The following is a 63690-nucleotide window of genomic DNA, read 5'->3' on the forward strand; positions in this document are numbered from 1 at the left end:
TGTTACTTACTTATTGTCTCTTCCCTTTACTAGAATTTGAGCTCCATGAAGGCAGGAATTTCTGTCAGTTGTAGGAATTGCTTTATTCCCAGCATTTTATAGTGCCTGACACATATTGAGTGTTAACATTTGTGAAACTGAATTGAAAAGGATGGCAAGCTCTTGCATGAGTACATTCCGTCAGAAGGCACAGACCTTTGGAATGGGGGGGTTGCTCCTGGCAGTAGATGTTAGGAGAGGCCATGACAAATCTGTGGTGGACTCGTGCCTCTACACGGCCTCTGGCGTGTGCTCTGCTGGCAGTGCTCACATGCACAAAGCTGTCTTCATTACTCACCACTGCTCTCTTGTCTAGCAAGTCAAAAGGCAAGCCATCAGAATTTATTGTGCCAAGAAGGGCAACTCTTGTGTCTTACTCAGCTCAGGCTTTTAGAACAAAATACCTTCAGTTGGGTGACTTAAGCCACAGACATTTCTTTCTCATGGTTCTGAAGGTGGGGGAAGTCTGAGAACAAATGCCAGTTGATTCAGTTCCTGGTGAGAGCCCTCTTCCTGGTTTACCGATTGGCCATCTTCTTGCTGTGTCCTCACATGGTAAGAAGTGTCCTCTTCTTAAAAGGACAATAATCCCATCATACGGCTCTGCCCTTAGGACTTTATCTAACCCCCATTACATGCCAAAGGCCCTATCTCCCAACACTATCCCATTGGGGGATAGGGTTTTAATGCATGAATTTTAGGGAGGCACAAACATTCAGTCCAAAACCTCCTACTGACTACTTCCATATGCACATCTTTCTGGTTTTCTACAATGGAATGGTTCCAGGAGAGACGATGGAACACAGTTCTTCCCGCCTCTGCCTGTCCAACAAGGAGTGAACATTCAGAGGAGTGAGCAGTGGAAAGAGTAGTAGGAGATGAGATCAGAGAGGTAACAGTGACATGACAGTGTGAAATAACCCAGGGAAGGACATGGTGAGTGGTGCTGCCTTCCTTGAACCTGAGCCAGAAACTGTGAACCGGAAAGGGATTGTGGTTCTTGACAAGACTGATTTGAAAACTTCAGTCTTTCACTTACAATTTTAGATGCCTGTTGTACCAGACTCAGTGGAGGCTTTGATCATCCCTTTTCAGTTACTTTTATCAACTTTTTACTTGAATTTAAAATGTTAGTGGATCTCTATTATTCTTTCTTCAGCTCTATTCTTCCCCATACAATCTCTGAGTGACTTCATCCTGCCTTTTGATCCCAGTTATTTATTACCTACATTCTGATGTAATTCTCAAGTCTTTCTATTTAGCCCCAAAATTTCTCCTTACTTCTAGACCCTGTTTCTAACTGCTCATTCAGGATATAATTTCAGGTAACATGATTTAAAAATTAAAACTCGTATTTTCTCCCTAACATGCTTTCTCTTTTATGCATTTGTTTCTTCATTTGTTGAGCATCTACTATGTTACAAATATTGAGGATACACTAGCAGACAAGTCAGACATCATTGCTGTCACTTCATGGAGAATGCAGACGAATAGAATGGGCCCTTACAATACAGTATATTACAGGAGGATTGTAGGGTGCTGTGGGAACACCTGGGGGAGAGACTTAAGCCAGACTTGGGCTGAGGAAGCTACTGGGAAGAAGTGGTGTCTAAACTGAGACCTGAAAGAAGAGCAAGGAATAGTTAGACAAAGTAGTCAAAGCTGGAAGAGAAGAACAGGGAATGGGAGAATAGAGTATGATTCAGGAGGGAACAGCATATGTGAAGGCCAGAAGCAAGAGAAAAAAGGCCACTAAGGGAAGAGAAGTCATTCCCTATGGCAGAATTAAAGTCACCAGACTAGCTCAGATTCCCAGAACTAGTACTGGTAGGATTGGGATTCAACCCAGGCTTTTAAATTTGTGATCAGGGGCTCTGGACCACACGCCACTGTCTCCCTGTGTTTCCTTTCTCAGGGATCTCAGCATCCGTTCATTTTGCTCTGCGACAGTCCCCTAGGAAGCATCCTCTACTCCGTTATCTTCCACATCGAGTTGGTTATTGAGTCTTATTGTTTCTTTCCTCTAAATAATCATTCCTTTCTCTTCAACCAAACTTACTTAACTCAAGCCCTTACCAGTCTCTTGCCTGCACTGTGTTCTGATTGGTCTCTTTGATTTTAATGCTGCCGTTTTTCCAGTTGATCCTTGACACCACTGCCAAGGTGATGCTACCCTCATGCAGATCTGATCATTTCAACTTGAATTCTTTCTCTGGCTTTCACAGCTTATAAGATCAAATCCAGAGTCCTTAGCACAGTCCAGAAAATCTCTTCAAGCTTTCCAGCTAACCTTCTGCCATATACATATGCATTAAATAACTCTAAAGATAATCACGGTGGTACATACTCTCCAATCTGGAATGTCCCACTCATTCTCATGGCTTATGCCAATGCTAAAACCTTTCCTAAAGAATTCAAGAGTTAAATATAAGAAAACAATATTACTGCATTTTCCTACACTGTATGCCAAACTTTGGAACAAAAATACAATTTCTCATTTTGTATTTAGGTATTAGCTGGAGCTTCTAAAAGTTAGAAATGACTGGTCAACTCTATTTTTTAATAAACCTCATCCTCAGAAATCTAGGCCTCAATGGGCTCCTACGATTCAAAGATGCAACTTTTTAAGTATATATATCACTTTCCCAGATGTTTGTAGTTAGGTGTCTTTTAATGTATTCTTTAGATTCAATAACTATTTTGTATCATTCAAGCTAATCTAATCAGCCCCCAAACCTGATTTCTTCACCTACTCTTAGTTTACTTCGTTTAACAGATACATATTTCTTAGTATGTAATGTTACCTAAATAATATAGGCCAGACTGCAGAGAAAATCTTAGAGAGTTATTTCTTTAAATGTAGTTTTTAAAAATACATTTATGCATATACTTAGAACTTAGCTGCTAATGTGTCACAACGCTTTAATGGTCGATTTGAGAGGTGCCTAGGTGGCTCAGCCCATTAAGCATGTGCCTTTGGCTCAGGTCATGATTCCAGGGTCCTGGGATTGAGTCCCACATTGGGCTCCCTGCTCAGCGGGGAGTCTGCTTCTTCCTCTCCCTCTGCCTCTCTCCCCAGCTTGTACTCTCTCTCTCAAATAGGTAAATAAAATCTTTAAATTCAAACAGTTTATAAATATGCACTTCTTAAATTCCTAACATTGTTAAGAACGATTTTTCTTTCAAATAGTTTCAACTTTAAAAACCTGACTCTTTAATCTCATTGTTATAGTTTAAGAAGCTTCCTGGAATTATTCAATTTTTATGAAGGTTTTAAAGGTGAGGGGTGAGACAAATGGACTTAGACCAAAGAAATATATGTGAAAAGTTATTTTTCACATAAGTCATATTTAATGTTTCCTAAACCACGTAAAATTGAGAAATAATGAATTTAAGAAGTAGGGAAAAATTTAAACCATAAGACATTACACTGTTAAAATTAAGACAGTTTCTACTCAGTGTAAATTTGTTAAGACTGACTGAGAGCCCAGCTAACTTTTGGTTGGGAATTTCAGTGTACCTTGTAATTCTATTTTAAAAACTTGATTCTTTGAATTATAGAAGCAGTAGAACTAGTACTTATAGATTATTTTAACACCTCTAGATATTCAGGTTTAACTAAAAGATATTTAAAATGAATTATCTGCTGATGCCATTAAAAGTAAACTTATCCTTCAGACTTCATATTTTTTTAAGTTGTGAGAAAACTTTTTTTCTGACTTCCCGTTCCTGCTATGATCTCTTGGGAGGTATGCTTCAAATAACAGATGGTTCAATTTTTTGAAATATTGGTAGTGATAACTATCTTTATGGAGAACTTAAGTAGTGTGCTTAGTAATGCACAAAACATCCTGTACATCCTCTGGCAGAAAGAAATTAGAGAGTTCAAATAACTACCAATTTGAATAGCTGAATGAATAAAAAATGCAAATGAACTCAAGAGTCAGCAAGGGCAATGGAATAAGTTTTGGAATGAAAATATTAACACATTTCTGTTTAAAGATGATGCAACAATATTTATTGTTATCGATTAAATTCATATTGAAGTCCTAACCTTTGGTCCCTAAGTGACCTTATTTGACAATAGAATCATTGTAGATGTAATTAGTTAAGATAAGGCCACACTGGAGTGGCCTAATCCACTATGACTTGTGTCCTTATAATAAGGGGAAATTAAGACATAGACACGCATATGGGGAGAATGCCCTGTGAACTTGAAGACAGCCATCTGTAAGCCAAGGAGAAAAGCCTGGAGCTGATCCTTCTCTCCGAGCTCTCAGAAGGAACCAGCCATGCCAACATCTTCATTTTGGACTTCTAGCCTCCAGAACTGCTAGATAATACATTTCTGTTGTTTAAGCCACCCACTTTGATGTACCTTGTTATGGCAGGCCTAGCAAACTAATATAGTGGTTTTACAAGGTAAAGTATCAATTTTCTTTGTATAGAGTAGAACAGAAAAGGCTGTAGAATCTGTTCAAACAAAAGATGAACATAATCTGTGATATTAATAGATGCTAGAATAAATGTGATATGGTAGATATCCCAGTATTAGCTCTCTAGTACTGAGAAACACTTAATTTTCACTGTGCACAGGTTCAGGCCGAGCCGCTCTTGATACTGAAGCAAAAGAAACTAGGAAGTCCTGCAAAATAGTCTGTGGAGAATGTTCTGCAGATCAAAAGGTTAGAAAAACTACCCAAAGGCAAAATTGGAGGACTCAAACCATAGAAAATCCTCATTAGTTTAGACTCTAGGCATTTGGAATTTTTGATAATTCATTGAATTTTACTTTACACATATTAGTAACATTATTAGAGGAAGATTATATTTTTTAAGAGATTTATTTATTTGTTTTAGAAAGAGAGTGTGGGAGTGAGTGGGGGAGGGGCAGAAGGAAAGGAAGAGAGAGAATCTTTTTTTTTTTTAAGATTTTTTTTAAATTTATTTATGTGACAGAGAGACAGCCAGCGAGAGAGGGAACACGGCAGGGGAAAGGGAGAGGAAGAAGCAGGCTCCCAGCCAAGGAGCCCTATGTGGGACTCGATCCCGGAACTCCGGGATCACGCCCTGAGCCGAAGGCAGACGCTTAACGACTGCGCTACCCAGGTGCCCCGGAAGAGAGAATCTTAAGTAGACTTGCCACTGAGTGTAGAGCCTGGTGTAGGGCTCTATCCCAGGAGCCTGAGATCATGACTGGAGCCAAAATCAAGAGTCGGCCAAAAATCAAGAGTTGGGTGCTTAACCAACTGAGCCACCCAGGTGCTCATAGAGGAAGAATATTTAGACGACATAAGAATAGACTATTTTCAAGCATTTTTTCCAGTGTCTTGCTTTTTAAATTGTAGTATGAACACTTATCATGAGATCTGGCCTCTTAACAGGTATTCAGTGTACAATCCAGTATCGTCATCCGTAGGCACAATGTTGTATGTCAGATCTCTAGAACTTACTCATCTTGCATCACTGAAATTTCATACATGTTGATTAGCAGCTCTCTGTTCTCCCCTCCCCACTGGCAACCACCACACTAATCTTTGCTTCTATGAATTTGACTATTTTAGATTCCTCATATAGGTGGAATTGTGGTATTTGAACTTATGCGATTAGCCGATTTCATTTAGCATAATGTCTTCAAGGTTCACCCATGTTGTTGCATATTGCAGAATTTCTTTTTTCAAGGCTAAATAATATTCCACTGTATGTATACATCCTCTTTTATTTATCTGTCAGTGCACATTGTTTCCACATGCTGGCTATTGTGATTAGCACTAAACTGAGCATGGGAGTACTAGCATCTCTTCAGGTTCCTGACTTCAGTGCTGTTGGATAAATACTCAGAAGTGGAACTGTGGGGTCATATGGTAATTCTGTTTTTAATTTTTTGAGGAATCTCTCTACTGCTTTCCTTCACAGCTGCAATATTTTGCTTTCCCACTAACTGTGTACAAGGGTTCCAATTTTGCCCCATCCTCACCAATACTTGTGGCCTGTTGTTTTTTAATAATGGCCACCCTAACATGTATGAAGTGATATTTTATTCTGGTTTTAATTTGCATTTCTCTGATGCTTAGTGACATTGAACAACTTTTCATAAACCTGTTGACCATTTGTATATCTTCTTTGGAGAAATATCTGTTCAAATCTTCAACCAATTTTTTAATTGGATCTCTAGGTTTGTTTGCTCTTGAGTTGTGGGAGTTTCTTATGTATTTTGGAAATTAACCCTTTATCAAATATATAGTTTGCAAATATTCTCCCCCATTCTGTAGGTTGGCTTTTCACTATGTTGATTGTTTTGTTGTGCAGAAGCTTTTTAGTTTGACGTAGTCCCACTTGCCTATTTTGCTTTTGTTGCCTGTGCTTTTGGTGTCAAATCCATGACATCATTGCCAAAACTAATGTCTGAAGCTTTTTCAAGTATTTAAGTCTTTCATACATTACGGTAGATTTTTGTGTATGGTATAAGATAAAGATCCACTTTCATTCTTGTGCATGTGGATTTTCAGTTTTTCTGGGACCATTTGTTAAAGAGACTTTTTCCCAACTGTGTATTCCTGGCACCCTTGTCAAAGATCAGTTGACCATATGTGCATAGATTGATTTCCGGGCTCTGTATTCTGTTTCATTGGTCTATATGTCTGTCTTTATGCCAATATCATACTGTTTTAATTACAAAAGACCCCAAATACCCAAACAAACTTGAAAAAGAAGAACAAAGCTGATCATACTTCCTGATTTCAAAATGCATTACAAAAATATATATTATGAAGCTAAAAGATCTTCCAATATCTTAAAGCATAACTTTACTTTTATGAAAAACTGTTGTCATGAGTTCTAGTTATCACTGGGTTAATGGAGGTGACCTAAATCCTAATCTTTTTATGTGTCCTCCCCCCAAAACCTGTTAATTGAAAAAGGAGCACAAGTAAACCATTCATGAAGTTGTTCTTTTAGCATTAGTAGGAGACCAAGATACTACAAACCTCACATTATCTATAAGTAGAAAAATAAACAGCAAATTTCAGAGTTCCTTTTGCTCCTGCAAGAATTCTCTAAAGAGGCATCTTTAGAATCTCTGGAAAAGAGGAGAGGGGATTAGGAGGTGTAGAAGTACAGTAGCCTTGGCAAAACATTGCTTCTGGAGGAGAAGGAAATAAAAGGTGTAGTTGAGATGTCCCTCTGATACCTGGAGGTGAAGAGAAAGAAGGTAGTAAGGGGTGAGGGATAGGATGTGGGTAGAGAATTGAATATCCTGCAGAAATAAAAGAGAACCAGAGACATACCAATTACTCCCTATACCCCCAGTAAGTCAGCATCATCCCTTACAGAAACTGAACTTTCCTATGCCAACAGAAGGCACTACTCTCAAATTAGGATCCCTGTCCATGAACTGCCTAGCAGTAGGAAAAATCATAAATAAATAATAAAGTACAAGGTGTTCAAGGGAGAACATACTGAAATGAAAATTTAATAGACTCACTTAATTTCAAAGGAGAATTTAAATGAGGTAAAGGAAGACATCAAAAGGGTCAAAGAGAAAGTGGTTGAAATGGAAGACAGGCAAAAGAGATCTGACATATAATTGGAATCTCTAAAGAAGAAAAACAAAATATTTGAACTAAACAAATATTCAGAGCTATAATCCAAGAAAAATTTCCAGAAATGAGAGAAAACCTAGATCTACATATCAACCAGGCCCATTGTGTCCCTGGGAAAATTGACTCAGAATGCTTAAACCCAAGACATATCATAGTAAAACCATTAGATCTTAAAGAGAAATTCCTCAGGATCTCAAGCAAAAAGGACACACTATGTCATGGCTGAGAAAATTAGTTTGGCATCAGACTTCTCAAGAGTAGCTTATATATCAAGGCAAGAGTGGAACAGCATTTTCAAGAAACTCAAGGATAGAGGGTGTGAGTCAAAGGTGTTCTATCTAGCTGTCCTTCATATCGAGGCTATGGAAAAACAGTTTAAAGCATGTGAGAACTTAGGGAGGTTCTGTGCCCATAAGCCCATCCTCAGGAATCTACTAGAACAGTAGTTCTCAAACTGTGGTTCCCAGACCAGCAATGTCAGAATCACCTGAGGACTCAGAAATGCATATTCTCAGGCCCAGCACAGACCTGTTGAATCAGAGGCTTCGGGGTGGGGTACATCAGTTTGTATTTCCTCAAGTCCTACATTGTGATGCATAGTCCACAAGATAATGAACTTCTTCCAGCCAAGGGATGACTGAGAACACTTTGGCAGAGGTCTGATAGCAAGTATTTAATATACTGATTGTAGATGTAAGTCTAAGACCTGGGTGGAGACATGATTGGAATAACGGTGTGTAAAGCATCATGTATATTGCCATATAGAGCACAACTAAAAAATCTGAGAGAGTAGAAGAAAGGCATTTCTTGGGGGTGGGGAGCAGTGTGGTTTTCTGGGAAATAAATAAATAAATGGCAAAAGTAGAATAAGACCATTAATTAGTATATACTAATAGGTGAAATTCAGAGGATACCATTTTTTAAAAGATTTATTTATTTTATTTTAGAGGGGGGAGGGGCCAAGGGAAAGAGAGGGAATCTCAAAACAGACTCCCTGCTGAGAATGGAGCCCAACGCGCGGCTCGATCTCATGACATTGAGATCATGACCTGAGCTGAAATCAAGAGGTGGACGCTTAACCAACTGAGCCACCGAGGCGCCCCCAGAGGATATCTGACAAAACTGACAAACAAGATAGTAAAAGATTAAGGAAGAAAAAAAGGAGGATTAAGGGCATCATAAAAGATATAATGGCAAAGGTCACCAGTAGAATAACTCAACTAAATCCAATAAATGAGCCTGTTCTGAAAACAATTGCTGAGAGAAGTTTGTTGGTACAATTGATGATATTAGAATATGGAACATAGATTAACATATTGCATCAACATTAAACTGAGTTTGTTGGCTGCAATATGAATATTCAAGAACTTCTTGTTCTTAGAGAGTATATGCTGACTATAGGGTAAAGTGGTATGATACATGTAACCTACTCTCAGATAGTACAGAAAAGGCAAACATGGCAAAATGTTCAAAATTGGTAAGTCTGTAAAGGATACATAGGAATTTTTTTGTACTCTTCTTACAAATTTAATATAAGTTTATGATTCCAAAATAAAAAGTTTTAAGAAATTATATGTCAATCAGTCATTCCTAACTATTTAGGTTACCCCAGTTGTCTGGTTCATAGGTTTATTGTATGTATTTGAACGGAACAATATTTCACTTCTTTAAAATATCCTGTACTTCAAACCTTGCTAATGCATGTTGGTCATCTCAATAAATTTGAGTTAAGTGAATTTTACTAGAACGAGGCAGACAATAATGACTAACGTCATCATCAATCTTGCTAAAAACTGTTAGATATAAGAATACATTTTGGGGGGGGTGCCTGGATGGCTCAGTTGATTAAGCATCTGACACTTGATTTCAGCTCCTGTCATAATCTCAGGGTCATGAGATCGAGCCCCGTGTTGGGCTCCATGTTGGGCGTGGAGCCTGCTTAAGATTCCCTCTCTCGGGGCGCCTGAGTGGCACAGCGGTTAAGCGTCTGCCTTCGGCTCAGGGCGTGATCCCGGCGTTGTGGGATCGAGCCCCACATCAGGCTCCTCTGCTATGAGCCTGCTTCTTCCTCTCCCACTCCCCCTGCTTGTGTTCCCTCTCTCGCTGGCTGTCTNTTTTTGTTGAAAGAAAAAAAAAAAATTTTAAAAAAAAAAAAAAAAAAAAAAAAAAGATTCCCTCTCTCCCTCTCCCTCTGCCCCCCCACCCCTGCTATAATTTTCTTAAAGTATTTAAAAATATGATTACTATTTATGTATACAGTATGATTGAAGCTAAAAGAGGTAAAAAATTCATTTGATTATTCACATTTTTAAAAAAGATTTTATTGATTTATTTGACAGAGAACGAGAACACAAGCAGGGTGAGCGGCAGGCAGGGGGGAGAGGGAGAATTAGGCTCCCTGCTGAGCAAGGAGCCCGATGCGGGGCTCAATCCCAGAACCCTGGGATCATGACCCCAGCCAAAGGCAGGCGCTTAACCGACTGAGGCACCCAGGTGCCCCAATTATTCACATTTTTTTAATCTCATATCTCTGTGATCATATGCCAAAAACCTCATGTAGACAAAACAGAAAAAGTTTTCCATTGAATACTTAAGCTTTGCACTCTGCACTGCTTTGTCCAAACAAAATAACCAGCAAGTAAGTCTAGTTGTTTTTTAAATACACTAGAACTCGAAGTATTAATGTGAATTACCTTAGAGTGGAAATAGTAAAGGTAAGTACAAGTGGTATGTCCTTCTTTTAAAAAATTCATTTATACCAGCTTTAACTCAGCTTTTTGAAGATATGGATGTACTTTTTCTTTTTAAAGATATGGATGTAATGAGGCCCTTAATAAATGAGCAGAGTTTTGATGGGACATCAGATGAAGAGCATGAACAAGAGCTGCTTCCTGCTCAGAAGCATTACCAGCTCAATGACCAAGAGGGCATTTCGTAAGTGTCACCGGGTTATATGTCTCCTTTTCGTTTAGTATATATTGTGTAATCTTCTGCAGGTAAAGCACTTTTCTAGATACCGCAGAAGACACACAGATGAGTAAGACGTTGTCCCTACCCTCAAGGTATTTATAGTCCATCTGGGAAAGAAGAAATGCATCTAAAATAGAGAGCAGCATGTGGGAATTGCTGCAGTGATGGTCCCATGCTGGGGATTTGGCAAGTAAGGAGATCTGATTGAAAGGAATAGAAATTTTAAGAGCTATGGCTTCTGGAATGGTTAGGAGTTAGACAGTGGGAGGTAGTAAACAGTTCTTGATGCTGAGTGAATGGTATGAAACAAAGTCATGGTGGTGGGAAGGTAATGGACCCTTGTAGAACCGTTTTTGTTATTTTGTCATCATTAATAGATTTGAATACATTCATACTCTAATAGTAACTTAACAGTTAAGCAAAGTTACATTTTAGTTGATCAGAAAAGAATAGTATAAACTAAAAAATTTAGGCAAGCATGTTTGTTTCATAAGTTTAAAATTTGGGCTATTCTTCCTAGTTTAATTTATTTTTCCTTGGTCAAGAGACTGCCTTCAAATGCCTCTTGGAAACTTAGGTGAAACTCCTTAAGGAGTACGTGATGTCTAAACATTAATTAGTATTTATCTTACCTGTTGATACATGTAGTTATAAAACTTGTGTGCTTTTTCTTTTAATTGACTTCCTGTTAGGTTGATAATCATAGATCAAATTTGTTTAGTACCATGATTGCATAGACAGGGTCAATAAATTGCTCTGTCTTAACAGCCCAGCTGTATATAATCTTCAACATTCTTCTGAAAGTCATAGCAACCGGGGATCTTATGAGAAAATTACCTTTTCTGTATTTCTTTAGTGTGTACAAAAATACTTTCACTTAAATATCTCATTTAATCTCCTTAATAATCCTCTATATTCTCCTTTTAAGGCAAAAGTAGCACATGAACCAATATGACCTCTGGCCTGTTCAACTTCGGTTGAGTGGAAATGTTATTTGATTCTTTGCCTAGATTAATTTTCAGTTCCCTTCTAATGCTAAAACCATGATCATGTGATTTTTATTAGCTTTTTTCCTAAAATCTTGCAACTTTTACTTTTCAGATTTGTGCAAACTCTTATGCATCTTCTTAAAGGAAATATTGGAACTGGCCTTTTAGGACTTCCACTGGCAATAAAAAATGCAGGCATAGTGGTAAGACTTATCTTTGTGAACTCTAGCTAAATTACAGTTACAGTCTTAATTATAGAAAAAATTACAAGCTAACATCTGGCCTAGTCACATATAACCTGACCAGGTGACAATGAGATTGTACTGATAAGATTGTGTGAAAAATGATAGTAACATTTAACAAAAATGAGAATTAATTACTCTTTTCATTTCTGTTTAATTACTTAACTTTCTTTTTAATTACTTAACTTTCAAATACTTTGCAGAAAGTTATTTGACAGTAAGGTCCTAAAATAGTATTCAATTTTTCCAAGTATGGTTACATCTTATTATTATTCTGGATTTTCAGGGATGTAGGCAATGTACTCATATCAACAAATATATTTATAGAGTAGATTATTTGTATTGGTGAAATTTTATGGTTTTTTAGATTCAGAATAAAATATGTGGTTTTTCAGATTTAAAAAGTAGTAGTAAAGAAAAGGACTAACAATATTGTTTGAAAACAAATGTGCAAAATATTGTTAGAACCAGTTACTATCATTACAGAGAATCTCGGTAAGGGAGAATTCACTTATGAAAGTAATGAAATTATATTTAACCTTTTTTATTTTTTTATTTTTAAAAAAGATTTTATTTATTTGAGAGAGAGAGCGAGAGAGAGCATGAGTGGAGGGAGAGGCGGAGGAGAGGGAAAAGCAGACTCCGCTGAGCAGGGAGCTCAATGTGGGGCTTAATCCCAGGGCCCTGAGATCATGACCTGAGCCAAAGATAGATGTTTAACCAACTGAGCTACCCAGGCACCCCTATTTAACCTTTTATTAGAGGTTTAAAACCTTATCCGTTTTCTAAGAACAGTTTTAACTGTCCTCTTTCTCTGCATTTGACTTGCCCGTCCTAATTTAGAGAAACTTAAACATTTCTGATTATAGTAATAAATTTTGACAATATTTTGTCTGGGTCTCAATAATCCAGGCATTACTTTAATTTTAGCAAACAAATACTTGAAAGTTTTTATGTACCACTTTTTCAAATCATCTTTTTCTAGGCATACTTCCACATACATAGTAAGTGTTCAACAATCACAATCTCAGATTGGTATAGTGCTTTTTAGTCATTCAGATAATGATTCATAGTTGCATTTAATTATCATGGTGGGACACTGATAGTCATAGACTTGCCATCTGATGTTAGATGTGATGTATTCTGTCCTGTCTTATTGCACAGCTATGCTCTATGTTCATAGGTTTGGCTTAGCAAGCTGATGAGATGGAGTCCTATGTGCTTAAGTATTGCTGAAATTCTTTCAGTATCAAGTTTATGAATCTTTCTGTGTGCAAGTGACTAATCATTTTGTCCATTTGTCCAGTTTGATTCACACAAATGAGTAGTCCATTGTCTCATTGCTTATAAGACAACTTAATTTTTGTTGAACTTAAATATTTAATCCTATACATTTTTCCCTCCACAGCTTGGACCAATCAGCCTTGTGTTTATAGGAATTATTTCTGTTCACTGTATGCACATTTTGGTACGGTGCAGTCACTTTCTGTGTCAGAGGTAAATGAGGATTTGTTAAGTGTATTCTGTTTATTTTAAAGTTACGTATTTATTTAAAGCATCAGATAGTCTTAACTGTGTTTTGCAACTAATAATTGTATTTCCTCTAATCTGTTATATAAGCAAGTCTAAAATAATGAATATGGAAAAAGATAATATTTCCTGTGATTGAAATCTGGTCAGAATATATTTACTTCTTTTAAAATATAGCCCTATTAGTGAAGGATGGTTTCTTTCCATGTAAATTTAAAAACTCAGGAAAGACATGGGGGAAATGGAGGCCACAGCACAACTTTTAGTTATAGAGTAATGGTCTTCAGTTTGTTAGGAATTCATTTTAGGGGGTGATGCCTTTGGTGTTTTTTGCTAATAGGTGGGTTGTCAGTAAAATGGTAAATGGTAAAATAATATTCTTTTTTCATGTGTATCAGAAATGTTTCTACTGCACAGTGGACTATTTAAAAAATAAATATTGCCTATTCTAGTAAGCTAATATTCTAATCTTAACTCCATTTGTTATTGTTGTTATATGTTCTTAAAACTTTGGGCAAGTCATTTATGATCTTTAAATAACAATGATACTTGAAAAAAAAAGTGGGAAAGAGAACATGGGGAAATAATGCCTATCTCATGTGGCTGAGTATTAGGTAAGATAGTTTATGTGTAAATATGTTGTAAAGCCCTGTGCAGATGTAAAAAATAATGCCCTTCTAAGAATAAATAATTTAGGCATGAAAAATATAGTTGATATTTTTCAGAATTGAAATATTTACATATTTAAGTCAGTGAAGCACAAACATTGTATCATATCACTTCTACAAATATGTAAACTTTAACAGTAGATAAAAACTAATATGTTGGTAAAAAGAACAGATTTAAAATTGCATGAGATGTATCTTAGAGTATGCAGATCTTGAAATTTCAGAAACTCCTCTGTCAGTGTGTAGCCTTGCGTTTATTAATTCCTGTTTATTTGATGTTCTTTTTAAGGGTTGGATTTATGGACCAACTTCACAATTTTCCTTTTTCATATACATGTATGTCCTTGAATTACAGGTTTAAAAAGTCAACATTAGGTTATAGTGACACTGTGAGTTTTGCTATGGAAGTAAGTCCTTGGAGCTGTCTTCAGAAGCAAGCAGCATGGGGACGGTAAGCACTTGCTGTGTTATTAATATCTGATTTCAGAAATCACATTTATTTTTAAGTATTTTAATTTGACAAGATACATGAATAGAAGTTTGATAAAGCTGGGGGAATAAACATAATCTTTAGAGTTACACAGACTTGGATTCAAATCTCAGCTCTACCATTTTTCAGTTTTATGACCCGAGTCAAATGATGAAGCATTTTGTTTTAATTTTCTCACCATCAAATGAGTTTATGGTGATACTTACTTCACAGGATGACTATAGTAGTTGAAATAAAATGATATTTATAAAGCATCTGGGTAACCTATGATGTAATTATGTTAATATTTAAGGAAAGGAGAAAAAGCAAGAAAAATGTTGCAATCTCATTATTTTAGATAAAATTGTGGTGTTTAGCTACATGCTCATAGAATATATGAAGTGTGTATTTTAACACAATCTTAATTTTACCAACTTATTATTTAAATGTAACTTTATCATTGGTAGACATGACTGATCAAAGCCAGATGAATACAGGACTGGAAAAATAAGCATAGGTGATCAACAAATGCCCACTATGGTACAAGTGATATATGGAATGGAAATTAAAAGAAGAAAAAAAAAACAGTGCTAGTAGAGTTTATGGTTAAATATGGCTTTCCTGGGGATTTGTAAGAAGTTAGATTTTTTTTTATGAGCTCCTCAGAGTTCTTGATATGCCAAGTAGAAGAAGGAAGAAAAGAGCCTAATGCCCTAGGATTTGCCGCAGAACCCTATGTTCTTCCTTCATCTACTCCAGAGTAGAGGCAGCTTTGTTGATTTTTTTCTATCAAAAGAATGACTTTTGGGTAGATGTGGCTGGAATGATTATTGGTAGGATACTAAAATCCAAGGTGGATGAAAAGATCTTAAGGGAATACTTAAATGTAATTCCTCAGAGAGAAGAGACTGAATTCACTGCAGGGTACCAAGATTATTTACAAGGGAGATCCCTGAAGAGCTATGAGAGCTATAGTTATGACAAGAATGAAGATAGGCAAGGGCCCTTCCAATTTCAGATGAGAGAAGGAAGGTGTGTAGATTTGTAGACCAGGTTGTTGGACAGCTGACGTCGATGGTCAAATAAAAACTATAAAAACTATAATGTATTAGTAGGTGCATGCTGTTGTAATCACTCACTGTTTTCCAAACAAAATAGAGAAATCTGGGCTGCATATTAATAACATGTAGGCAGATCTATAACTTGATTAACTACCATACCCAAACTACGCTAATTTGGTGACATCCCCTTTCCACTTCTGTACACTGTTTTATGTAGCTAGAATTTTCTTAAGTATCTCATTCGACAATAAGAACAGAGCTAAACTACTGGAGGGGTCTTTGGTCTTATAATTTAGGGCTATGTCCCCAGTCCTCTCCCATTTCATGTTATTAGTGATTTGGATAGTGGAGGGCATGCTCACTCATCATATTTGCAAATGACATGAAGCCAGGAGGGCTGGAAAATACACTGGGTTAATAAGAAAAAGATCTCGAGATGTAGGAGAGATGGGCTTAATCTAAAAGATGACATGTTTTCATGATATTGTTTTATAAGCAGATACTCAGAATTTCAGAAGTAAGTGATAAGGAAATTTTGGGCTTTTAACTTAATGGAACATCTTTTTGCTCAGTAATAATTCTAGTGACATGCTGATCATAAATGTGTGCTGTTTGTAGAAAATACACGTTTTGTTTATTTCTTATTTTAAGGAAGTGAAAAGAATATAAGCTATAATTAAATGTTTTAAAATAGTTTAAAAAGAAGAATATATTGATATATTAGCACCTCTTATCAATACTTGCTTGTGGGTATCTCTTTTCAGGAGTGTGGTTGACTTTTTTCTGGTGATAACACAGCTGGGATTCTGTAGTGTTTATATTGTCTTCTTAGCTGAAAATGTAAAACAAGTAAGTATTTTTTCTGCAGTTATTGAGATCAGTTTCTTCCACTTCTATAGTTATGGGATCGTTATCTCATCTGAACAAGCCATGGTTGAACATGGAAATGTGTCCCTTTCCTGAAGCATGTTCCTTTGTAAATTTTCCTTTAGTCTTCTTTTTTGTAAGTTGGATTTTCCGCTACTATTGTTGGTTTTACTTTTCTTGCCATGTAAATCAATAATGTTTGTTCTGTCAGATCTGAACTGGACATAATTTAACTGTCTCTTAGGTACTTGAAATTTAGGTTTCAAAAGCAGAAACACAGATGTTTGGGGAGCATATTTTTAAATTGATTTTTCATAAATAAATATATAAGGCTTTAGCCAGCAACCTAAAAAGTGAAGTAAAAAGTGGTTATTACTAAAATCCAGTAATTATTGCTATTGTCTAAAAAGATACTATGTCCAAAAATGTGCAGTGTTCTGTAATTCTCTCCATACCTTAAGGATTTGCTTTAACAGGAAGTGGTTTGCAGTCTTGGTAGAGACTGACTGTCAATTTGAACAAACATGCAAAGCACTGAAATAAAAAAGCTCTCCTATCAAAGCAATGCTGAAACGTTTCTTTATGCGCTCTAGCTTGTAACTAGTACATTACACCCTGTTCTTGTTTAATCATTATTTTGATCAATAACATTTATTAACTATCCACATGTGCATTGTGCAATAGTAGACATTTTACATGGTAATATATAGGACTTGTAGGTATTTTAATGCAAAATGATGTGAATATGTTTTCTAAAGAATCTATATGTAGATCTATAAGTATATATTTGGCTCACTTTTTCAAGTTTTATAAAAGTATGCTTTGTTTTATATTTAGACCAGGAATGGCAAACTTTTTCTGGAAAGGGCCAGATAATAAATATTTTCAGTTTTGCAGGCCCTGTGGTCTTCTTCCCAACTTAGCCATGGATAATAATATATTAACAAATATATATGGTAATAATATTCCAATAAAATTATATTTGCAAAATTAGGTGGTAGGCTGCATTTAGTGTATGGGCCATAATTTGCTAAGGCCCCTAGCTTAGAATTTTAATGTTGGAAATGCTCATTGAGTCAACCCTTCTTTATAAATAAGAGAGTTGATGCTTTCATTAGCATTACTCAGTATAGATATATGCTTTTGACTTACAAGTATTTAATCCACAAGTTGCATATTCCTTGGACTATTAACTCAGTCAAGGGGCTATCTGTTATTAAGAACTGATAAGACACGCCATTTTACCAGTCATTTATGTAGAAGACAGTGGAAATGATTCCTTTTTAGGATTATACAACTTGGTAGTAATATATCTTTTCTAATATCTCCTAAGAGAGCTACCAAAAAGCTTGATTTGAGTTTATGGATAAAGCTAATAATGCCTTATAATCTTACATTAATAAAGCATGACATTTTTCATTTAGTCTTTTCAACTGCTCTGTAATGTACAACGCTCATTTTTTGAATGTGTAAATTGACTCTCACAAAGCATGAGCAGTGTGCCCCAAGTCATGTGAATTAAGCTGAGACCTAGGTCTGTGACCCAGCTGCCACCCAGTATATAAATTAATTGCTTATCACTGGACAGGATCTTGTCTGATTTTAGCTGTGTGTGTGCATATGACATAATAGATGTCTATAAGCTTAGGGTGGATGACTTTTTCCTGCAAAATATTATCAGTTGCTTCCAAAGTTGATTGGAAGAATGTAACTCATTTGCACATATTCTAAGAAGACCAGGGAGAAAAAGTGACTTTCTGGGAGGTAAAGAGAGTGCCTGCTATAGATAGAAGGATGAAAGTCTTTTTGAGGTATAAAAAGCCAACATGGAAAAAGATACTCAGACTTTGAGGAAAGTTGAAAGCAATATGAACACCTCACCACGGCAGAGCAGACAGATGGGCACTGAAACGGCAGGGTCAGAGATGTTCACTCCCACATTTTATAGCACTCTCCAGTGGTAGACACACTGATTATACCTTGCCAATTACTACTACTGTTAGAGTTAAAACATTATTACCCCATTAATCTGTATAAAATCAAAGGTGCAATATTTTATTAAATCAAAGAAGTAGGGTTTAGTTGCCGCTCAGATGTGTAAACCTTCTGCCCTGTAACTGCCAGGGGCTGTTCGTGGTCCCATTAAGTGATTGTGAGCATTAGGCAGGGGAAAACGGATGTGTAGTGCCTCCAAGGATTCTAGCCCATCGTGGTTATAGTAGCTTCTTTCTGTTCTTACTCTAAGATACTCTAGAAAATTTCAGATGGATAAAATGGTATATATGGGCATGGAGAGTGGGGAAGGGATATTACATTAACAGGAAAAAATATATGATGATACCTAAGACCATAGACTTTAGAGAAAGAAGATCCAAATTCAAATCCCTACTCTGTCAGTTTTAAATCACACATTGGACAAAATCTCCTTATCCCTGGTCAAGCCTCAGTTTCCTTATTTGTAAAATGGGAATAGCAACAAAATCTCCCATTGTACCTCCTAAACTTATTCTGAGGCTCAACTGACAAAAGGTTTGTGAAAGCCTTTGCAAAATGTAAAGTAGTAAACAAATATAGGGTGTTAAGGCTTTAATTCTGCATTTATTTTAGCTTTGCTAAAGAACATAATCTGCCTTTGGAATTTTAACCATTAGATTACTGAATCATTGAAAACTAATAAGTGGTAGATGTTAGTAAATTTAAGCTTTAAATGGAAACAACTGAATTTAGTAATTTTATTTTATAATATTTATTTCAGTGTTTTGCATTTTGGTAAACATGTGAGATCATAGGAAGTCCTATTAGATAGCCAATATCTGTCTCTAGAGGGCACCAAAGGACTCAAATGTTTACCTGAATCTTGCTCTGGGTATGTATCTGCACTTTATTTTATTTTTTAATCCTGACAATTTTTATAACCATCTTTCTGCCAAAGAATACTAAATTATTATAGATATTTGTGATAGAATTAATTTCATATTCCCAACCATCTCACCATTCAAACTACCCATTTTAAAATTGGTAATGTAACTGATTTTCTCTTGCCAGGTATCCTTGTTAGACCTTAATTTTGATCATTGTCTAATCTGATTATTGGCTGTACTTCTTGGATGCAGAAGCATTTGGCTAGAAATAAATTTTGTAACTGGGAAAATTGAGTCAACAAAATATGTATATTTTTAAAAACCGAGTAACGTGAATTATCAATCTTGCTTCTATTTCAAGTTATAAAATATAAAGTTGTGATGGCCAGTTATAAGAGAAATGTGAGGTATGCATTTCTTAAATGGTTCATGGTGTAACCTGAGCGTTTGTTAATCCAGTATGAGTTACAAATTGCCTATGTAGCTTAAAACTAGTAGATATATTCTCTATAGTTTAGGATGATGTGTACATTTATAGTTACACTAACCATTGCTTATCATAAGTTATAAGCATAAAATTAAAAGAAACATTTGAATTGTTAATCATACTATAATTTTGTTCTGAAGTTCTGACTTGTGGGTCTCTTAATACTTACTATATTTAGAGAGAGATGTCAGCGTAGAGGCCAGAGGGCTACTGGGGCAGGGCCCCCTCCTGGATTGGGGTATTTTGTCAGGTTATAACATGCAGCTGTCACAGGCTAAATTCTAGTCTCATGCCTGGGCTGGAACCCTAGAACTACCACTTACTGACTTGATACTATGTAAGTTTTTTTTAACCCTCTCTAACCCTCAGTTTTCTCAACTATAAATTAAAATTAATACTACTACTCACCTCAAAGAGTTGTTTTGAGGATAAGATGCGATGTTGTGCATCACATGTTTAGTTCAGTCCTCAAAAAATGCTTCCTATTACTACTGTAGGGTCTGGTTCTTAAGAATTGATGTTATCCAGAGACTTGATCATGTTACTGTGTTTGGTGGGGCAGGGAGGGGGGTTTGGGGGCAAATAAATTTTCACTAGTATTTAAATTATAATATTATCTGCCTCTGCTGTGAGTTTTTAAGAGTGTTATTTCCTGTATAAATTTCATTTCTATTTTAGTAAATTGAATTATGTGATTAATTGAATAAGAGACAGTTTTTAATATATGGAACCTATAAACTACTGTATCTCTCTTGAACACTGAATATTGGTTTATAGAAGTGGCTGAATAAATTTTAAGGTAAAACTGATTTATTGAAGTTTTTTGCTCTAGCAAAAATTCATCTACATCTAACACATGGCCATGAGTGAATTTCGTGGATTCTTAATAAGTATCTATTGATAGTGATAATAATTTGTAAAGGTGTTTTATAAAACGGTTTTAAAGTTAGACTATGATGTCTAAACTTTATTTTGACAACTGTACATTTCTAAGAGGTACTTAGAGCTTGTTTCCTCCTCTGAAGAAGGTAAGTCGGAGTAGGATATCCAAAGTAGAACATGGTCATTCTTGACATTTATGCATCCACTTTTGATTGTCTCAAAAACAAATTGAACCTTTGCAGGGATCATGAGCACAAAGCTTCAAAATAAATGAGTAAATTCATCCTCATAATTTTCTAGTGAACTTTCTTTTTACAGTTTGATAAAAGAAGTTATTTTGCAAAGATTATCCCATTTTAATTATCATTAAATTTGATAAATATATATTTATAGGAAGCTAGAATATCTTGAAAAAATATAAATATTTGATTTATTGTAAAGGAATTTATCATAGAGTATGTAGATAATAATTTTCTTTATATTTTTTTATTTATTAGTTGATGAAAAATTTTTCCCCCCTCTTTCTTATTCTCCTGGTAATCGTATATAGGTTCATGAAGGATTCCTGGAGAGTAAAGTGTTTCTTTTGAATAGTACCAATTCATCAAACCCTTGTGAAAGAAGAAGTATTGACCTAAGGATATATATGCTTTGCTTTCTTCCATTCATAATTCTTTTGGTCTTCATTCGTGAGCTAAAGAATCTATTTGTGCTTTCATTCCTTGCCAACATTTCCATGGCTGTCAGCCTTGTGATAATTTATCAGTATGTCGTTAGGGTAAGTATGATGTGTTTTTAACTCAGTGTCATATGTTTCTTAATAAGTAAATTCTTTGTTTACTTTGGAGGTAAAAGTAATGGTAAAGACCCCTACTTCATTATATGGCACACAGGAGATAATCAGCCAACTTTGGTCTCCTTTTGGGGGATACTGATCAGCTGGAAAGGTGTGTGACATAGAGCACAGGCTTTGTATTCAGGTCTGGTTTTAAATCTTGGTAGATTTCTGATCTTTATGACAATGCTGCAGAAGAGAGTAATACCTACCCTAGTAAGCTGTGAGATTTAGGATCATGCCTCGGTACACTGTGTAATGTGAAACAAAGATCTCATTAGTTTTTTGTTGACTCTCTTAAGATTTGAACCAGTCTCCAGATGGGAGTATAGGTATAATTTTATAATTTTCTTTTACTTCTGAATGTTTGTTTGCTGCCACCTCTTCAGTTCACTGCCACTATCCTAGTCTGTAACCTCTTTATTAGAAATACACAACCTCAACTGATTTCATTGTCCATCGTCTGGGTAGCCTAACCATAAAAGAAGTATTCCCCTCACCCCCCAAAAAATTGATTGATGGGATTTGGGAGGTCCGCAAATCTATTAAAAATATTTTTAAGATTTAATGTTTCTGTATGTATGTATGCATTCTTCTACTGAAGAGTGGATAGCTTTCATTTCTCAAAGCGGCCAATGACTCAGAAAAGGTCAAGCATCCCTGTTCTATTCTTTCCTGATCCAATCCATTTTATATATTATGCTGAAATTGTTCTAAAATCTCCACTGGCAATTTATTACAAACTCTGTTTCACACCTGCCCCGCCCCCCAGCCAAATTCCAAAACCTGTAGACATTTTCTTATTGCACCTAAGAGTAGAAGGGGACAGGCAGGGAGGTCTCATAAGGCTTTCTGTAGTTCATGACCCCTTAGCTGAACATGTAAGAGTTAGTAGAGTAGAAAAGGAGGTTCCTTAGGTAGAGGGAACAGTGTGAGTCTTGAGTAACAGTTGGTGTTATCAAATGACTCAAACACTTACTACCCTTTTCATTTTGACCACAGCTTGTGATTTCTGTCGTGTATCACCATTATACAGATATTCTAGACCTCTCTATTTCCCAAATTATCCACATGCTTTCATACTTCAGTTTCTTTTTTCATCCTCTTTCCTTGGCATTGAATTCCACTTCCAGCTAGGTAAGGCAGAGAACACAGGATGGTGAGCAGAGTGGGAACTAGTCTTGGGGTAGCTGGAAGATGTAGCCAGTGTAGAACCAGAGCTCTTGAACAAGATGTGCATTTGTGGGTTTCCAGATAGCAAAAGTTAGAACAAGGTTATGTGTCAAGACCGAGTAATCAAAGCCAGAGTCAAGGAGTATGTACAAATAATAAGGGTAATGGCAACTGTCTAGGTAAAGAGTAAGACCCTGAGACAAGGAGACCTGTACTAGGAAGCAGCAGAGTTATGACATAAAAATCCAAAGTTAGGAACCAGGTACCTTGGAGACTGAAAAAGCAATGAAAACAGAGTAGAAAATAGATTTCATTGGACACCATGAGCAGTGATCGATACTGTGGCTCTCAGCTCAGACTGAGTATGCTTATGTATTTCCTGTCGTGCCAGGAGCCATACCCAGAGTGAACAGCCCGGGACTTGAAGGTGGAAGCAGGTAATCAGGAACATTTTAGCCCAGATGGAATGTGTGGGCACGAGGGAAACAATGGCTTTTGGCAGTGAAGTCCTAACAGCTTGGCTACATTTAACATAGGATGCTTAAAGTGTTTATTGAAAGAATTATCCACTTTTATAACATACATTTGCTATTGTGAAGCTCAGAAGTATATGATTTCGCTCTTTATTTTAAATTCTTTAAAATCAGTGAAGATGTAACTTCTCTTATTTTTTCTCTCTTTCTCCAGAATATGCCAAATCCCCACAACCTTCCAATAGTGGCTGGTTGGAAAAAATACCCACTCTTTTTTGGTACTGCTGTGTTTGCTTTTGAAGGCATAGGAGTGGTAAGGATTTACTCTTTATTATTATTTTTAAAAATTTTAAGTCAACACAAAGATTTATGTAGTCAAACTGCATTTAAAAATGCATTTTTCTTTTTTGTTCCCATTTTTGTCATTGCCAGAACACTATTTGTAGTTTGGTAGATTAGACTTGAATTATAGTTTAGTTTAGATGATTTTAAACATTTTATTATGGAAAATTTCAAGCCTAAGACAAAATAGAGAATAGTATAATGAACTCTTGTGTAAGCATCACGCGGCTTCAAAAATCGACTCATGGACAATTTTGTTTTATCTGTCTTCTATCTACTCTGCCAAGCCCAGGTTATATTCAGACAGACCCCAAACATCGTATTTTATAGACTAGATGATTTGAAGTGAATTGAAATTTTTACAAAGTTACTATTACAAGGAAGAATCAAATATAAATTCTTCCTTTATATTTATACATATCATATTTGTTTTGAGAAATGATGTAATCATAAAGCTAATACCAAGAAATACAAGCACCCTGAGGATTCTAAGATCTTAAATATTTCCCTTTAAGGTGCTTCCAGTTTATTTAAAGCCTGGAATGTGTAGATTTGGGGAAAATAGAATATTGCTCTCTGCTCTATAGCTTATGTTTCATTGTCTGATGGTTTGGTAGGTAGGGAAACCACTTATACATATCTATATGAACCACAGATGAAATAAGACCTAGAAGACAATTTTATACCACTTTACTTGGGTTCTTGCTCTCTCTGAATTCTCCCTAGGAGAATTCTCACAAATTCTTACGGTTCTGTTTATGACTGTTGCAGATATAACTGCAGATTTTCATTTCTGTCTTTAACCAGTATGTTCTAGTTGAGTATGAGACATTTCCAGTTCAGTTGTTCCTCTTACACCTCAAGTTCAGCAGCTCCGAAGTCTGACACAGACTTTCTTAATCCAAAACCAGCTGCACTTTCTCATTTCCCTATTTCTTTTAGTTTTATTTTCAATCACTCAAGCTTGAAACATTGGAGCATTTCCTTTCACTTTGTCCCTGGTTCCCCCATTCCATCAGTAATTAAGGCATGTTTATTTTTCTTTCATATTTCCCCATAAATGAAATTACATTTAAAACTCCCGAAGTGCTTCTAGCCACAGAGGGAGCCTACGTAAGTGTGAATTTCCTTCCTTTCCTCCTTTTCTAGCTGCACGGGCACCATTATGGTTATAACCCCTTATTTCAGGTCTGGATTATCTCTAGAGCATCCAGATGGTTCTCTCTTCTATTAACCAGATAATATTAACACATGGACCTGACATACGTAAAAAGTAGAGCTATTACTAGAGTTCTTATCCCATCGGGTTATTGTGAGGACTACGTGAGATGCTGCGGGGTGGTCCAAGATGGCAGTAGGGAAGATCCTGAACTCACCTTCTCCCGTGGGCACACTATATCCACAGCTACATATGGAATAATTGCCTCTGAGAAAGAACTGAAAACTAGCTGAACAGCTGCTCCACAATAAAGAGTAAAAGGGCCACCTTAAGACAGTTAGGGGAGACAAAGATGTGGTCTCACCAAAAACGCTACCCCCAGTGTAGCAGGGGTAACCCAACATAGGGAGGGAGCTTTTCCCTGAAGAGCAAGGGCTTTGTGCCCCACATCAGACATCCCAGCCCCTCAGACCTGCACTGGACAGACTAGCCCCCAGTGGGGCTTACATTCATAGGATCCAAAGGGCTGTTGGAATCTGAGAAACTCCTTTTAAAGGGCTTGCATATGGACTCACTTGCCCAGAACCTAGCATAAAAGCTGCAGTTTGACAAGTGCCTAGACTAAACGTGAAGGGGATTCATTTGCTAATCTTAAAGCATCTGCTGGAGGGGCAGGGACAAATTGGGACTTTCTCCAGGGTTGGGGGCACTGGTGAGCGCCATATCTGTAGTCTCCCTCAAGGATGCTGGCTCAGGTGGACACTCACAAGCACACTCTCCCACTGCCTTGCTAACACTGGTGGGTGTGCTCTGCCCCCAGTGTTCTTCCCCTGCCTGGCCCTCGTGGCTAGGAGGCCTTGTGTTCCAGGGCCCCATGGGACTTTAACAATGGGAAAGGCAGTTCTTGGCAGCCTGCCACACTGAGGGCACTGCACAGACAGCAGACTGAAATGTACCCCAAGTCGGCCAGTGAAAAAGTCCTATTTACTGGTGTTGAAACTTTAACCTGAGGGACAGGCTTCACGTTTGCCACATATCTCGAGGCTATGGAAGCACTCTCCGGGAATGTAGACAGGGAAATACCATCTCATGCCCTCCTTTGGTCTTGCTACAGCTTGCTGGTACCTCCCAGAAAGGGGCTTACACAGTTATCTGAAGCCTTGACTTTTGCAACCGTTCCCCCAGGGGACCCCTCCAGATCTCCTGGTCTAGAGGCCAGTAGCATTTACAGTTATGGTCCCATGGACTGTGTATTTCCATACTTTAAAAGCTGCTGCCTGAGGATCTGACTTCCAATCATCCTGAAACTTGGTACTGACTAAGATGCCTACATTGGAACACTGGCAGGTCTTAGGACACCTTCAACACCTGAATCTTATCAAGAATAGATCAGGCTGGGGTGCCTGGGTGGCACAGCGGTTAAGCGTCTGCCTTCAGCTCAGGGCGTGATCCTGGCGTTATGGGATCGAGCCCCACATCAGGCTCCTCTGCTGTGAGCCTGCTTCTTCCTCTCCCACTCCCCCTGCTTGTGTTCCCTCTCTCGCTGGCTGTCTCTATCTCTGTCGAATAAATAAATAAAATCTTTAAAAAAAAAAAAAAGAATAGATCAGGCTACTTACACAATCACAAAGGGCCAAGAGACAACCAAGAGCTAGGGCAAGGTTGAATGAGATAGGGTTCATCTCCTACACAAGGTCATTCCTTCAAGACTGGAAGATGTAACTGTTTCAGCTAATACATAGAAACAAACACAGAAAAAACTTCCAACCAAGAATACTCTACCTGGCAAGGTTATCATTTGGAATCGAAGGAGCACTTAACCTGAATAAAAGTGCGAGCATGGCATTCTTGACTTGTTCCTGATCATAGAGGAAAAGCTCTCAACTTTTCATGTTCAGTTGATGCTAGCTGTGGGCCTGTGGCATATGGCCTTTATTAAGTTGAGAATATTCCCTGAATACACACTTCATTGAGTGTTTTTATCAGGAACAGATACTGAATTTTGTAAGTGCTTTTTCTGCATCTATAGGGGTGATCATATGTTTTTATCCTTCCTTTTGTTAATTTGATGTATCATGTTGATTCATTTGTAGATGCTGAACCATTCTTGCATCCCTGGAATAAATCCCACTTGATCACGATATATGATCCTTTTAATGTATTGTTGAATTTGGTTTACTCATATTTTGTTGAGAANTTTCGCACTAAATGATTCATAGTGGTTCAGTGGTGCAGCAGAGACTGCCAGTTGTCTCTGAATGTCCTCCCTCCCTCCCTCCCTCCCTCCCTCCCTTCCTTTCCTTCCTTCCCATCTTCTCCTTCTCCTTCTTCTTTGATGTCCTTGCCTAGTTTTGGTATCAGGGTAATGCTGGCCTTGTAAATGAGTTTGGAAGCATTCCCTCCTCTTCAGTTTTCTGGAAGTATCTGAGAAGGATAGGTATTTAATTATTTAAGTGTTTGGTAGAATTTGCTTGTGAAGTCATCTGGTCCTGGACTTTTGTTTGTTAGGAGTTTTTTTTTTAATTACTGATTCAATTTCCTTACTAGTAATCTTTTTGTTCTGATTTTCTATTTCTTCATGATTGAGTCTTGGAAGATTGTATATTTCAAGGAATTTATCAATCTCTCCCAGGTCGCTCAATTTTTTGGCATATAATTGTCCATAGTAGTCTCTTGTGAACCTTTGTATTTCTGTAGTATCAGTTGTAACTTCTCTTTCATTTCTGATTTTATTTATTTGAGCCCTTTCTCCTTTTTAGTTGGTGAGTCCAGCTAAAGGTTTGCCAATTTTGCATGGCAACTTTAGGCAATACTTTATTGCATATTTGAAAGTTGCCAAGGGAGTAAATCTTTAAAGTTCTCATTACAGAAAAAGAATTTGTAATTTTGTATGGTGACTAGGCTTATTGTGGTGATCACTTTGCAGTGTATACAAATATCAAACCCTTATGTTTATACCTGAAACTAATGTTATATACTGATTTTATCTCAATTAAAAAAGAAAAATACCTGGCACATCGTAAGTGTGCTTGTTGCTGCTATTTTTTCTTGCTGCTATTATTTCTTAGTATCTTTCACTGTATGGTCAAATCATATGGCCAAAACCTCTGAAGATTTTGCCTAAAAAAACTCTTCAATTAGGCTTTTTTCCTTTTCTTTAAAGGTTTTTTTTTTTCACATAATAAAAATAACTTTTTCATCTCACTAAATTGACAGACGACAGACAGATACAGATGGCTGGATATAGAAGCAATCACAGACATGAATATACCTGGCTTAGTGTGCACACGTGTATTTCCTAGCTCGTCAGCTGAGGGATACATAGTAGCTTCAGGCACACCCAGCACACATATCTTGACTTCTAAATACCGTTCTACAATAAAAGAACCAAAGTTCTTTGGAAAATGTCTGATTCTAGGGCTGAAACAAGGAAATTCAGGATGAGTCTGGAGCATCTCGTAGTGCCCAAAAGTATGGAAATGCTCAAAAAAACAAAAGAATAGAGGCAGGCAAAGGAATATAGGAAGCAACCTGATGAAATTCACGATGACCAAAGCTGGAACAATGTGAGCAACAAAATAAATAAATGTTGTGGGTTCATACTCTTAGTATAAAGCAAATATGCACGAATGCATACTAATATAAATAAGTGATTAAATAAATACATATATGGGGGGATTCCCAAATAATTTATGTAGGTACATCCCCTCCAGGAGGTGTGGCTGAATCTCCCCAGTCCCTGAAGTATGGGCCGCATTTAGTGACTTGGCTTCCAATGAACAGAATATGATGAAAAAGAAGAAAAGACCTTTATAAACAGAGAAACCTGGCAAACACAGCCTTAAAACAAGTGATCAAAGCTGATCAAATCATGTTGATAACATGTGTGATGAGAAGGGCATTTCACCTCTATGGTATCTTGTTCTAAAATATATAATCCCAGTGTACAAACATCAGACAACATCAGACAAACCCCAGCAGAGAGAGATTATACCAAAACCAGTACTCCTCAAAACTGTCAAGATAATGAACAATGAGGAAGAACTGCGAAGCCATCACAGATCAGAGAAGAACACGGAGATATGGTGACAAAATGCACTGTGGCATCCTGGAAGGGACCTTGGGACAGAAAAGGGACATTAGTAGAAAAACTAATGAAATCCAAATAAAATGTGGAATTTAATAGTAATGAACCAATGTTGGTTCTTAGTTGTAACAAATGTACTTTGGTAGTTTAAAATGTTGACAATAGGGTAAACTGATCAGGGGTATATGGGAGTTTTCTGTTTATCTTTGCAGCCTTTCTGTAAATCTAAAATTATTCCAAAATAAAAAGTTTATTTAAAAAATCTGACTGGTTTGCCTGCTAAGAATTAACTTCAGATCTTTTTATTTTAAGGATTTGAAAGTCTGTAGTGTAAAAAATATATATATGACATCAAGGAAAATATTCAGCAATTTTAAGTATTATTTTAAAGGAAATAAAATTTGCATGTAAATTATAGAAAGATAAATTTGTATGTATAGAAGATGGGATATTAGATTGTTTTAAATTACTTGTATTACCTGCATTCTCTTCTTAGGTTCTTCCACTGGAAAATCAAATGAAAGAATCAAAACGCTTCCCCCAAGCATTGAATATTGGCATGGGAATTGTTACAACCTTGTATGTGACATTAGCTACCTTGGGATATATGTGTTTTCGGGATGAAATCAAAGGTAGCATAACTTTAAATCTTCCCCAGGATGTATGGTAGGTAGATATGAGTTTGTTAATCCTACTTCGTATACTTTGTAGATACAGCTTACCAATATTTGATGATAAAGGTGTATTTTTGGATATATGGTTTAAACATTTAAAATTTTTATTGTGATTTCTTATTTGTGTAACCTAGAATTTTTTCATAATCTTCAGAGGAGACCATCTATGATTTTACAGATTCATATGGGATTCTTTAAAAAAGATTAAAAATTGTAGGATATTCCAAATTTGAGACAATATGAAAGTAAAATATGGATTCTTTTAATATGGACTCACTGTAATAAAAAATGTAATACTTACACTCACTGCCAAAAAATCCAACACTCTGGATTCCTGATAAAATAATAAAACCCATCGTTATGACCCTCACTATTTCACTGGTCAGCCTTAATATTGTACGTACTCCAGATCCTTTCAGAACACAGATAGGGCACATTATTAAAAAAATATGGTGCATCTTAATATTCTCCTAATATTAGAACCATATTCTGCAAAATGAAGCAATAAAGAGGGGTTTTCCTTCTTCCGGAGATTGGTCTCTGGAGATTTTAAAAAGGTATTGGCAGTGATTACCAGGTAGACTCGCTCCCTTATTTATAAAAGGGAAGGTAACTCCTTAGTTTTGAGAAGTACATAGAATAAATGTTAAATTGCTGATTTAATTAATGTCCCACTGCTCCTTTAGCTGCTTGGATAGAAGTCTGTGAAAACTTTAATGTTTTTAAGTATTACGTGTTCTGACTGGCTTCCTATTGGTAGCTTGGGAGTTTGTCTACCACTCAGTAGTCATCTGATCCCTGGGTTTTTATTGCAGTAGAAGTGTTGTAAGAACCAATGCATATAGGAAGCCATTTGTGATAGAATGTACCTCGAATAGTTTCCAGGTTGCACAAGGAGCACATGTGCAGTGTGTTCATTGTTTTTAAATTATAGTTCTACTTTAGCTATGACACATTTTATAAAATGTATTTCACGATAGAAGCATGTCGAATGTTATGCCTTTGTTTCAGACTAGAGACACGACTATGAACAAGATATATAATTTTAAGCATTTGTTTCATTAACTTATGTTATAGTTGATTATATAATTTTGTTTCCTCCAAATATGCCTCTTTTTGTAATAGTTTAATACAGGGTAGAAACGTAAACAGCTTAATATAGGAGAACGAAGGCTAAAAATTATGGTAGTGTAGTTCTTTTTTTTAAAAAAAATACTATATGGGGGCGCCTGGGTGGCACAGCGGTTAAGTGTCTGCCTTTGGCTCAGGGAGTGATCCCAGCGTTATGGGATCGAGCCCCACGTCAGGCTCCTCTGCTATGAGCCTGCTTCTTCCTCTCCCACTCCCCGCTTGTGTTCCCTCTCTCGCTGGCTGTTTCTATCTCTGTCGAATAAATAATGAAAAAAAAAAAAACTTTAAAACAAACAAACAAAAATACTATATGATGTCTAGAAAATAATATTTTTCACCACTTAGAATAATATTTTGAATAAATCTTAAGAATAATTTTATAAATAAAATTGACAGGTAACTTTTTTTTTAAGATTTTATTTATTTATTTGACAGAGAGACAGCCAGCGAGAGAGGGAACATAAGCAGGGGGAGTGGGAGAGGAAGAAGCAGGCTCCCAGCTGAGGAGCCTGATGTGGGGCTCGATCCCAAGGACCTGGGATCACACCCTGAGCCAAAGGCAGACGCTCAATGACTGAGCCACCCAGGCACTGCAATTGACAAGTACTTTTAATGTCAAATATAAAATGTAGGGGAAACCATGTCAGAATTGTTCCCTATTCTTCTTCACAAAAATATTTAAAGAGAGAAGGGGCCAAAAGGGGAGTATGCATACGTGTCAAGTTCAGATGTTCCAATCCCCAGAGAGTTAAGCGCATGGCGAAGAACAGTTGAGAGACAAGTAGGGAATGCTCTCGGTGTCCACAGCTGAGTCTTGAGGGAGCCATACTGCCCCTGCAGTCGTTCTGTGTAATCCTTGCCTTTTTCTGCATCCCCTTCCCGCCTCTCACCTTATCCCTCATTGCTGTGGCTTCACACTTAGAACAGAACTAGTTGCAAGTCTTGATTAGAAAGGGACCCTCACATCGTTGTGTCTGTTCAGGAAAGCCTGGCTAGTCACCTGCTATTCATTTAGAGGAAAGGATAGTACACGTATCCTAAGAAACAAAAATCTGGAATAAAACGGAAAGCAAGTCAAGATACATAATTCTCCTTCAGAGAACATGTGTTGGCTAATTCCTTTTTCTTGTGGAGATAAGCCTTCTGTGGCCTGCTGTCCATTTCTTTATGGTCTCTGCATCTGGGACGGTTAAAATAACAGCCATGACTGAGCAATACTGCAGCGGAGATGCTTGTCTTTATATAGTGATAGTCTTCTGTAAAATGAGAAGTTTGGGATTATATCTAAGATTTCTTTCTCAATGTACTATGTATGAGTTTCTTCTTCCTTACCCTCCCTGTGCTTCAGACAATAGCGTAGAAAGTCAGAGAACGTACAGTGTACGTATAAAAGCCGATGGCTGTCACCAGAGCCTGGGGAACTCATAGCAGCTAGCGATGGGAAGCTGTAAAGGGCTTTTGATGCCATGTGACTTACATTCTTAGAATTCATAAGGGGTATTCCTACAAGAAAATGCTGAATTAGAAGGCAACGCCAAGACAAAGCAAGTATGTATTAGAGAGGCTCCAAGTTATTAACTATTTATTGATTGAGGTGTCATCTTTTAAAACTAGTTATGAATAGTATTATTCAGTGTATCACATTTAGATTTTGAATTAAAGAATGTATTTTAAAGATGATAATGAAGTAAAACCGCAACTCTGAGCTAGGACATTAGCTCTTTGAGAGCAGAAACCCTGCATCTTCTAGGCTTATGATGTGTTTCCGTGATCTAGCATGTTGCTGAGCACTTATGAGGCCCTTGGTAAATGTTTGCTACGTAAGATTCTAGGTTTGAAAGTATTTCCCCTGTTACCTGATAATAGAACCAAGGCATTGCTACTAGTACTAGTTGAGTAATGTTTTAGCTGCGTTTTTCCAAGACTTCCACTAACAGAACCCAAATAGCAGCAGAGGAGAAAAAAAAAAAAAAAGCGTTCTCTTGGGAGTCTTGAGAATAGACCTGTCCTAATAGCCTGCCTCAAGCATAGCATCAGCTCATATGTTTTAAAAAGTACACCTTTTACATAATCATAATCTTGATGTTGCTTTTTATATAAAAATGATTCCCAGGACACCTGGGTGCCTCAGTCGTTAAGTGCCTGCCTTCAGCTTAGAGCATGATCCCAGGGTCCTGGGATCGAGCCCCGTGTCAGGCTCCTTACTCCACTGGGAGCCTGCTTCTTCCTCTCCCACTCCCCCTGCTTGTGTTCCCTCTCTTGCTGGCTGTCTCTCTCTCTGTCAAATAAATAAATAAAATCTTAAAAAAAAAATGATTCCCCCTAAAAAAAACTTTGAGAGAAATCGGTGCTTCAGGGCGCTCCACCATGTTTAGCCCCCCGCCCACCGCCACTCTCCGGGGGAGCATGTTCTCTGAGTGAAGAGCAGAGGCACAATGAGTGCAGTTGCAAGTGAAATAACCAAGACTTTAAAAAATCTATGTAAATAAAGTCAGGAGAGTAACATAACACGGACCATTAAATGATATTTCTTTTTGTCTGGATTGACATGAAGAATTTTTCGTATCACTTTATGTAGATTCTGATCTTTCACACAGTGGTCTCCGGTTTTGACATTAAGTTACCATGTACTACTTTAATTTCTAGAATCTCCTTACCATCAAGGAGGTCCTAAATAGGAAACATTTGCATTGAGTTAGTCTGAAGGAAAAACTGGAACGTGGAGTTAGGCAGACAGATGAACAGCATTTGTGTTGGGGCATGAATGCCACATCCTCGGAAAATCTTCCAGGCGACTGTTTAGATTATGCGTCTCTCCAACTCCTCTAATAGCAATTTTGGGAATTAAAGCCATAAGATAAAGGTTTCTTATGGTGTCATTGTCATAAGGGAAGGCTGAAGGAATGGAGAGTTAAGGGTAATTATTGAGTATTAATGATGGTATAACAAGTTCACAGGAGGACTTAAAATAGCAAATAGTATTTATTTGGGTTCTGTCTTATTCTGTCTTACTGAGTGATGGTGTGTACACCGTAGGAACAAGCATCTTTCTTTTTGTTGTGGTTTCCTTTGTTCAGTTTTGTTGTGTTGCTGACTTTTTACCAGTCTGAAACACAAGGTCTGCTCCATACCCCTTCGCCTTTTCCCCGTCACATTTACCATGCCTTCTTATGTCATTCCACTTAGTTGCTTTTTAGCTTTTTAAACTACAACCCATAGTGAAAAAGGGAAATGTTTTATAGAAAAACCCTTCTAGAAATAAGTGTATGCGTGTCTATGTGTATATGTTTTTGTAGTACACACCGCCCACACACATATAAATAACTGAAATAAGTAAAAGGTTAAATAAAAATCCATATTTTCTATATAGAGTGTCCCCTGATATTCTCTATTCCAGTCTTATCTTAGGAAAAAAACTTTACAACTCACTCAGTTGATATCATAACCCACTAGTGGGTCATGATTCATTTGAAAAATACTGGCCTGGAATATCTTCACATGTTCCTCATTCAGTCAGCACACACAGCCCTTCTGCTAAGAACTGTCAGGGGTACTAGGTTTTCACACACACAAATGCTGAGGGGCAGTACGGTGGTGGTCTTTTCTGTGAAGCATGTATTAGATAAGAGAAATTCAGTTAAAAAAATAGAGAACCATCTAAGAACAGGGAAGGGATAAGGTAGCCTTTTTAATTTATTAAGACAATTGAACTGGTCCTTCATTTTCCCCCCAAAACAGAACAAACCCCAAGTCCACGCCCATGTTTGTAGCATACAGGAGCTAGGAGCCCGAATATTCTGGGAAATAAAGCTGACGAGTAATGCCAGGTCATCAAGCTATGTCTTAATTGATCCTGCTAGGCAATCAAGGGGTTGAAGTCTGAGGAGCTTGTTACCTAGAATGAAAACATTTAGGCGACAACAGACTCACCAAGAAGCAGAGTAAAAAAGCAGTAAGAGAAATAAATTTAAGGAAACTGGAAAAAGAAGGTTCCTATCTCCTGGACTATTCAGTCTATCCTCTCCCCCACAAATTCTGGCTTCTTTGTTTTTGTTTTTTTTCTCATTAAACTTTTGTTTTGATGGGTCTCAAAATTCTATGACAGATTTAATCATCTCCTTCCAATATTAAAGTTGCCTGTGCCTGGGAATCCTGGGCCAAACTGCCTCTGGACTCTTCTCATCAGAATGACTGTTCTTAATTACATTAAATTCAAAATGAAGGGCACCTAACATATTTATTGTATGCCTTTTATGTGCTAGCTCCAGGCACTAGAGGGACAACAGTGAACAGATAAAGATCTCTTTCCCACAGAACTGAACATGCTAGGAAAGTTGAGTGGTTCGCAGCATTCAGTCTAGTTCTGAATACCAGATAGCCCTTGTGATAGTTTTCAGCTCAGAATGAGGTGAGCTTCTTGGTGAGGATTGTAGCTAGGCCTCAAACAGACTTCTTTTCTTCTTAAGGGAACTAAGCCCAAGATTTTTAACCTGAGCATCACGAAGGGTCTAAGAGGGAAATTGAGTTATCAGTCCTTCCAAGAATAGCTTCTGTTTGCAACCTTGAGACAAGGAGAATCAGTCAACAGCTAATTTCTCAGGCTGGCTTTAAAAAAATTTGTAAGATATTCCTGTCTGTACATTTAGGTTAAGTATTGTTTTATGAGGGGGCACCTGGATGGCTCAGTCAGTTAAGTGTCTAACTCTTGGTTTCAGCTCAGGTCATGATCTCAGAGTCCAGAGATTGAGCTCCATGTCCAGTTCTGCACTCAGCATGGAGTATGCTCCCTCTTTCTCCCTCTCCCTCCTCCTCTGCCCCACCCCACCTAAAATAAATAAATAAATAAAATCTAAAAAAAAAAGTATAGGGGATGCCTGGAAAGCTCAGTTGGTTAAGCGTCTGCTTTCGGCTCAGGTCATGATGCCAGGGTCCTGGGATCGAGCCTCACATTGGGCTCCCTGCTCAGTGGGGAGCCTGCTTTTCCCTCTCCCTCTGCCATTACCTCTGCTTATGCTCTTTGGCTCTGTCTCTCTGTCAAATAAATAAATAAAATCTTTTAAAAAAAAAACAAAAAAAGCCTTTGGCAGTGAATTTTAAAATACTTTTTAATGTGCATTAAATATTATTTGAAAGTTGTTTATGTTCTGTATCTTCAAAACAAATTCTTGTAACTTTAAGAAAGTTTTTGTCCTTTGGAGAGAGTTTACAGGGTAGATTCTTCTTTCAACTCTTCATTTCTAAAACTGAGTACTTTCTAAAACTGCCTGCTTAAAACCAAAATGAGAACAAAGGTTGATAATACCTATAGAAAAGTTGATTAGAGAAAAATAGAGTGACTGAAAATGTAGATGCCAAACATAGAAACTAGTAGATTCTTAAAACAGAAGAGAAGTCAAAATAGAACAATTGATTTCAGAAGACTGCAGTGCTTTTCTTAAACATCTTTATTACTCTTCTTTGGTTTATAAATAGCATGTATATTAGCTTTTAAAAGACTCATACCATTTTATTTCTCGTTAGTACTCTGTGTAATACCTAATTAATCTTTCTGACTTGCGTTAGTAATAACCAGATTCTTAGCTTGCATAACTTGTTTTAAATCATTAGAAAAGTAATTGCACCTATATGCATAATGATGTATTTTTAAATATATTGTTAACCATATTTAAAAACGTATGTTAAAAGATAATTAGAACAAAAGGAATGTTCTAGTAATAAACTGATAAGGATATTCATTTGATTGTCTACAATTACGTATCAGAGTATATGAAGCAGGAGTCTTTCAGTTATTCTGTGCATTGCAGTAACTTGACCATTTATATGTTAACTTTAAGCCTCAAGCTGAGAAATATATCTGGAAATCATTTTAAAATTAAGATTTTGTTGTTGCTAGCCCTAAGGAGTTCTTTCTTTCTTTAATTATGTTTGTAGTATTTTCTAATCTATTTCTACTAGGCTTTTTTCCTTTCTCTTACTCACTTCTATGATGCATGTATTATATTATGGAATTACTTCCTGCGTGGCCACAGCTTAGGGAACTGTTTATAATCTTTGTTACTTTAAATCTTAAGACATCAGAAATAAGCTTAAAGTCTAATTAATGTTGAGGCCTTTCTTTACCAAAAGTGGAATATTTCATATCACTTTAAAAGGTTTGCATTTTTTCCTAAGAAAGAAACACTCTTCCCTTGCATAGGCCTTGCAGGTGGGAAAGCAGGACTCTTAAGGGAAGATTGGGACTATCAAGGATGTTTCTGCCTGAAGAGGACGTGTGTGTTAACCACGACCCCTAATGCTGCAGCATGTTCGATCCATGCTCCCCTCCTCAGTTGTTTTCTTAAAGGATACAAGAGCAATTGGGTTTTTTGTTTTAACTGTTGCAAATATTCAAAATTTCAAAAAACACAACATAATTTTATTATCTGTAACCCAAGAGAGTAGGTCCTATGATGTTCTGAGTCCTGTGATTCTACATTTTCTCTGTGCCATTGTCAGCATCTCAGAAGTGTTCTTTGCCAAACAGAAGGAAGTTAACCAAAGTCTCTATCCAGACATGCATACTGATTTAGACAAAGGACTATCTACAATGTAGAAATCTAAAGATATTTATGAAACTGAACATTGCTGAGCTGTTTTGAAGCACTAGGCATCAATCCAACTTAACAAATTTTATTTCCCTATTAATGTAACTTTAACATAGGTGGAATTCCTATAGAATCTGGAGAACTTTTTAAGTTGAAACCATTTAGGGGGGCCTGGGTGGCCCAGTCAGTTAAGCGTCTGCCTTCGACTCAGGTCATGATCCCAGGGTCCTGGGATCGAGCCCCACATTGGGCTCCCTGCTCAGCGGAAAGCCTGCTTCTCCCTCTCCCGCTCCTCCTGCTTGTGCTCTCTTTCTCTTTCTGTGTCAAATAAATAAATAAAATCTTTAAAAAAAAAAACAAAACATTTAGATGCCCTCCTTTTGGACCTAAGAATGATGACATTTCTGTAACTAATGACATACATACCAAGATTTTTAAGCAAGGAGAACTGTAATTCAGAGTTCAATGTGAAGTTTTCTTCTATATATAGATCAATAAGTTATCAAAGACATAACAGTATGCTCAATTTTTAAAAGAGAGTTGAGAAAACATTAACTCTTCATGGGACACAGTCTAGCCTTTAGAACATTGGCTTAGCCTAAAGTGAAATATTTCCAGCAATATTCTCAAGCCTTTGCATTGCCACATGCAAGCTCTCTAAGCTTGTCAGAATGAACTGTCCACCAGTCATCTAGAAATTTAGTAGAGATCAGCTGGCTTTTTTTTTTTTTTTAATAAACAAGCGTTTAATTAGATATTGGCCTAAGTTTGTGTTGGATTTCTTGCCTATCTTAACATTAAAGATAAAAAGAAGAAAGCCAGATTCATGTTAAGGCAACAGTGTAGATGAACCTGGAAGGCATTGTGTGAAGCGAAATAAGCGAGGCAAAGAAAGAAAGACAAATACTGTGTGGTATTACTCATAGGTGGAATCTAAAAATACATATATAGCGGCACCTGGGTGGCTCAGTCGGTTAAGCGGCTGGCTCTTTTTTTCAGGTTAGGTCATGATCTCAGGGTCCTGGGATCGAGCCCTGCATCAGGCTCTGCACTCAGCAGGGAGTCTGCTTGAGGATTCTCTCACTCTCTCAGCTCCTCCCCTTGCTCACATGCACTTGCTCTCTCTCTCTCTCTCTCAAATAAATAAATACATAATTTTAAAAATTAATTAAAAAATATATGTATATCAAGGTCACATAAACAGTAGATTAACGGTTGCCAGGAGGCTAGTGGATGGGGAAAAAGAGGAGAGTTTGATAGAAGGTTACAAACTTTTAGTTGTAAGATGAAGAAGTTCTAAGGACCTAATGTATAGTGTGGTGACTACAGTTGGTAACAGTGTAGTGTATGCCTGAAATTTCCTGAGTAGAACAAAGTGTTCTCACCAAAAAGAGAGGAAAACAAATGGCAAATATATGACGCGATGGATGTGTTAGTTAATTTGATAGTGGGAATCCTTTCACAGTGTATACTTATATCAAATCATGTTTTACGATTTACCTATATTACAGTTTTGTCAGTTATACCTCAGTAAATCTGGGAAAAAAAGAACGACTGAATTTTGAAATATTTTTTTAACAGGTTGTATCAATCAGTGAAAATTCTATATTCCTTTGGCATCTTTGTGACATATTCAATTCAGTTCTATGTTCCGGCAGAGATCATCATCCCTGTGATCACTTCCAAATTTCATGCTAAATGGAAACAAATCTGTGAATTTGCAATAAGGTCCTTCTTGGTTGCTGTTACATGTAAGTATTACTACACATTTATATCATCGTAATTTTTTCTTGTTGAATTTTGTATAATGAAGCTACTTAAAGTATATGTTAAAGTATATTTTTTAAAAACAATTTTATTTACATAGCTGAGATACTTCTGGGGTTAAAATTCCATTATTCTACTATTGTATAAGAAAAATATAAACCAGATCCTATTACATTTAAAAGAACTAATCAAATTATTATTTTGAAAACTACATCAGTGGTGATTAAAATATAAGTATTTTTAAATCAGATGCATGTTGGACTCCTTATATTGTTGCTACATATTTCATTTTGGTTTTAGTTTTCCTCGTGTTTTTTATTTCTGCTAACTTTTGTATATTTAACAGTTTAATTCTCCATGACTACCTATAGAAATGGGTTTGGTTTTATTTTGGTCTTTAATAATTTCAGTGGCTAATTTTACTCATTATTCGAAGGAATGTGTGTAATCTCATCTTAAGGTTTCATATTATAAAATGCCTCCACCAGGGAGCACTAATTATGGAGACCTGTGGAGAAGAAGCTTGATTTTGGTACAGTGGAAACAGTGTGAGTTTTGGGGTCACACTGACCTCACGGTTCAAACCTACCACTCACCTGCTGGTATCTTTGGACAAGTTCCATACCATCTGTAAGCCCCTCTTTCTTCAACTGTGAAATGAAGAAAGAGTTCCTTAATGGCGTTCTTGTAGAGTTTAAGAATATTAACAAAGTAGCCAGAAGTTATAATTGTCACCATTATTGTTGTAACCACAAATATAAGATGACCATAACACTGAACCAAGATTACCTAGAATGATACCAGGGACCATTGGAAATGGGTCAGCTTTCTGTGGAAGATAGGAGTAACCATCTTGGCCCAGTCAAGGCGAGAGAATGAGAGAGCTAGAAATTCGGGGCAACTGTAAATTTCAGTGAGAAGCTTGGGGTGGAACTTATGCCTATAGGTCTAAAGAAAAAGCAAAGCTGGGAAAAGTAAATGAGACCTTTTTTCCAAAGTAATCATTTGAATGAATTAGAGCAATAATAAGGTAAATCATATTGAAGAGTGAAGTCAGTAAGCCCATATGCTGATGACTAATAAAACATTCAGTAGGAAAAAGTTATTTTAAGACATTTTGAAATATTTCTTACATATTGTTTTTATTGATATTTTGACAACTGTACTGAATGAAAAGGCTGATTTCAGTACTAGTCCCTTTTATCATAGGTGTAAGACTTTCTATGCTGAAAGCGTATCTCCTTTTAGAATTAGTTACTGAGGAGCTTGAAGGAGCTTGAAGAAAATGTTAAAGGGATTTAATAACTTCTGATAGCTCGTTAACTTCACCCATTTCTGCACATTGGCCGCCATTGTTATGTCCAAGCGACCTGTCTGCACATCCGCTCCCAGGAGCCTATTCCCAGAAGCCAGGGGCTCTCCTCAAGAGCTGAGTTCATGACACACAGAATGGCCGGTGTTTCTTGGGTAAAAATAGTTAAAGCTACTCAGCGGTAATTGAGGGTTATAGTTATAGTTACAGCATGCTTCGGCCAAAGAGAACGCAAACCAGGTAGTGTTGCCTTCCCCTTCACCAGGACACGTCATCAGACACTGAGCTTCACTGCAGTCTTTGGCACATGCTTCCAAATTAAAGTAAAAGCCAGCCGATACGCATGACGGGACTGTTTTTCCTCTGCTCTGTAAAGCACTTGACAAGCTTTGGGGGCACGCTCCACAGGGATGAGAGTGTGGGCAGCCGATGGGGCCCTGTGACGTCCACAGAGCAGACTGCGACACGAGCAGTGAGAGTGGAGGCGCAGCTGGCTGTGCTTTGAAAATTGGGTCTCTTTCAGTGTTCTGTAATCCTTTCCAAGTACCGAGCCCAAGTTTTTAATACTGGTCTCAAAGTAGTGAGTTTACCAGCTTGGATTGTATTGGTTACTCCCAAGTCTCTATTTCGCATTTGAATCATCATGTCAAAGTATCTTCTTAGTGCAACTCAAAAGCTTGGAAAGATGGGTCAGACTCTTTCTACCTGTTTCCCGTCGGCATTTACTGGCTATAGAGGCATCGCACAGGTGAGGGGGAAGCATGACTAGAAGCTGGCCAACGGCCACCATCAACTACAATAAATACCTTTTATTTTACAAGCAAACCTGTAGAAAGAACTGTTAAATTTTGAATTAAAATGAACACTGAGACGAGTATTTTAATTCCATGTTTGAATTGAATCTGTAAAATCTGTTAAATACTATTTCTTTCTATTATTGTCCAATTCATTGATCTTTCTACTATTTCTAATTTGAAAACTTTTTGGCTTTGGGAGTTTGCTTTCTGGTCTTAGGAGACTATGACTACAAAGCACCAAAAAATATAAATCTTAGTAGTTTGTAGAATACTAGAGAAGATACACTAAAAGTCTTCATTTAAGTTAGTTGCCACTTCAGGTGAGGAAAGCTGTATCCCCTCATATTCTAAGAGTCAGGAGGTCTGTGGGGAGTACCATTTATTATTTGTGTAATTAAAATTTATGTGCTGGAGTGTTCCTCACAGTTTTGCTGTTGATGTTATAATATCAAGTATTTTGGGTTTTTTCTCTATATTTTCTTCTCTGTGTTTTCATTCTGTAGATGCAAAGAATGGACTTAAAATAGGCTTTTTTTTTTTTTTAATGAGAGGAAACTTTGTGCTTTAAGGATACATTCTTTTTCTCTATAATAAAGTTTTGGGAAATACTGAATAAACTTAATTAGTATTTAATAGATCTAGTCATAACACCTGTCTGTAAATGACATAGGACAGCCTATTTACAGTAATCCTATAGTAAATATTTGTAATGAATAAATTCTCTGTATCCCAGACTATCCTTTGACTTCTTGTTTTTGGAGGTTTTTATATATCAAATTTCCCTAAAATGTATATATTTGTCTTCCTTATCAACTAATAGCATTACCAAATAATACTTCAAGCCATTTTTTACTAGCAGATATCTACTGATTATATACGGTTTAAAGGATGACTTCAGCTAATTGATAAATTTCATGATTTAAAGGTGTTTGATAAGGGGCACCTGGGGGGCTCAGTCAGTTAAGCATCTTCTTTTGGCTTCTGGCATGATCCCAGGGTTCTCAGATCAAGCCCCACATCGGGCTCCCTGTTCAGTGGGGAATCTGTTTCTCCCTCTGCCTTCTGTTCCCCATTCTGTGCTGTGTGTGCGTGCGTGTCTCTCAAATAAACAAATAAATAAAATCTTTTTAAAAAATTAAAAAATGAAAGTGTTTGATAAACGGAATTTTAGTCTGAATGAACAAATTCTAAAAAACTTATAGTGTTCCCCCACATGGTTTTCCAACCATATTTCACTTGATTTTTACTAATAACAGCTGGATTATCAAAAAACATGAATGAGGAAAAATGAATTCCAAAATGAAAAGCTCTTCAGGTGGCAATGTTCTAGTCCTGCTTGTCTGGCCTTCCTTCTGTACTGCCATCTAGTATAAGTAGGTAGAAGTGTGTCCCCATGAAATGGATGTTGTCAATGAAATTTGAAAGGTCCTAATTATGTTTGGGAGTTATGATTATAGTTCCCTGGAGAAACATGTTAAAAGAATGTAGCAAGCATCTGTTCAACAGGGAACCCACTTTAGCAAGCATTTCTAGGTTAGAGCTGCAACTTCCTCAAAGTCGTATCTTACTTAGGGAAGTTTGCCACACTGCAGTCCTCTAGGTGTGAGGCTAGGTTTATAATTTCCAAATCATTTTTAGGGTTTTAGCTTTCAAAAGAAATTAAATAGAAAGTAACAAATATTTCCAAGAAACCTGATAGTTCCAAATTAATACCATAACCTCCTGAAAAGCATTGAGAGCCACAAAGAGAATAGGGGATGGAAAAAAACCTGTAACCTAAAAATTAAGAAGTGGAGAAACCAGTAGGCTGCAAACTGAAGACTTAATTACAGAGCCCAAGTTAAATTATATATACACCAAGAAAGTTCAGGAAGAGACAAAGAGGCTAGAACTGAGAAACACAAAAGTATGTAAACTTAGTATTAAAAAGAGAGGGATAGGGGGGCTCAGTCGGTTGAGCGCCTGACTTTTGATTTCGGCTCAGGTCATGATCTCGGTCATGAGATCAAGTCCTGCATTGGACTCCATGCTCAGTGGAGAGCCTGCTTGAGTTTCTCTCCTTCTACCCCTCCCCTCTCTCTCTCTCTCTCTCTAAAAATAAAAATCTAAAAAAAAAAAAGAGAGAGAGAGAGGGATAAAAAAAAAAAGAGAGAGGGATAAAAAAAAGATTAGAAGGAAGATGGTAGATTTAGGAGACAAGTTAGGAAGAGCCAACTCATGCATCAGTGGAGTCCTCAAAGCCGGAACTGTGGTGACAGAATCCTCGTTGGTGACAGGCAGGGGTGACATAGCCCCCATAGCTGGCATGTGAGCAGACTCAGTTGTTATTTCTGGTGGCCGCTCCAAACCCCCAGCAAGTCGTTCGGTGGGCTGGTTTAGGACATTTGAGAAAGGAATATGAGTTTTGGTTTTTACAGACCCTCTGTTGATACCTTCGGCAAGAGAAGGGTAAGTAGGATCAAGAAAGTGCCAGATCAAAGCTTTTCAGAAAGCTTGCCAGCAGTTTGGAAGAAAATCTGGTCGAAAGTACTGGTACATTATTTTTTTTTTAACTTTTCATTTTGAAATAATTCAGAAAAGTTATAAAAGAAAGTAGAGTTACCATACCCACCTACATTTAGTACTCATGTAAGTATTCAGTATTTAAATAAGGAGAGCATGTATTTTCATTTTCTAGGTGCTGGCGCAATTCTGATTCCTCGTTTGGATATTGTGATTTCCTTCGTTGGAGCTGTGAGCAGCAGCACATTGGCCCTGATCCTACCACCCTTGGTTGAAATTCTTACGTTTTCTAAGGAACACTACAATATATGGATGATCCTGAAAAATATTTCTATAGCGTTCACTGGAGTTGTTGGTTTCCTCTTGGGTACATATGTAACTGTTGAAGAAATTATTTATCCTACTCCCACAGTTATAGCTGGCGCTCCACAAAATCCTTCTCTAAATTTGAATTCAACATGCTTTACATCTGGTTTGAAATAGTGGAAGCAGAATTATGAGTCTTCTCCTTTTGTCTCAGTTCTGAAAATGATGAAAATAAGAACTAGTAGAATACATTGCCATGTGCTTAAAACTAGAACCAAATTCTCTTTTCTTTTGGCACAGTAAGGGTATTTTGATAGTAAACTGTAATTCTTTACCGATCGTGGTAAACTATGACAGATTATTGGTTTTAAATATCAGCAATAATTTCAACAAATGTCCTGAAAATTTTTTAAATTAAAATTAAGAAATTAAAATGTAGAAAAATTAAAGAATAAAAAGACTTTCACTATTCTTCAATCAATCAGAAATAGCCCAACCAAGATTCTCTTTTACACCCATGCTCCTCTTTCCCCACCCAGTTGAGGAGAGAACACGGTTCTAATAATAAGAGAATCAAAGAAGGACATAGTTAACAAAAATCTTCTCACCATCTCGGTGAATATCAAAGTGGACTTGGTGTTTAATGTAAAAATGTCTTAATCATGTTTTTACTAGAGAGCCAGATACTTATGATTCATCCTTGGAAGGATAGAAGACTCATTAGCGCTAACGTAAACATCAGAATCCCTACAAGCAGAATTATTCTACACTGTTCTCTGATGGTAGTCGATCTGCCCAATGAAAACTCTGAGGCACTGCGTGAGATCCTGACTTTGTGTCTCAGTCAAATTTGAAAGAGACTTCAAGGGTTATCCAACACAATTCCCTTATTTTTTACCTAAGAAAATTCATGCCCAGAAAGGTTAAGTAACTTGGTTAAGACCACGCAGCTTTGAGACCAAGCAAGAGAACTTGATCTTTTGACCCCCAGTCCAGGACTTTTTATTTTTCACATCACATCCAGGAAGAAGAATAAATTATGTCCAGTTTAGCCTTTAGCATTGCATCTATTTAATTATATTTTAATACTTGGAAAGCCAGTGATCTTTGAATAGCGTATGTGACCTCACCATAAAGATCAGAGAACTCTAAAAAGCGTGTATTACAGCCATATAAACCCCAACAAGAGAAAGAAGTTTTCTATTGTTTTGTTTTGGTTTATTTTAAAGAATAGAAACTACGTGCTGTTTTAACTGCTGGCTAGTAATAGTTACCTAGCTACTTTGTTTGTGGCTCGAACTCTCCTTACTAGTTCTTCCCTTTTTGGGTTTTGTAGGCACCATCTTTCTCAATGGCAGAAAATTGGTATCTGACAAAATACAGGACTTGTGTATTCCTTCCAGCCCTGTGGCTTTATTATAGCCTTTTAGTGATCTGAAGGGGCAGGATAAAAAAAAAAAACAACCATAAAGAAATTTATGCTGAAAAAATCAAGGCAATAATAGTCTACTAAATCTTGAGACACTCCCGGTTTCTTCCAGAAAAATACCCTTTATTACTTCAGATTTGTCAAGCCTAGTTATTAACCAAAACAATCTCAGTTGACAAGAAAAATGAAAAATTTTAAGTTTAAAACATTAAGAATCTTGACTTTTTAAAAAGTTCATGCTTCAGAACACGTTGAACTTCTAATCAGGCGGATGGCACCCTAGTTTGTAATAATCATCACGATCACTGTACTGCATGTGGTCTATATTTTTATATGTAAATGTTAACTTAGTTCAAGGATCTTTTGCTTTGCATCATCGAGTCATCAAATACAATTCTAACAAAGTATCAGAAGCTTTATTTTTGTACAAATTCATAAGAATCAAACTTTTTTTAAACATTTGCATTAGATATCACCAATAATTGTTTGTGATACTTTTATATCAAATCTGTTCTGGTGAGCTTGTAGTCATACTGAGAGAATGTGGAAGAAGTTATAGGAAATGTAGTCATCATTGAAACTGTTATATAATCATGTTTCTAAGAATAAATTAGGTTTTTTTTAAAATGTATAACGGTATAAAATGACTTGAAAACCATTATTTAATAGAAAGCACTATTATTTTGTCAACTGTCTTCAGATATTTCTAGTCTATGCATGAAATTTTATGTTTATACTTTGACCTGTTTATTTTCCTTATTAATTCATCAAATTCTATAAATTTTGAATATTTGATCATAGCAATAAATAAATTTTAGATTCGGCTTGAACAAAATGTTGAGCGCATTATCAATCAGGCTTCCTTATGCAGCGAGTGCTGAATCGACAGCCACTAAATCATCGATACTTTAAATACAAGAGAAAAGTTGAAATGTTGAAAGAAGGGGCTAAAAGGGAGAGACTAGTTTTAATTCTAACAAGAAACTGTTTAGATGTAAAGCATAAATGCACCCTTACTTAAGGATTTTTGATGATGTATTTTATTTGCAAAAAAATCAGTGGCAATATTTTTCCTCTGAAAATTTAGTTTTAATGAGTCACAACATTTTCTAAAGATTTTTAGAGATGTTTTGATGAGACCAGCTGTTGCTTTTATTTTCGGGCCTGGAAAAATGAGAGCAATCGCACCTGTCAAATTGTGTATCTTGTGTCTTGGTCCATTACGCTATGGCTCAGAGGACTGCCGCATTTCCTCTGCCACAATAAAGAGCCCTCTTTGAAAGCGAATCAGGTGCCTGAGAGCCCTTTCTACCACAGAGGTGGGGGAGGGAAAGGAGAGCTTCATTCACCTCTGCTGACTTCAGTTCTAAGTTAGTTACCACTGGTCCTTTACCTTCAAAAGCGTGTCGCCAGTTTCAGAGTCAACTTGTCAAAACACTGGTTTTCAGATATATAGATATATATGTAATTCTTTTTTTTTTTTTTTAATCAGAGGATCTTCTTTTCCCCACATGGTCAGATTTCTCCACAATTAAATAACTAGGGTTTTTTCCTCGGTTAAAGACCAATTTGTATGATGTTATCAAATAAAAAAGTATACTGGATCAGCAAATGCCACATTATGTTTTAATTCTGTCCTTGCTGGATTCTCCTTTCTTAAAACCATTTCTGCCTCTCATCTAGGCAATGTACTTAACGTTTTTATAAGCATTTAATGCAATGGGCATGTTGTAAATTTCCTAACAGGGCCTAATTTCATTCAGTATTTTCAGAATAGTTACAGGAAAGCTGTCTAACTGCAAAGCGCTATAAAAATATTAATGGAACTATGAATTAAAGCTCCACGTTAGTGCCATTTCTAGCTGTGCAAAGCACAGGTCTTAGCGGAGCTTACCGGTGGCATTCTTCACTAGATGTCAGCCCCGACAGCATCTGAAGAGTGCATTTGTTTACATTAGGTTTCAACCTCAGTTCTCCTTTCTTGGTTTAAAAAAGAGACGATGCAAAGTAGAGATAATGGAAATCATAAATACAAATTTAAAAATAATACCAGTGGCCCAATGAATATTTTCTGTTGGGGAATAAGATTTGGTAAAAATACAGACCATTGATCATGTAAAATGAGTTTGTTTTTTTTAAATGAATCAGTTTTGTTCTTTTTGGCTGATCTAGCTTCCCCCCTCATAAGAAAATTTGAGAACTTCGATCTAAAAGGTGTAACAAGGTACTTCCTAACGTTAAGTGGCTGACCCGCAATAGTTAACACTCCGGCAGTGTTACGGTAATCTTATTCATGCTCCTAGTGCTTACTCGGCTAAACGCCTTAATGAAAGTGGTTGGTTTTCACCTAGGAGATAAGAAAACATGCTTAAGAAATGACTGGAAATGCTATTTATTACCCTGTGATAAATGAGATGAAGACTTACTCTCATTCTTAAAATGTCATATTAAAATTAGGTAGTTCTTATGCACACCAGTAATCCATGTGAATTAGATACTGATATTAACAACCATTTAAATTGGGTCCAGAAGGATGATGTGTTGAAAGATCACTCCAAAAATTATTTCATTAGAGTTTTCCTGATAACAAATAGGAAAGCAAATGCTTATACAGTGAATAAATTAATCTGTGGATTTTTGTGTTTTTCAAAATGTTTTTGTCAGTTTGAAAACTAAATGTTATTGCACTTGAGTCAATCCTTTTTCTTTTAACTTATTTTTCTTTACAATATAAAAAAAACCTGTCTTAAAGTACTGTAACTCTTCTGAATTTTCAATAAAATATAATTATTTTGCTTGCAAATGCCATTTTACATGAATTTGTTTTCTATAAGGTTAAATGATATTGACAGATGTCATAAGCTGAAAACGGCACTAGTATATTCTCATCATACATTTTAATCAGTCTTTGTGGTTAATTCTTTGTCATGTGATCCTCAACCTTGGAAGTTGATACTATGTACCTCTAAGATTTAAGAGCTGAAATTGATTAAAAATGAAGGGACGTACTCAAAACCGTGACCTGACCTTCCTACAGAGTCAATGCAGAATGAACAGTCTGCAGATGCTGCGTCTGTGATGTAATTTACCACTCCTTTAGGTCAAGAATAGGTATCAGTTACACTTTAATACATTTTGCTTGGGTTGTGCCAACTCCACAAATCAAAGATCATAAACATATTTAAACTTTACATCAATAATGCTGCTCTTGTGAACCTAACCTAAGGGCACGCTGCAGTTCATCAGGAGAGAAAGCTCTGTTCCTAAAGAAGCAGCAGCAGCATTCTCGTAGTGAAAAATTGGGAACAACCTAAATGTTCAACAATAAGGAAATCATAAATTGTGATTATTAGCCTACAATACAATGAAGATTTATTCATTACACTGTCATTACACTCAAGTTAAAAAATTTGGGAAAGAATAAATACATAAAATTAATTGTTAATTGCAACTCTGTAAAAATAATGCTTTTGAGCCAACACAAGATACACGGAGAGTGGAACCATAGTGTTAGGGAAAAGATGGGTTTGGGGCAACCTGGGTGGTGCAGTCAGGTGAGCATCCGACTCTTGGTTTTGGCTCAGGTCATGATCTCGTGGGTGGTGAGAGCAAGCCCCACGTTAGACTCCATGCTCAGCGGGGAGTCTGCTTGAGGATTCTTTCCCTCTGCCCCTTACCCCACTCATGTTCGTGTGCTCTCTCTCTCAAACAAATAAATAAATCTTTAAAAAAAGAATGGATTTTACAGTTTTTAAATGAATAGTAAAGGGAGGACTGCAAGAGAAAATAAAGGGGAATAAAGTTAAAAAGCTTTAGTGGGAGTATGTGCTCTTCCAAGCCACAGAAGGAATGGAAAGACAAAAACAATAAATGAACCAACAGAGTAGTGATAGAACTAGGGACAGAGAGAGAGAGAAATGCAATGAAAAGACCCACAGAATACTTGCTGAAGGAAAACAAATACATCCACCTTGTAAAATTAATTTTAGGGTTTTTTTTACGCAAAAGAGTCATGGTTCTAACATATGCCTGTGTTCTCACAATTTTGCACTTAGGTTGGTGGGATTCACATGTTAAAGAACTGGCTTGATTTGAAGTTTCCTTTTAAGGGTAGATTTGTTCGAAGGCTTAAAATGGTAGGAGGGATTCAGGTCTTTCGGTCTTCAAAGTTTTCTGGTGCCACGAAGCACAGGACCACTTGGTCCCAGATGATAGAATGCTTCTCAAACTAAAGCTGAAACATGAGTCTTGCCAAGGAATTGGGGAGTAATTTCATTCTCCTCCATGCTGGATCTTGATCTGTGCTAAGGATGAAGACTGGACACAAGGACACCCCCCCACCCTGCCTAACCTGCACTCAGCAGAGAGGAAAGGAGTGTTGAGTGTAGATCAGACTAAGCAGGTCTAGAGCAGGACCAGAACGTAGCCCAGAAAACTGGGCAGTGCAGAAGGAATACCTTCAGATCAGAGACCCACAGAGTCTTACGTATCTTTGTAGTTCCAGCTCCTCACGGCGCTCCAGAAGGGCAAAGAACAAGGCATAGTGAATCTATTATCATCACTCTCCTGTCTTAAATCTTCTCTCCTTCCCCAATGTCAGCTGTATAAAGACCACGCTCCTTAATGTGGTTCACTGGCAGGCCTCACCCCCTTGCCTCCCCTACAAGTGACAGGAACACCAAAGCGCTCGTTACCAAACAAATATACAGCACATGGTCTTGTTTTTCACCTGCAGGACTCCATGTCACGTTGAGACGGTCTCCTTCTACTTCCGCCCGTGTTTTCTTTAGCCAATCCTTAGCTGTTGGTGAAACTCAGCCTGATTCTCTTCTATCAGGAAGCCTTCCCAGCCATCCTCTCCCCTATCCAGAGTGAGCTGTGTCTTCTTTCAAGCTAGCAGATGACCCTGGATTTATGGTCACACTTTCCACATGGTCTGTGTCCATCTTTCTGCTACATTGGGAGTTCTAGAAGCATACTACATGTATTCGTTGTTTGTTTTCTTCTCTGTCTACCCTTCGAGAATGTAAGCTCCACAGTGGAGGCAATTTTGTCGGCTATCTTCACTACTGAAAACCCAGTGCTTAGAGCAGGGTTGGGTTCATAGTAGATGCCTGAAAAATATTTGTTGAATGAATGTACAAATTGAAAAAAATAACAAGGAAAAGCCCATATTAGAGCTCTGGCACGTATTAAAAACTTCAAGCATAGGGGCAAAGTCATGCTTTTAATAAAACCTCCACTCCCCAAGCCTATTTGTTTAATGGCTGGAGCCAGCCCTCTTCTGTGTGCTAACCCTGGAGGCTGCGATAGTGTAAAGCAAAGACTGCCATGTCGAGTGTCTTGTAAAAAATCCAAGAATCAGTCAAACCTTAATGCCATATTCAGGAGCTCCTGGTAGTTCATGTGAAGTCTAATAAAAAGGAAAAAATGGAAAACCCTTTCTCACAAGCCTTCATGTCTTCATGTCATACATGAGCAGATTAAGTTTTGTAGAAAAAAAAGTCAGAGGTTATACTTTCTGCCCATTGTTTAAAAAATTACGTATGACCTAGAATGCAAGTAGTCAATTTCTGTCTAAAAAGTGTAAAAAGAAGTATCTGTCTAAAGTGTGACATCTAGTCCTGATGTCTGAGAATACTCAGAATTTTTGATGCCTAAACATTCCTTGCTTATGAAAGAGTCATACATTCAGCAGCTTGGGGGAACCCTCTCACAAAGGAGAGTATTCTCTGGCTGTTCTGAGAAGCTACCTGTTGTCAAAGTGTGTCACAGTATATGCCATAAATGGACCCCAGTAACAATCAAGAATGGGAATCTATAACTGTTGGGAAAAGTGACTGTTAAGATGAGCATTTTGCAGAACTAGCTAGAAATGAAAAGGGAAAATAAGAACAGCAATTGAGACCTGGAAATTGGAATTAATTTAACGGAAGAACCCTTGCTCCATGCACTGTCTTTCATGAGACCTCCTCCCAGTGTGTTATCTGCTGAGTGTGCTCTAGGACCAACCACGGTCATAGTTTTCTCTATAAAATAGATGAATTTTGCAACTGGGGCAAGACAAGACCCCTCAAGATTACATTCCTCATGTCATCCAGTTCACCTTCTTTAGGATGTGCTTGTACTAGTAGTCACCCAATGTTAATGACTGCTCAATATCTGTATTAAAAGATAGCATCAGATAATGAATCATGGAACACTACACCAAAAACTAAGGATGTACTGTATGGTGACTAACATAACATAATAAAAAATTATTATAAAAAAAAGAGATAGTGTCAGAAACCACATAGTACCGGTGCTATACGATGTGGGAGATATTCACAAACTTTGCATGCGGGAAGCAATTCTACCTTTCAGCTAATGCTGTATAGTACATATGTGACGGAAGTGCTCGATGACTTTTGGTTATCATAATACAGACAACCCATAACAGAAGAGATTATTAAATTATTCTGGGGGACACCTGGGTGGCTTAGTCGGTTAAGCATCTGTCTTCAGCTCAGGTCATGATTCCAGGGTCCTGGGATCAAGTCCCACATTGGGCTCCCTGCTCAGCAGAGCGCCTGCTTCTCCCTCTGCCCTGCTGCTCCCCCTGCTTGTGCTTGCTCTCTCTCTCTCTCTGACAAATAAATAAAATCTTTAAAACTAATTAATTAATTAATTTATTTATTTTTGAGTCATTATATAGACTGGAGATGTGTTGTGCTCAATTCTGGCAGAGGCCCAGATTCTTACAAGACTAGCAGAGTAGCCCCCAAATGCAAATCCACACACTTGCTTGGTTTTCAGAGATTAATTAGCCGTCTACCATAGTGCCTCCTGATCGCAATTTTATGTTTAGGGAAATAGTGAAAATTATACTGTGATCAACTTGCAGTTATTGCATGTATACATTGTTAGCACGTTCTGTCAAGAAGTGGGCAGTGAATGTAAGACCCTGCTTTTCCCCACTGACAAATGCTGGTTGGCAGAGGGAAATGTGCTCTCAGGAGCTGTGAAATAGGGACCGAGAAATCCCTCCATGACATTGATAATGCCAATAAAGACGACTTCTATCATTTCAAGTGGGGGGGCATCTCAGCAATACCCTCAATTATCTTGACAAGCCTGAATTTATCACTGCAGGGATGAACTATTGCCAGTTTTCAATGGTGAAGAGAAGGTGTGAGGATTAAAACAAAGCAAAACAAGCTGTGGTCCAAATGCCTTCGTCACTAGGAATTGGACTCATTCCCAATATTTGATGACTTTCTTTCTCATTAGAAAAAACAAAGCAGAGAAATCATGGGTATGTTTAAAAGCCACATCAAGATGCTGCAATGAGACATGAAGAATTGTTCAACAGAATGCAATGCAATCAAAGAGCAGATTAAGAATTTGTCTGTCACTACCCCTAACTAGACCCAGTCAAACCACCAGGTTTCAATTCCTTTGTGGACTTAAGAGTTTTCAAGGTCCTTACTCATTAAATCTCTCCATTAAGTTCTTGATCCATGTTTGACCTGAACATCTAGAATTATCGGATGGAGCCATCAAACACTTGTTGAAATTCTCTATCATCTATAATTTTAATTTTAATCCTTCAATTTAGCAGCAAAAAAGAGGCAGGGAAGAAACATACCACATGTAGAAACTAGTGTTTGAATTATTGAGCCAAAGCTTAGTGAAAGGTTAGCAGTGAGATCATCCCTCTTCCACTGACATGAAACAATTATTTTTACCATGAATATCATGTTCCACTTTTATAATTTGAATACTTAGCATGTCTCTTTCTATTCACTTTGAATTAATGGTCTAAGAGTACACTGAGTAAGCCATTAAGTAGTTTGGGGATAACGAAAATTTGAGAAATGCTGGTGAGAGATTGTTGGTGAAATGAGTGGCTGAGGAAATTGTCTAGGATACACAAAGCCTGAAAATGGCAAAAGAGAGACCTCAAGTGTTTCTTTCCTGTTGTGGCCATAGAAAATTGGGAATAAATATTGAGAACTGGTGTAAGGGAGGGAGTGCTACAAATCCTAGGATTTGCATTTGATGAAGACAATAAATATGGAGATGATTGACTCTTTCAAGACTCTTAAAATACAGTAGTTCCCCCACCCCCACTTACCCATGGAGGATATGTTCCAAGAACCCCAGGGGATTCCTGAAACCATGGAATATGGTTTATTCCATACCATGTTTTTTTCCTATGCTTGCATACATATGATGAAGTTTAATTTATAAGTTAGGCACAGTAAGAGATAACAACAGTAATTAATGATAAAATGGAACAACAATATACTGTAATAAAAGTTATATGGATGTTTTCTCTCTCTCTCTCAAAATATCTTATTGTACTGTAGTCACCCTGCTTCTGATGATGCGGGATGGTAACATGCCTTCAGGATGGGATGAAATGGCGTGAATGATGTAGGTACTGTCATGTAGCATGAGGCTACTCTGACCTCTGACCATGTGTCAGAAAGAGGGTCATCTGCTTCCAGGCCATGGTAGAGAGCAGGTAACTGAAATGCTGGAAAGTGAAACCACGGACAAGAGGGACAGCTATGTAAAGGATGGAAATGATCATATTAGTGTAAAATAAATTGCATCATTGGTCATCACCTTTCAATAAAAAAATGAGACACTAACAGGATGACAACAGGTCAGAAACGCTTTAAATCTGCCAAATGATGCATGCAATGTATCCTCCTGGCCAATCTCTCATGATTACCCTAATAGAACTCACTGAACTTTGGGGGAAAAGAAAGAACTAAAAGAACAACAATTTTTGGTATCCACATATTTTTGTGAGCTTGAGGTCTGGAAGAATTATAACAGCAGGAAAGAAGGAGATGGCCTAGATACTAAATCTGATAATGCTGTCATTCTTCAATTTAGTCCATTTTCATAATTAACTCCATGAAACTGCACCTTGGTGAGAACAGCTGGCAGGAAAATATTGTTCTCACGGTGCATTAGTCAGAACAAGTACGATAGCTGCTGTAACAAACCGCTCCCAATAGTGTATGGAGTTTTATGGCCAAACCTAGAAGAGGGTTACATCCCTGCCACCCACACCCCCATTGCCTGGAACCTGATCAATTGGCCCTATGTCACTAATTGCAAGAAAGGCTGAGAAATCGAAAATTTCTATATGCCCAGGGAAAGGAAATGGGATTGGTAAATATCTAGCAGGTCTCAGCTAGAGATGGTAACTAAAAATACTATTTCATACTAAAAAAAAAAATAACATAAAAAAATAAAGATCAAAATCCATGTGAATTTTTAAAATATAGTACAATACCTTCAGGAAATTTTGAGTTTAAGGATCTCAAATTGGGTTAAACTACAGACCCCTGAGAAAACACACTCACACCCTGCTGTCCCCACATGTGTCTTGGTAAAGAAGTTGGAGAGATCGGTAGCCATGTTTTCAGACTGAGCTATCAACACATTGTCATTTTCAGCTCAGCGGTCGACGTCAGAGAAAATCAGATACACAATCTGCACATTCTGGATAAAACTTCTTCTCACACATTCCTTCCATTCTGTTAATGGAGGTACGTGGCTCCTACAAGAGGCCCAAGCAGCTGAGTTGCTGATCTGATTAGCACTGTGCTCAGAACCAACAGGTCCCAACACGGGAACATAAAAGGAGACAATGGTTGAGGATTAACTGCTGTTATAAAAAGGTGAAAGGAATCCAGTCCGTTCAGCTGTTAACATTAAACAAAGAGAGGAGACACATCAGCAATGGGGAGAATATGGAATGATATTTCACCTCTGAAATTTGCATGGACTTTTTCTCAGTCAGAACCAAGCAAGCTTCATGCTCAGAATGCAGCCACTGAACTAAATTTAAAAGTCCTTTCTGAACACAAATGTTTCTTAACATGTGATGGATTGAGGAACAGAAGTAAAGAATGATATTGCTGTACTGACAGCTCCCGAATATAGCACCCTATCATTTTTCATTAAAAAGATAAAGTCAGTAATTAAACTTGTGAAAGGAGAATTAATTTCCTGAAATGATGATAGCATTAATATGTAATTATGATTTGATTATAAGTAAATAGTTACCAAAGCTTCATATTTTTAGGTAAAAAGCATAGCTTTGTACAATATAAGAATAAAAGCGTCTGGACATAATAGATAAAAACAAAAAAGCTACCAAACCTTCATTACCAGAGTGCAGACCTCACCAAATCACAGATTAACCCTATGTGGTTTGCACAGACTTTTCCCCCAGACTATACATTGTTTTTCCATCCTTTTAACAGGTGTTTTGCAGCGCGAAGTTTTTATTTTGATGAGGTCCAATTTATAAATTTTTTCTTTCATCGATCATGTTTCTGGTTTCAAGTCCAAGCAATCCTTGCCTAGACCTAAATCCTAAGGACTTTCTCCTAGTTTTTAAAAAAGTTTAAAAATAAATAAGCAAATAAAAAGTAAAGACGTTTTCTATTTTTCTGTTTTACATTTAAGTCCATGATCTGTTTTGAGTTAACTTTTGTTTAAGGTGTGACACTTAGGTCAAGATTCATTTTCCCCCATGGCTGCTCAATTACTCTGGCATTTAATGAAAGGGCTATCTTTCCTCCATTGACTTGTTTTTGCATCTTTGTTAAACATCATTTGGGGTTATCTGTGGGTCTATTTCTGGGTTCTCTATTCTGTTCCACTAGTCTATGTGTCTATTCATCCACCAACACTCACACTGCCCTGATTATTGTAGCTATGGAATACGTTTTGAAATGTCGTATATTAATTTCTACCACTTTATTTTCTTGTACAAAATTGTTTTAGCTATTTAGTACCTTTACTTTCCTATACAAATTTTAGAATAATAGTCTGTGTCTCCTAAAAATCTTTTAGTAGATTTTTTAGCTCACTCGTCTGTTCACAATTTCAGACACAACAAATGTAAGAGGTTATTGTATAATTATTTTGTTTTTGACAATTATGCTCCCTTATTTCTGGAGGCTTCCAGTTTTGTCCTCTGGTTTCCAAGCTGAGTAGCTGGAGCCGAGATGTCCTTCAACAGATGACTGGATTAAGAAGTTGTGTTCCATACATACAATGGAATATTACTCAGCCATCAGAAAGAACGATTACCCAACATTTGCAGCAACATGGACGAGACTGGAGGAGATTATGCTAAGTGAAATAAGTCAAGAAGAGAAAGACAATTATCATATGGTTTCACTCATCTATGGAACATAAGAAATAGCAGGAAGTTTGGTAGGAGAAGGAAGGGAAGAGTGAAGGGGGGTAAACAGAAGGGGGAATGAACCATGAGAGATTATGGACCCTGGGAAACAAACTGAGGGCTTCAGAGGGGAGGGGGGTGGGGGATTGGGATAGGCCAGTGATGGGTATTAAGGAGGGCACATATTGCATGGAGCACTGGGTGTTAAATGCAAATAATGAATCATGGAACACTACATCAAAAACTAAGGATGTACTGTATGGTGACTAACATAGCATAATAAAAAATTATTATAAAAATGAATAAAATTACAGCCACAAAAAAATAAAAATAATAAAAAAGAACGTAAGCAGCCCATCTCTGTGAGAACACAGAGTGGTACTGGCAGAAAGAGATGGAGGTCCTCATCCTTGCTTCCAACAGCCTCTCACCCCCAAGAACTTGCCTCCTTTGGCAGCTTGACTGCAGTGCTGTCTCATCCCTTGGATTTATATCTTGCTTGCTATTCTATACTTGCTTACTATTTCTATATTTGCCTACTAGTCTATACTTGCCTCTCTACTAGGCTCCATCAATGGACATCCAATGCAGAGAAAAAAAATTCTAAAATTATTCCAATTACTTCTGATAGCTGCTTTGCCAGCAGTAGCTGACAGTTGCCACCCAACAAGCATCATTGTCCGAAGATCTTTCACAATGAGGTTCAGCAAGACTTAAGGTCACTTGACTTCTGTGAAATGAGCAGAGCCAGAAGTAATGGAGAATAAAAATTGCTTAAAGTTTGGGGCACCTGGGTAGTTCAGTCAGTTAAACATATGCCTTAGGCTCGGGTCATGATCCCAGAGTCCCAGGATCAAGGCCCACATTAGGCTCACTGCTCAGTGGGGAGTCTGTTTCTCCCTCTGGCCCTCCCCTGTCTCATGCTCTCTCTCTCTCTCTCTTGCTCACTCTCTCTCAAATAAATAAAATCTTTTTTAAAAATAGCTTAAGATTTATAAAGACATTCAGTGTATCCTCTCTTCTTCTGGACTTAAATATTCAAAAGCTAAATAAATAAACAAAATCCCCATCATTACTTTCAAATTTGGCCACATGGCGTAACGAAAATGACAAATTTTCTCTTAGATGATTCAAAAAGATAATTATCTCTTACATAATATCTCATAGTTCAGCTTTAATAAAATAGGTCTACTATAGTTAATAAACAATAAAAACCAATAGTTACGGGTCACCTAATATGTGTGGGGCCCTTTTTATAGGCTGTATCTTGTTTAAATCTCACAGCCATACAAGGGAAGCAACATTATCATTCCACTTCACAGAAGAGGAAACTGAGTCATAAGAAAGCTAAGCAAAGTACCTCAGGAGACATAGCTAGCAAGTGGTGAAGCCAGGACGGAGACTCAGGTCTGACCAACATGAAGCCCCATGCTCCTAACCAATATAGTACATATTATATTTGATTGCTTCTTTGTGGAGGGAAATGACACTGAACAGTTAAGGATCAAATTAATTATCATCCTATGACATTATTCAACTTTAATGATAATAGCTCTTGGCATTTTCCAAAAGTCAGACAATGGAGTAGTAACTTCTTCAGGTAATTATGTGAATGCTTGCAGGCTGCTCTACTCTCCTTACAAATGTCAGGAGACAAAAGGAAGGAGACAAGCTCAAAGTGGAACAGGTCAGATGTAAAAAAGAAATTCCCAATAGTGTAATAGGTATGGAAATGTTTTACTGAGAGAGGAAGTGCATAATCGTAAGACGTCCACAAAAGGTTTAAAGATTTAGCCCAGAGCAAGAGGAATTTAGTTAATTACTTCTGAAAATCTTAAAGGGCCTTCATTACTAAGGACATTCTGAACCAAAGTCCTGATCCTTCAAAACATATGGTTAAAAACTTTTTGGTTGTTTATTTTTAAAGATTTATTTTATTTATTTATTTTAGAGAGAGAGNACAAAAAAATAAAAATAATAAAAAAGAACGTAAGCAGCCCATCTCTGTGAGAACACAGAGTGGTACTGGCAGAAAGAGATGGAGGCCCTCATCCTTGCTTCCAACAGCCTCTCACCCCCAAGAACTTGCCTCCTTTGGCAGCTTGACTGCAGTGCTGTCTCATCCCTTGGATTTATATCTTGCTTGCTATTCTATACTTGCTTACTATTTCTATATTTGCCTACTAGTCTATACTTGCCTCTCTACTAGGCTCCATCAATGGACATCCAATGCAGAGAAAAAAAATTCTAAAATTATTCCAATTACTTCTGATAGCTGCTTTGCCAGCAGTAGCTGACAGTTGCCACCCAACAAGCATCATTGTCCGAAGATCTTTCACAATGAGGTTCAGCAAGACTTAAGGTCACTTGACTTCTGTGAAATGAGCAGAGCCAGAAGTAATGGAGAATAAAAATTGCTTAAAGTTTGGGGCACCTGGGTAGTTCAGTCAGTTAAACATATGCCTTAGGCTCGGGTCATGATCCCAGAGTCCCAGGATCAAGGCCCACATTAGGCTCACTGCTCAGTGGGGAGTCTGTTTCTCCCTCTGGCCCTCCCCTGTCTCATGCTCTCTCTCTCTCTCTCTTGCTCACTCTCTCTCAAATAAATAAAATCTTTTTAAAAAATAGCTTAAGATTTATAAAGACATTCAGTGTATCCTCTCTTCTTCTGGACTTAAATATTCAAAAACTAAATAAATAAACAAAATCCCCATCATTACTTTCAAATTTGGCCACATGGTGTAATGAAAATGACAAATTTTCTCTTAGATGATTCAAAAAGATAATTATCTCTTACATAATATCTCATAGTTCAGCTTTAATAAAATAGGTCTACTATAGTTAATAAACAATAAAAACCAATAGTTACGGGGCACCTAATATGTGTGGGGCCCTTTTTATAGGCTGTATCTTGTTTAAATCTCACAGCCATACAAGGGAAGCAACATTATCATTCCACTTCACAGAAGAGGAAACTGAGTCATAAGAAAGCTAAGCAAAGTACCTCAGGAGACATAGCTAGCAAGTGGTGAAGCCAGGACGGAGACTCAGGTCTGACCAACATGAAGCCCCATGCTCCTAACCAATATAGTACATATTATATTTGATTGCTTCTTTGTGGAGGGAAATGACACTGAACAGTTAAGGATCAAATTAATTATCATCCTATGACATTATTCAACTTTAATGATAATAGCTCTTGGCATTTTCCAAAAGTCAGACAATGGAGTAGTAACTTCTTCAGGTAATTATGTGAATGCTTGCAGGCTGCTCTACTCTCCTTACAAATGTCAGGAGACAAAAGGAAGGAGACAAGCTCAAAGTGGAACAGGTCAGATGTAAAAAAGAAATTCCCAATAGTGTAATAGGTATGGAAATGTTTTACTGAGAGAGGAAGTGCATAGTCGTAAGACGTCCACAAAAGGTTTAAAGATTTAGCCCAGAGCAAGAGGAATTTAGTTAATTACTTCTGAAAATCTTAAAGGGCCTTCATTACTAAGGACATTCTGAACCAAAGTCCTGATCCTTCAAAACATATGGTTAAAAACTTTTTGGTTGTTTATTTTTAAAGATTTATTTTATTTATTTATTTTAGAGAGAGAGAGAAAGAGAGAGCACAAGCAGGGGGAGGGGTGGAAGGAGAGAGAGACCCTTAAGCAGACTCCCCATTGAGCGCAAAGCCGAATGTGGGACTTGATCCCAGGACCCTGAGATCATGACCTGAGCCAAAATCTAAAGTCAGACGCTCAACCTACTGAGCCACCCAGGGGCCTCTCTTTTTGGTTATAATAAGGGAAAACCAAACAGTCCCAAATCTTTCTGAATTTGAGGCTTATTTAGACAATCAAGATTTTGGTAACACTTTATTACTAATTAAGACCTCCAAAGAAGAGTAAAAAGTCAGTTTTGCAATAAGAATATCTTTTTTTTTTTTAACACTTTCATCTTAATGAAAGAAGATACTAGTTGAAAGAAACTTTCTACACAATGTTGTTTCAAAGAGTTAAGCATGTGGCCCTTTATGCAATGTTAATTCAATACGGCTTACAACATCTTGGATTCACACACACAGAAAGAAAGACAGAGAAAGAATTACCTTAAATAAATTGAAGGAACTTCCTGGAAAGAAAAATGCAGCTTCAGTGTAGCCCTCTTCATCCTGGTACTTAGTAAGCAAGCCAAATAGCCAGATCCTTGCCCAAGAACCTAAAAGTCAATCTTCTCAGATTATTGCCCTCCTCAGATGGCCTGCCCACATACACAGAGCTCCCAAATAGTCTTCCCATTCAAGGGAGACACTTATTAGAAAAATGGGTCTCCTATACAATGGCAAATAAACTCACACCATCTACCTCCAACAATCGTTCTTAAATATGAGTGGACAACCAAGAGTCATCAGACAAATGAGGAAACATCAAGATGGGAGAAAAAGGCCAACATAAGTAAAAGAGGGAAAAAATAAACCTAGGAAACATAGACATAATTCTGAGAAGAGATTATACTTAAAACAAAAATCTAGTCAGTGTTCTTTAGAAAGATTTGATAAAATACTGCTGCCACAAATTGAGAACAGGATGTTATGAAAGATGACAAAGAAAAAAAATAAATTAAAAATGATTGCCAAAATAAAATAATTCATCAGAAGGACTGCTAAAGTCCAGTAAATCTCCCAGACATGAAGCAAAAGAGGATAAGAAGATTGGAAATACAAGAGAAAAAATAAAGGACATAAAAGAATTTACCCAAGGACACTCAGCTTTCCCCACCAGGGAACCTGAGACTGAGCAAGGCAGGTGATGCAGAGCTGGTTGGCATTCTCCATCCTTCCATCCCACCCCCATCAGAGAGGCCCAGTGGGGAGCAGAACTTCCACCCTCCCCCAAAGGCAATGAGGCAGTGAGAGTCAAGGGTTCAGTTTCACCAGGAGGTATCAGGGGGCCAAAGAGGGAGCTGAACTTCCAGCCCCACCTAGACCTATGTGCTACACCCGAATGAGATGAGTGCTTGCAAAGAGGTGAATAGGATCCAGGATCTCACAACATAACATCAAGCTGTCTAGGGTACAATAAAATCACTTGTCAAACCAAGAACCATCTCAACTTGAATTGGAGAAGACAAGAAATGCCACACTGAGATGATACAGAAGTTGGCACTAGCTAAGAAGGGTCATTGAGCAGCTACAATAAAATGAAAAATTACAGCCATGCTTGAAACAAAAGATAAAACAACCTCAGCAAGGAAATAGAAGGTATGAGGAGAACAAAATGGAAGTTTTAGAACAGAAAAATATAATAACTGACATTTGAAAAACTCACTGGATGGACTGAATAGCAGAATGAATATGATGGAGGAAAGAATCCATGAACTTGAAGACAAGAACAGAAATGATGGAACCTGAACAAAGGAGAGGAAATAGATGGAAAACAAGTGAACAGAACCTCAGGGGCCCATAGAACAAGAGAGCTAACATTTGTATAACAGAGATCCAGAAGGAGAGAAGGAAGAGTGGGGCTCAGAAGAGTTGAAGAAATAATAATTCAGATTTTTTTGAGTAAGACATTCCTCTTTTAAAGCATCATAAATTTTCAGAGGCCACCTCCTTATAGTTGCCATACTTCTTTTATCCATAGGAAAAATACAAACAGCAAAAAACTACGGTAATTTCAGTCCTTTTAAGTACGTTCATACTGGGTTATCACAACTACCCTAGAAATTAGCAGACGTGGGTAGATGTGTGAAACACTTAGCCTTCCAAACCCTAGTCAATGCCCACCATGGCTTGCAGATCCTATGACATAACTGACTTCTGAGGGTGGTCACTGGTTTGTTCACTTATTCTTCATTCTACAAGTGCTTCCTGTTCCCCTATTCTGGCCCACATACTGGGAAGTTCTGTGCCATAGCAAGATTTCTGCATTGGCTCTTGCTGTTTTGCAACCTACTCAGTGTGTTCTGCTCTTCTAGAAAATGTCTCCTCTTGGCTCTGACCAGTCTCAGTACATCAGAGTATAGCTTGCTGTACATCTGGGGAGAAACTACTTAGCCTTTTGTGGTTTTGTTTTTGGAAGTGCTATAAATCTTTCTGTATGGTAAGAGCCATTTTTCTATGTGCTATTTAATGTTTTGTAACCAAGCTTAGCTTACAGTTGGTTTTATCTTTTTTATTTAATTTAAATTTTTTTTGGTAGTCTTATACTTATTCAAGACCCCCCTCCCCCAAATCTCAGTCTCATTCTGAACGGCTTTTGTTACATAAGCTTTTTCTAGCTCCCCATGACAACTGCCGCCTACTTACTTTTTACCATCACTAGACGGTACCGTAGGCTTAACAGACAAGCCCTTGAATTACAATCAAACAAATTGGAAATTTGGGTGAAAGGAACTTGTCACTACTTGAGCTGGATTGTAGGCCACCATCTTCCAGCTTTCAAGTTCTAAATATTTTGTGCCTGTCTTGCTATGCCAACCAAAATGGCAAATTTTACTCATTACTGAATTCACAATTCAGTATAATTACAAGTTAACTGCAAATCTGTGCAAACTAAATGTGATGTCAAAGGGTAATTTTCAAAAATTGATTAGAATCATGGCTTTCAGATATAAGACGAACATGTGTCAAAGATTTTAATTCATTGTATGCACACATTACAATGCAGTAAATAAATGTTGAGATGAGTTTGCAACACTTGTTCTGTGCAGAGAGCAATAGTCAGTTTTATTCCAATGGGGCACATCTAATTTATGTTCTTATAGACAAGAACCATTTGCATTGCTGTCAGTCTGCTACTAAGTTAACTTCTACCCCTCCAGTGTTGTCAAATAGCCTAGTCAGAGTCACTTCCATATGGAATTAAATAATTCTGGGTCCTTCAGCCTTTCATTGAAAGGACATTCAGGATAGTCTCTTGTTCATTCCAAAATCCTAAGTTTTTCTCTAGAGTGATAAAAACTGTAATGCTGTCATAGCAGTTATGGAAAGCAGAATAAAGACCATATTTGCTGAAAGTACACAGAAAGAAATCACATCTTTTTTTTAAATTTTAGTTCCAGTATAGTTAACACACAATGTTCTATTAGTTTCAAGTATACACTATAGTGATTCAACACTTCCACACATCACCCTGTGCTCATCACAAGTGCCCTCCTTAATCCCCATCACCTATTTCACCCATCCCCCACCCACCTCCCCCTGGGAAATCACATCTCCTTTATAGCTTGTGGTTAGCTTTTTTTTTTTTTTTTAACACATAAAC

General features: G+C 37.2%; 1 protein-coding gene across 1 annotated transcript; it reads left to right on the forward strand.

The window, feature by feature from the left end:
• Positions 1-10410: 10410 nt before the first annotated feature.
• On the forward strand, positions 10411-48040 carry SLC36A4 (solute carrier family 36 member 4). The gene is made up of 10 exons (XM_011236472.3): positions 10411-10574; positions 11712-11802; positions 13250-13338; positions 14395-14490; positions 16334-16418; positions 21217-21444; positions 23362-23460; positions 29232-29401; positions 38706-38875; positions 43678-48040. Exons 1-10 carry the CDS (start codon positions 10426-10428, stop codon positions 43983-43985), a joined length of 1485 nt encoding a protein of 494 aa, XP_011234774.2. The 5' UTR covers positions 10411-10425; the 3' UTR covers positions 43986-48040.
• Positions 48041-63690: the final 15650 nt, after the last annotated feature.

Source organism: Ailuropoda melanoleuca, chromosome 8 (genome assembly GCF_002007445.2).
Source record: "Ailuropoda melanoleuca isolate Jingjing chromosome 8, ASM200744v2, whole genome shotgun sequence".
In the NCBI taxonomy this organism is placed as follows: Eukaryota; Metazoa; Chordata; class Mammalia; order Carnivora; family Ursidae; genus Ailuropoda; species Ailuropoda melanoleuca.

What these genes read in the sequence shown, in the direction of transcription:
- SLC36A4 (XM_011236472.3), top strand. Translation starts at nt 10,426, where the DNA reads ATGGATGTACTTTTTCTTTTTAAAGATATGGATGTAATGAGGCCCTTA. An exon ending in AATGACCAAGAGGGCATTTC is followed by an intron (nt 10,575 to 11,711) that starts GTAAGTGTCACC and finishes TTTACTTTTCAG; the next exon opens with ATTTGTGCAAACTCTTATGC. An exon ending in TTTATCAGTATGTCGTTAGG is followed by an intron (nt 21,445 to 23,361) that starts GTAAGTATGATG and finishes CTCTTTCTCCAG; the next exon opens with AATATGCCAAATCCCCACAA.